This window comes from Gossypium raimondii, chromosome 8 (assembly GCF_025698545.1).
Source record: "Gossypium raimondii isolate GPD5lz chromosome 8, ASM2569854v1, whole genome shotgun sequence".
Classification (NCBI taxonomy): Eukaryota; Viridiplantae; Streptophyta; class Magnoliopsida; order Malvales; family Malvaceae; genus Gossypium; species Gossypium raimondii.
Window position 1 is genome coordinate 56,348,423 of NC_068572.1, and position 70,848 is coordinate 56,419,270.

The 70,848-nt window shown below is 35.0% G+C and overlaps 7 protein-coding genes and 1 pseudogene across 13 annotated transcripts; 4 read left to right on the forward strand and 4 right to left on the reverse strand.

Moving 5' to 3' along the window:
* The first annotated feature begins 5,686 nt into the window (after window positions 1-5,686).
* LOC105792348 (cyclin-dependent kinase inhibitor 3) lies at window positions 5,687-7,493 on the forward strand. Its single transcript, XM_012620879.2, has 3 exons — window positions 5,687-6,291; window positions 7,018-7,167; window positions 7,239-7,493. The coding sequence occupies exons 1-3, from the start codon at window positions 5,903-5,905 to the stop codon at window positions 7,306-7,308; spliced, it is 609 nt and encodes a 202-aa protein (XP_012476333.1). The 5' UTR covers window positions 5,687-5,902; the 3' UTR covers window positions 7,309-7,493.
* An 8,076-nt stretch (window positions 7,494-15,569) lies between these two features.
* On the forward strand, window positions 15,570-18,305 carry LOC105792349 (BTB/POZ domain-containing protein At5g48800). Its single transcript, XM_012620880.2, has 4 exons — window positions 15,570-16,030; window positions 16,119-16,185; window positions 16,271-17,440; window positions 17,520-18,305. Exons 1-4 carry the CDS (start codon window positions 15,969-15,971, stop codon window positions 18,057-18,059), a joined length of 1,839 nt encoding a protein of 612 aa, XP_012476334.1. The 5' UTR covers window positions 15,570-15,968; the 3' UTR covers window positions 18,060-18,305.
* Window positions 18,306-18,543: 238 nt separating this feature from the next.
* Window positions 18,544-20,049, reverse strand: LOC105792350 (cytochrome b5-like; annotated as a pseudogene).
* Window positions 20,050-20,304: 255 nt separating this feature from the next.
* LOC105792352 (receptor-like protein EIX2) lies at window positions 20,305-21,070 on the reverse strand. The gene is made up of 2 exons (XM_052634891.1): window positions 20,515-21,070; window positions 20,305-20,453 (listed from the first exon to the last, which is right to left on the reverse strand). Exons 1-2 carry the CDS (start codon window positions 21,068-21,070, stop codon window positions 20,305-20,307), a joined length of 705 nt encoding a protein of 234 aa, XP_052490851.1.
* Window positions 21,071-21,098: 28 nt separating this feature from the next.
* LOC105792351 (receptor-like protein EIX2) lies at window positions 21,099-24,137 on the forward strand. The gene is made up of 3 exons (XM_052634892.1): window positions 21,099-21,110; window positions 21,256-23,870; window positions 23,921-24,137. Exons 1-3 carry the CDS (start codon window positions 21,099-21,101, stop codon window positions 24,135-24,137), a joined length of 2,844 nt encoding a protein of 947 aa, XP_052490852.1.
* Window positions 24,138-25,607: 1,470 nt separating this feature from the next.
* On the forward strand, window positions 25,608-30,395 carry LOC105792354 (probable LRR receptor-like serine/threonine-protein kinase At5g48740). The gene is made up of 15 exons (XM_052634673.1): window positions 25,608-25,822; window positions 26,274-26,820; window positions 26,903-27,472; window positions 27,558-27,626; window positions 27,708-27,776; window positions 27,858-27,926; window positions 28,011-28,082; window positions 28,197-28,265; window positions 28,346-28,572; window positions 28,653-28,858; window positions 29,055-29,181; window positions 29,257-29,325; window positions 29,540-29,729; window positions 29,805-29,937; window positions 30,021-30,395. Exons 1-15 carry the CDS (start codon window positions 25,729-25,731, stop codon window positions 30,237-30,239), a joined length of 2,730 nt encoding a protein of 909 aa, XP_052490633.1. The 5' UTR covers window positions 25,608-25,728; the 3' UTR covers window positions 30,240-30,395.
* A 1,132-nt stretch (window positions 30,396-31,527) lies between these two features.
* LOC105792353 (chromatin modification-related protein EAF1 B) lies at window positions 31,528-43,750 on the reverse strand. Of its 4 annotated transcripts, none has more exons than XR_008198664.1 (23): window positions 43,615-43,750; window positions 43,297-43,499; window positions 43,127-43,181; window positions 42,953-43,050; window positions 41,406-42,867; window positions 41,179-41,298; window positions 40,727-40,993; window positions 39,860-40,045; window positions 39,590-39,670; window positions 39,284-39,341; window positions 38,692-39,206; window positions 38,519-38,572; window positions 37,930-37,987; window positions 37,627-37,817; window positions 37,484-37,537; window positions 37,313-37,393; window positions 36,915-37,049; window positions 36,680-36,796; window positions 35,507-35,592; window positions 35,161-35,376; window positions 34,700-34,988; window positions 32,280-34,052; window positions 31,528-31,872 (listed from the first exon to the last, which is right to left on the reverse strand). XR_008198664.1 is itself a non-coding variant. In XM_052634672.1 (22 exons), exons 2-22 carry the CDS (start codon window positions 43,437-43,439, stop codon window positions 32,364-32,366), a joined length of 6,042 nt encoding a protein of 2,013 aa, XP_052490632.1. In that variant the 5' UTR covers window positions 43,440-43,499; window positions 43,615-43,750; the 3' UTR covers window positions 32,141-32,363. The 4 variants fall into 4 exon arrangements, 1 of the variants encoding a protein (XP_052490632.1); XR_008198663.1 differs by having other exon boundaries at window positions 34,700-35,075; XR_008198665.1 differs by lacking the exon at window positions 35,161-35,376.
* Window positions 43,751-60,986: 17,236 nt separating this feature from the next.
* On the reverse strand, window positions 60,987-62,840 carry LOC105792356 (uncharacterized). 4 transcript variants are annotated; one of them, XM_012620891.2, is made up of 3 exons: window positions 62,637-62,839; window positions 62,135-62,221; window positions 60,987-62,037 (listed from the first exon to the last, which is right to left on the reverse strand). In XM_012620891.2, the coding sequence occupies exon 3, from the start codon at window positions 62,035-62,037 to the stop codon at window positions 61,153-61,155; it is 885 nt and encodes a 294-aa protein (XP_012476345.1). In that variant the 5' UTR covers window positions 62,135-62,221; window positions 62,637-62,839; the 3' UTR covers window positions 60,987-61,152. The 4 variants fall into 4 exon arrangements, with proteins under 4 accessions (XP_012476345.1, XP_012476346.1, XP_052490358.1 ...); XM_012620892.2 differs by having other exon boundaries at window positions 60,987-62,040; XM_052634398.1 differs by lacking the exon at window positions 62,135-62,221 and having other exon boundaries at window positions 62,637-62,840.
* Between the last annotated feature and the right edge of the window lie 8,008 nt (window positions 62,841-70,848).

Sequence of the window (70,848 nt, forward strand, 5' to 3'; positions counted from 1 at the left end):
GAAATTATTATGACGAGACATGAGGCCTCCTGTAAATAGGAGTGAAGTTTCATTTGCATGACAATCTAGAAATATAGAAGAAAAAAAATGTTTCTTTATGATCTCTCACCATCTTTTATATTCTTAGATTGCTCTATAAAGAATTATTGCAGAAATTCTTGATAGAAATTGATATCCTTGCTATGCACTGCTCAGTGCTCAGTGGACTATTTTCGTCAGTGCAAAACATAGACAGCCATTGGGCTTTATTGTATCCTTGAAGTTTATTTGCTAGTAACTCTTTTGCACACTATAATATAGGTGGGAACGAATAGAACTTTAAAGAAAGTGCATTGATACACGCCTTGAAGTCTTCATTAATTTTTCATAAGCTTATTTTTATCTCCACCCACCAACATAAATTTTACTAGCCATGACAAAATAAGGAATCATTTTATGTATTGTTTCATATTTTTACAATGAGTTTTTTTAGATGGAAAAAAGAAAAGCTATAAACAAGTAGGATTAAATATCCTATAATAAACATCTTATGATAATAACAAGGTTAACTTGGAACAAGTAGCAACATTGCTTAGAACAAGGATCCAGTTTAGAACAACTTTCATCTAGTGTAGTTGTCATTTGAGGACAACTTGTTAATACAAATCTCCGGTGAAGAAAATCTCGAACACACAAACGGAACTCGAACAGAAAAAGAAGAAATAGGACAATGCTCCAAGGCGTGTATCAAGTCACTATCTTTAAGGTTATATTCGCCCCCACCTATCTTCGGTGTGCAAATGAGTTCCAAGCAAAATAACCTCAAGGATACAATGAAGCCAATGACTATTTGCATTTTGCACTGACGATAATAGTCCACTACACACTGAGCAAAGTATAACAAGAAACTCAATTTCTACAAAGGATTTCTGCAGTAATACTTTATAGAATAATCTAATAATATTATAAAATGAAGGAAGGAAAGAAAGAATATTAGAAAATGAAGAAATGAAAGAAAGAATATTAGAATTTGTTGGTGTGATTTCCAAATGAAATCTCATTCCTATTTATAGGAATTTTCATGTCTCTTCATAGAGACATCTTTCAATAGGTGTCTTTCTGAATAATAATGTCTTTAAAATAAACACATAATTATTCATTTAATATTATAACTATTCAAATAATATTATTTAAATAGTTATAATTCTTTTCAATAAATCAAATAATATAACTTTTGATTAATTACACCCATTCATTTATAGTTATTGGAACACTATAAATATTTGAAAATTTTCCAACACAACTAATGTTCGGATGACTTGTTTAAAATAATTGTGTTCCAATAATAATTATGCTCAAAACAACTGTTGTTCGAAATATCTTTTATTTACATCAATTGTATTTTTAAGAAGAATCAACAAGAAAAACATTACCACAAAGCAATTGTTATTCAAAACAACATCTACTAAGAACAATTATGTTGAGAACAACTCACATTTGAAAGAACTGGATGAACCCTTATTCAGGAATAGCTCTTATTTAAGAACAACTCTTCATTAAGAATAACTTGCATTTCAATAAATGTTTTGCAAAAGATATTTCATAGGGCACTACTTCAACAAATTAGAAGAAGTAGAAATGACCCCACAACTCTTGGGTTGACATTTATTATTGGGTGTTCCAACGAGCTTTAGCTTGATGCATTAGATATGAAGGTAGTTGAGAAGTTCCTTGTAAAATTTTCCCGTTACATTGAGTGTTTATCCTTTTTTCTTTCAGAAACATAATGAACTATTGTTCACTATTAACTTCCCTTTTACTAAAAATTGGTAAAATAATCCATATATGTTAGATTAAAAAGCAAATTGTTTAAAATTTCATTCATTTTTGTTGTTTAAAATAGGTATTGCTGACAAAGTAACCAGACAACTACACATAAAGTGTAACCTCCCCAACCCAGCCTAAACGTTAGACTCGAATTCGAGAGATTACATTGGCCACCGAGATGACCTAGTATGATTGGAGTTTATAAAACAGTCAACTTAAAACATTTATTTATATTAGAAGAAAATTTAATCTATTTTCAAAAAAGCTGACGAGTTATAAAAAGAAATGCTTTAGTTTAACTTCGGTGATTTCTTTAGGAAAACTCATTAGCAGTAAAAAGTGATTTTTAACTTAGTTTTAATAAAACTTATATTTTATGCTTAGTTAATTAAAAACCATATTTTAAATTAATTTAAATGTCATGCTTGCAAAATCAAGTCAAACCAAAACTTAAGTTTCATGGTACAGTTCAAAAATAAATTCATACAATCTTTGAATAATGAATTTGAAATATTTATAATTTTTATATGTAAAATATTTATTTTTTTCCATCCGTATCATGAGAATGACAAATTTTAGTATTATATATTTTTGTATGTGTGTTTTAAATAATTATTTAAAATATTTTATGTATAAAATGATATTTAAAATAATTATTTTTATAATATTAGAATTTATCATTCCCACAATATAGATGAAAATATATTGATATTTGTATGAACTATTTGAAATTTTTACATATTAAAGTAATGATATTTGAAATAAGTTTTTGAAATATTTTACATATAAAAATAATAGTGATATTTGAAATAATTATTTGATTTTATTATATTAGAATTTACTGTAGCCACAATGCAGGTGGAAAAAATATTTCACATATAAAATTATATTTACTAAAAATAATGATATCTGAAATGATTAAATGATTTTATATTAGAATTTATCGTAAATAAATATTTGATATAAACAAATTATATGTAAAGAAAAATATATAAAAAATTATTTGATGTTTTTAAAAATAAAATACATTATTATAAAATATTAAAATTGATAATATTAAATAGAAAAGGAATATTCTTAGCAAGCTTAAAAGAAAAGAAAAAAAGAAATAAATTCTAAAAGCTTCACACATAAAAGACAATAGTCTATTTGAAAGCTACGTATAAAATGTCTGACCATATCCAAATGGTCTTGCTCCCCTACTCGGTGGGTGGTTGCCTCTGTTTGAGAAACATTAATTTCATCTTATGAGAATGGAATATATATATATATATATATATATATATATATATTTAAAAGTGAATTTATTAAGACATAAAAAATATAATTAGCTCTATGTTGAGTTAATCATGTTTAAATATTTTTACCAAATATAAGTATTTTTTTTAATAAGAGGAAGTAGAGAGATTATTCAGGGATCTAACTCGAGATTGAATTTAATTAAAATTTGAGTATAAAAAATCAAACATTAATATTAAAGGGGATAGATACAGCTTTGCCGCTCCTTTCGGTTTTAATGGGTTAATAATTTATATTTTTTGTAAAGTTTACTATTTAAAACAAGGTATATGAAACACAATGGACAAAAAACTCGTACATGGTATATCCACATGATGAGACTGAAGATTTATACATTGCAATTATCCATTGTGGGATTTGGTCCACTGTCTTAATTAAAAACACCAATGTCTCATTGTGACAAGATGACAAGAATAGGGTAAACCCTTTTAATCTTATTGATAAACTTCAAGAGTATACATAATATTTATACAGTAGTAGTCATATAAGAATAATAAAGATATAATATATTTCTAAATATTTGCCTAAAAGATATACAGTAATATACAATATATTTAGATATTTTTAAAAGATAATATTCGATAATAATATCCTAACAACCCCCTCAAGTTGGAGCATGCAGATCATAAATGCCCAATTTGTTGAAAATGTATTCAAATTGTGGTTTACCAAACGCCTTTGTAAAAATGTCAGCCAATTGAATGGAGGTTGGGACATAAGAAGGTGCAATCAACCCATCTTGGATTGCATCTCTAACAAAGTGACAATTCACTTCAATATATTTATTTAGTTCACTCGTGAAATACAGGATTTTGTGCAATAGGCAACGCAGAATGACTATCACAAAATAAAGAAATAGCTTTAGGATGATAAACACCTAAACTCAATAGCAAGGCCTTCAGCCACTTGAGTTCACAAGTAACGAAAGCCATATACATATATTCAGTCTCAGTGGAAGACTAAAAAAATATATCTATCACCACAACCCCTTTACTCAAATGGGGCAGGAAAACAACAAAAACATATGATCAAATAAAAGGGTAATCTGAGGCACACATTGGTTTCTCATTGCATCCTTTGTCCTTCCTGTAACTGCCACTTCTTCGAAGGTCTGTGGATAATCTTTACTAACCAATTCATCATCTAATGCATTCAAAAGCCGCAATAATACCAATGTCTTATTGGCGGGTTAATTACTCTTTTAGTCCTTTTTTCAAAGCTTATAACTTAATTTAACTTTTTTAATACAAAATTCATGTTGTAATCCCTCCAAGGTTTTTTTTTTAATTTTATTTAGGTACATTAAAAATATATACTATCTTCGACCGTTAATATAATAAGAAAATTTTTAAAAAATCCCATTAACATGTTGAGTCCAACAACTACTATGAAAATAAAGTAATAACCAAAAACAAAAGAACTTACATTTGTAGATTGCTTTGAACCTAAAGTTGTTCTTTTCTATACTAAAATACCAACCACAAAACAAGCACTAAAAGGCAAAGAAAAATGTCTTTCCTAGTGGCAAAGTTGGAGCTTTTCATTTTCGCATTGAAACCCTACCCGCAAGATTTTTACTTTATGTTCTAAAATAAATATTTTTATTTTATATTTCTATGTATAATTTACACAAACATATCTATAAGAGATTATGTCGAAAAATACATAAAAATTGTTATATCATGAGGAGATAATACTACTTAGTAAGCATTAATGATGTAAATCAAACTTAGGGTCTTTTTGGATGAGTAGCATATTTACTTATGGTTAGTGTAAAAATAACAGTGACGATAATATTAATTATGGCAACAATACTGTAGCGTGAGACTAAAAGAAAATTAAACATACTACACCGAAAATAAACGTTCATTCAAAGACACTCTTAATATAAAATCATAATAAGAAATTGGGACAAGGAATATATATATATCCTAAGTTAGGGGGTTCTTTCTACTTCATCTTCTTCGTCGTTATATCAAGTTCTCGTTTTCTCAATTACAACATCACTGCATTAAATTAATAATCGGAAAGCGATTTGGACAACAAGTTTCGATACAATAAAGTCATTTTCCTCTTGCAAGAACCTAGTATCCAAGCTTATTTCACCTTCCTCTAATAACATCTCGACAGGTGTAATTGAGCCTCCCTTAATTGGACATATAATTGTATTTTTAGGGGCTCTCTAATATAAATAATTTAATTTAACTTTTTTAAATCAACCTCTTAAAATTCAATTTAAAGATTTCATCTTTGCCTTCAAATTTTTGACATCCCTTGATTTTCTTAACCCTATCTATAATTCAAAAAATGTGTAAACAAAGATAATGGTTATGACTATTTAGCATGGATAATCTTTAAAATTCAAAATTTATAATCATCAAATCATACAAATATATTTAACACTAAAATTTTAATAAATAATATCATATCTTTTATAATACAAAAATTAATATTTCCATTTACAAAAAAAAATCATAATTATGTAAAAGAATATCTGAAAAGGCCAATGGGGCCGCCAGTTTAGCCAATCCAAATACCATTGATTGAGAAAATAAAAATGGCCGCAGCTCTCCCCTAAACCCCCAAAATCCTAAATATTTTCTCTCTCTCTCTCTCTCTCTCTCCTTCCCCCTTTCACTGTCAGACTAAAAAAATTTGGCCCCTCCATTTTCCCTCCGCTGTTTAAAGAAGAAAGCACCCCTTTTGCTAACAATCATAAACTATTTTTTTTTCTCACTGAAAACAGGGCCAAAAAAACACAAAAGTTTTTTTTGGGGGGGGGGGGTGTAAAGTTTCAATGAAGAAGTCTAAGATAACAGGAGACGTAGCAGTAATGGAAGTTTCTCATCGTTCAACAATGGGGTCTCGAACCAGAGCTGCTAAAACTCTAGCTTTACAAAGGCTTTCAAAAACAACTCAAGTCACCCAAGTTGTTGGTTCGAACCAAGATGTTTCTTCCTTGTCTTATCTTCAACTGAGGAACCGTAGGTTGGAAAAGCTGGCTTCCCCTGTTTCCAGTAAAACGAAACAGAGACAAGAAGAGAAAGAAAGTGGGTTCAGGGAAGAAGAGGAAGGAAAGAATGGTGGAAAGAAAAATAAAGGGTGTTTTGGGAATAGGGAAATTGTTCTTGAAGTAGGGATTTGTTGTGGAACAGAACAAGCTATGGATTTTGAACTCAGAGACAGGTCTGGTTTTTCTTCTTCTTCTTTAGCCATTAAAAAAAGTTTCTTATTTTTTTTTTGGAAAAACCCCTCATTTTTTTAGCTTACATAAGCTTTCAAAGGTTTTTTTTCCCACGTTACATAGGATTAGGGCTTTCTCTGTTGTATGGGGTTACTTCCATTATCATGAAAAAAAATTTAGCATATTATTAGCAAAAAAGAATTAAATGTTTGTTCTTTGGTTTTTGCTTTTGATTTATGAATTTTTTTTAATAATTGTTGAGACATTGATAAGTTTTTGATCCTCAATTGAAAAAAGAAATTAGGTGCGTAGGTTTAGGGTCTAAATGGGAAATTGGTAAGTACATTGTACAAAGAGAAAAAATGGAATGACAAAAAAAAAATTTGGCAATACTAGGCGGCAACCTGCCATTTTTTTGGTAGCTTTATGTTACTCAAACTCTGATCCAAGTGTCGTCTTTATATCAAAGATTATATCTCATTATTCATATCTAAATATGCGTCGAAAACGAGTAACTTCTGTGTTAGATATTGATATATCATATTCACGGGGCCTAGTTTCAGACATGAATGTGGGATTCTCTGTGTAGCAGTAATAAGTGACAAATTGGTCACTGCATTACATGAACATTTTGCTCCATTTTAATTGGAATTTTAGTCTTGGTTTTTTGTAATTAGGTGAATTTTAGTTAACTAATCTCTAAAACTTGGTACTTCTTTTTCATGCAGGAGCACACCATGTAGCTTAACAAAGGACTTGAAAACAATCCCATCTCCGGGGCTGGTGAACGATGTGCTACAGTCTGTCCCGTCAACGCAAGAAATGGAGGAGTTCTTCGTCTACGCGGAACAACAACAACATCGACGGTTCATCGAGAAGTAAGTGGGTTTCGAAGTTTTCATTTTTCCAATCGTTTTAATCGGCCGAGTCTTACATTATCTTCTTGCAGGTATAACTTTGATATTGTGAATGATTTGCCACTTCAAGGACGTTATGACTGGGTGAAAATAATCCCATAATCCTCCATTAATGTAAAAAAAGATTGATTTGAGCCTTGACTAAGATTTGTGTAATTTTAAAAAATTACACTTAACCTCATTTACATACCTCAAAACATGATAGCCTGGTAGGAATTTGCTGTTTTTTTTAGTTTCATCATTGTAATGTTAGGACAACATCAATGAATCAATGTTTTCTGGGTTTATTTTCTTTTTTCACTTTTGTCTATATTCTTGTAAGGATAGGGCTTTTGCCTTTGATGATGATTCCTGGAAAATAAATGCGAACTCGTCTTTTTTCCCTGGAAAATAATCTCCACGAGATCACTTACCCGCAAAACAACAGTCAAAGTTTTTCAATATTGTTTCAAAACATCATGTAGTCTTAAATTCTGTTTTAAAACCAATGTGTTGATTTGGGTTTGGTCCCATTGTTTTTGTGTGAGAAGCAATAAAGCTGCTGATTTTGTCAACTGAGTTGAGGTATTAATTTGAAAGGTACATCAATGGCAGAAAGAAAGGGAAGACCTTTGCGTTGTATGAGTGTAATCCTACAATTCACATGGGACACTGTACGGGGTTTTTTTTTACAGAGATTTCAGTGAAACAGGGTTTTTTTTTTTTTTTTTAACCTTAGATTTGATGATGATGTCCCTTTTTTTTGGGTGGGTGTGTAATGAAAATGAAATGCCTACATTCATTACCCTGTGGAAAACTGGAAGTCGTAAATTTTTGTTAGGCTAACCAAATTTCATGGTTTTGTTTGTCTCTTCTGAAATTTTCTTTTTTACATTTTCAATTGCAAAATAATTAAATAAAGAGAATAAATTTGAGGGAAGGGTTAATTGCATCAAATGTCTTTAAATAATGATTTGTATTTTAGATCACTCTTTGGTGTTTATGAACAAAACATTTGAAGAACAGTTCAATTTTTGTTCGGTTATCAATGAATATAAACAAAGTTTCTTTTTAACAAGTTTGTTTAATAAATCATTTAAAATAATTTTATTTGATTGTTATAATTAACAATGTAATTATGGGTTGTGTGTGTATTTTATTTTATTAAATTTATACTCAATGATTTATTGTTTGTTTAATATTATGATTCATGAATGTTACTTGTGAACATGTTCAATTATAAATGTGTTTGTTTAATGTTTATAAACAACTTCGTTTAATTTAAACTAATGAAGACAAACATGCATAAATTTTAAATAAAAGATCAGAAATACAATTTTGAAATTCTTAACGAATATGAATTGGATATAAACTAACCACGAACATAGGCATAGGTTCGCTTGTTCAAGTTCAAATTCATTTACAACCTTACTGATTTTTAAAATGTTCGAATCAAATCTTAAAGTATCAAAATTATATCAATCATGTTTGGGTTTAAATGTCCAATCTAATATGATGCTTTTAAAACATATGTACCTACCATATGAATAGCTTGGGTCACACAAACTTAAAAAGATGACCTTCGTACATTTTACTGATACTGGTTATTTTTTTAACACGTCAGATCCAAATTGGTTACGCGGTGAGTACACACATGTTTAAAATTTAATCCATGTATTTTAAATATGCTCCACGCCAAGTCTGAACTGACATTTAACTCCTAAACTGACGGTTAAGCCAATAGAAGGATCTGATCAATATAGTACTCATATTTTACAGACTAAATTAGATCATTTTCAAGTTTATGGGCCATATTGAAATCTAGACGATAACTTTGAGACTTTTGGTGAATTAACCCTAAACATGAGTTCTAATTTGCAGATGTGTTTTTGCAGAGGTTTGTCCTTCAATAACATTTGGACAAATTTGATGTATACTTCTCTATTTTGGGATTAGCATGGATGTGATATAATTATTGTAAAATTATAGAGGATTTTTTTTCATAAAAAAATTATAAGGGATTTTTTTTCCTTTTAAATTTTATTACGAATGAAATCGTGGTTTTAAATAAAAAAAATGGAAAGATACGAGATTTTCAATCAAATATTTGTCCTCTGGTACATATTAAATAATTTTAGGGCAGAAATAAATAAATAAATTTTTTAGTACACTTTTATCATCATACTAATTTATAATTTTATAATAATTAAAAGGATTAATAAAAAATTTTCATTTGTAAGGAGTCAAGGCTATTGCCTGCTCTCTCGCTCTATCTTTGTACTTAATGCTAAACTAGATATGGTTAGGAATTCCAATTATACTTCAAACTTTAATACATTAAATTAGGTCGTTTTATCCGTCTACTCAAAATCTTGATAATTAAATATTAGCTTAGAAGCATATTTAAGAAAAAGTGATTAAATTTAAAAAAATATTTGTACTTACGATATCGTAGCTTAATCTGATATGTTAAAAAAATATAGTCCTTGTAGGGTCAACAAAATCAAGAATCGTCCTTGCAGGAACAACAAAACTAGGAATTTTGATATGAGGATATAGCATTAACAAAATCAAGAAATTAGGGAAAGAGCTTAGATAAAATTATCACAGCAATGAATTTAACAAAAAAAAACAGTGTTAACAATTAAACCTGAATTTCGAAAGATAAAAAGTAGAGAGACTAATTTCTATAAAATATAAGTATAGGAACTAGAATCCTAATTTTCAAAAAGGACAGGGACTTTTGACATATTTTAACCTTTTACAATCATCAACGCTGATTGTAATCAGAAATGCATTAAATCCAGAAAGACAAAATTGAAATCCGAATCATTACTTACGGAATTAGTATACAAAAAGCTAGAGCAACTTCTACTATTTGATTTTGACGTAAGCCTGAAGCAAGTATCAACCCCACTGTAATGCCAGATTTTGCATTTACTGCATCTATGGATCGTTTTGAAAACCGAAAAAAGAAAAAGAAAATCTGTGAACATCTTATTCAGAGCTCTTTTTTCATGACCGACAGCCAATGGCCTACATACATATACATATACGTATGTATATACATAAACATATACACATGCATATAAAACAGGGCTGCTATGCTGTTCATCAATAGACAAAAAATGGACCAAAAAGACCAGTGTTTGTTTACAGTTGATATGTAAGTTACTGTTTTATATTTTTGGAACAAAACAAACTCAACTACTGTTGGTAGCTATTAGGTTATATATGGCAAACAGAAAGCTGTGCATTAGCATACATGGCAGGCAACAGTAATGTTCTTGTTTCTATGGATTAAAACATCTTAATTTCTGGGTGTTTTAGAACAATGGGTTGTCAAAACAAATGGTTACTTTCAAAATAATTTGCTTATCTTTGTAAAAATGTTGGATCATGATTAATGCTGGTCCGAGCATGTGGGATAGGCCCAAAATTCTTCACATGGAAAAAAGAACACTGCTAAGTTGACTGAATAGGTTCCTTATACGTTGCTGCTGTCATGGCATGTGCAAGATTCGCCGTGACACTTATGGCAAACAACTTTTCGTATTATAATTTATCTTTTTAGGACTCCTCATAATCATATGGAACATAATCCTCGATAATCTTCTATTTGTTAGTACAGAAAGGAGTTGAACTTTATACAGATGTAAGCTGGTATTAGTGATTATAAATAAAGGGGCAGAGATGATGGTAGGTCACTAAACTGGTAAAAGAAGATGGGGAAAGGCTGTTGGTGATTTGGTAGCAGCGTCAATGCGGCATCGGTGGTGCTGATGTTGGGCCCGGTACTTGGTGTTTAATTTGCCAGGGGAATCAGCAGATTTTTCTTTAAGTGGGTGGCACAAAGAATAATGGTTACGAAAGTGAGTGGTCAACATGCTTAAAAGTTTAACCAGTGGAAAGTATGGCAAAGATGTGATAGAATTGTTAGTGATCATTGAGCTAAATAGACATTACAGGCATTGCAGTTTCCTTTCTTTAAATTTCAAGCAACAAAAGTATGAGTTTTGTTGATGTGGTTCGGCTCTGCAGAGAGTTCTACGAATTTATAGGTTAACAAGTTCAGTATTATCTTTATCTTTTGCTAGGGTTTTATCTCTTATAGGAGTATCTTAGAATAGGTGTAACCATTCATAAAATGAAGAGTTTGTGCAAGGTCGTAACTTGGCCTCATGAACTATGACTTATACGCCATAATTAGGGAGCATGTTTTGAGCTCAGTTGCTCCTACTTTATGAACTTGCTGCCACTCTTGATAGAATAGAGAGATAAACTTTGATCGAGGACGATATTGGACTTGTTGATATACTCCTAAGTTAATGAACCCTAAGATTCTCGGTAGAGCCTAGGCACATCAACAAGTTCCATTCTATGTTTTCTTTTCTTTATTGCTAGATAAAATTTAAATGAGGAGAGAATATTATAGGTAAAGATAAATTATTAGTTTGAAAGAAGATTGAAAGTGGTACTTACAGATCACCCATTAAATGATGCTACTCAAGAGAAATTTGAATCTTGGTGCTTATCAAAGAGCGGGTAGAATATAAGAGGAGCCTACGCGGGTCAAGTCCCCCAAAAGTTTAAAAAGATTATCATTTAACCTTCACAAATTTTGAAAACTTTACTTAAACCTATCTCTCAGATTTTTTGCAAATCCTAATTAAACTCTATCGAAGTTTTGAAAATTTTAATTGAACCCACTAAAATTTTCATAAATTTTAATTATTTTTTTAAATATTCTTATTAAACCTAAAAATTTTAATAAACTCTTCAAAATTTAATTTCAAGTTGGGCCACAATTACATGTAAACAAATGGCCAATCTCCTAGTTTTCCATACTCTTGGTCGTGCAATAAGATGATAATTATCATGATTTATCATTTACATATATCCATAAAAAAATCAAGCTAAAGTAACAGCAAAGGAATGACAGTAAATCAAGTTCAAAGCATGGACAATTGCAATTGAAATCATACATCCCCTTCAGGTATATCATTATGGTAAACAAACAGGACAGCTATCATTACAAAAGACTATGTTGCATGTGATGTATAGCAAAATGTGCAGGCAAATGTTTAAACCAAAAGGGTCTTTTATAGGCAAACAAATCTGATGCGAAGCATCTTAAGTTTCATTGTTTTGTCTTGGGATCAAGCCTTGTCCTCTCGTTACTCGAATATAATAGTTAGTACGAATGGTATTATGGTTGTCGATTGACCCCAATGTTCATAGAGGTCATGGTTCGAGATCACGTCCCTTAAATTTTTTTTCAAATATGAGAGATAAAAATATAAGAAAATTAGATTATTCATTTTAGGGGTGATTAAAGTTAACAATACCTGATTTGTGTGATACTTAACATTAACAATAGGACGAAGTCAGAAAATTATTTTAAAGGGGGTCAGAGATAAATAATAAATATTAAGGGTGTTAAAGTATAGTTTTACTATTATATATATTAACATATAATTTCATAAAAATTTAAAGGACTGAATGATAAATCTAACCAGTTTTGGGGTTTCATGGGATTTCAAAAGAGATCATGACATGCCTTAAATCAGCTTCCTAAGATAGTTTATGATTCAGTTTGTTTGTAATAATGTTGAAATGCTAAAATGGTAATGTCTCCCTCCAATATATTTTTGGACCAACTCCACCAAGTTAGTTTATATAAAATAAATAAGTAAAATAAAAAAAGATTAATGAGAATATGCATTCTTAGATCCACTCCAAATTGGTTCAAAGGCAGGCTTTTTTTTTTTTTTTAAATTTGCATGTACACCCCACATAAAAGGCATCTATAATGAAATTCAAACATCCCAAAATGAAACAAGAAATTATACCAAATCCCTGAAACATTTGTTGGAACATAGGGTGTCATGTAATAATATTGTCTTGGAAAAAACCACATGAATAGATATAAGCATAAACGCGTGCCAAATAGTGATGATGCTGGTGATTAACTTGTTCATCATTCAGGTTAAGTTTATTTATAATTTCAATTTGATAAATTAAACCGAATTTATATGGTTGAGAATATTTTACTTGAATATTGTTTAGTCTGAATATAATTACTTTTATATGGAGAAATGAGCGAGGATAATTATGATTATACCAAAAAATGATTGGATTTGAATTATAAATTCCAATTTTTATTTTAATTTACCAATGTTTGTAAATTCATAATTTAAATTTGTTTAATCTAAATCATATTTTTTGATGAATGATTCATCCATTGCCTGGCTTGCATGTAGTTGGGGTAATGCATGCCAATGGTGATGTATCCAACGGCAGAATTGACCATTTTCATGGCAGACATGAAACTTTTTTATTTGGTACATGACATGAAAACTTGATGAAGATGAAAGGAAATGAGAGGTTAGTAGTGGGAGATAAATCATATCAAATGATAACAAGTAAGGGTCTATTCAATCAAAAAAAGCCGACCAAAAATAAAACAAAAAAACAGGTATAATTATGTGGGGAAGGGATTCCACTTAAAAGAACTCCCCCTAAACGTGGTGGTGGTGGCTGGCGGTGGCTAATCATAAAACATCATCAAAAAGTGGCAGCACCGCCTCCCACCTTCCCCTCCCTCCAAGTTTTGGGTTTTTTCTTTTACAATTGATCAAATTAGAACTTAGAGACTTAATTTAGATTTTATACATAATACAAGGACTAATAGTAAAATTTAACTTAACCTTATCAAATTAATTCCTCCACTATAGAATAAATCAATTCAAGCATTGTATTATTAAAAATATAAAGCTAAAATTTAATATCATTTATTATCTAATAGAGTTAATATTTTTAAAGATGTTATAGCTTTGTAAATCAAATATTTTATTTGGAGTCAAATTGTAGATAAAAATTAAATTTTATGTCAAAATTTTAAATAATAAATATTAATTCTATTAAAACTTAAATTTGTTGAGTCGATTAAATTGAGAAATTTGCCAATCACATTGGCCTTTGTTTATGTATGACAGCAACATTGTTAAAATAATTAATTTTGAATGTCTTGATTGTTAAATGTTGAGAACAAATGTGCATGTTGCAATATGAATAATTGACTTTAGATTTGGTGTCCCATTCAATCAAATCAAACAAAGATTTTAGGGTCCCATTATGGTAAAAAATATAAAATATTGAACTTCTTAAAATATTTTAAATTTTCTTTTTCAGAAAGTACCAAAAACAATAAAATAACATATGGTATGCCATTTCCATTACATTTTTTAAATAATATTTCCATTCAAGTTGAATCAAATCGAGTTTTTAAGGGAGAGTACTTCATTTATAAAATTCAAATTCAAAATTTTATTTAAGAATTATTGAATTTTTGTGGTGGTTTCGGGTTAGCTAGTTAAACCAACCATTAACACTATTCTAATCATTGTCTTTTTTTTCATTAATGATCCCTAGACAAAAAAAAAAAAAACAAAAGAGTATGGGCTATCATGAAATTATCCCAAGTTGATGGCTCCCATGGCAATGCAAATCAATGTCTTCTACATAACTTATAACTGAAGTTTGCTACAAAGGCAAACAATGAATAAAGGAGGCGGAAAAATAATCTGTTTTGGTCTATTTATGATTCTAGTCCCTCTATGTTAAAATTTGAGATTTAATTGTTCTAATTTAGTATAATTTAATACTCTATTTCTATTGATCCAATTTGATAATATTGATAGTTGCCTCCGACATAATATTTTTTTAATTATTGTTTGATCATATAGTTAGAGTCATACCAAATCCAATAAGCTCTGTTTAACTAAAAATATTTTTACATGTCAATCAAATGCTTAAGATTGTTCTAAAAAGAATTCCAAACCATTATTCTAACAGCATCCACTAATAGCGCTATCAATTTGGGCCTAGAGAGACTAAATTATGCCAAATTGGATAGATTAAATCTCTAGTATCAACATAATAAAGGGACTAAAACCATAATTCGACCGAATGTTTTGTTTACATATGTTTAAGAGAATAAAAGAAACAACTAACCAACGGTGAATGCAATGGGAAGGCACATCGTGCTCTCAAATAGAAAGCTCAAGTTCAAATCCTCGAGATGATACTGTTAAGAGCAATGTTGTTTGAACTGGATTAGACCATTGGTTGGACTTTAAACTGACTGAGGGATCGATCCAAAAAATGACTTTGAATTGGTTAGACCAGAAATCAGTATGAACCAATTGAACCAATTAAAAATCAGTTGAACTGGTGGTTAAATCGGTTTTTTAAATTGGTTTGACCGGTGACTTGATCCTCGGTCTGGTAATAAAAATATTAGTTGAGAGCTTCACCAACCATAAAACGAGTATAAAAACACATTTGTCACTAAGAAAAAAGCAAAAAGCATGCAAAAAGATGTCCAAAGATGACAACTCTTTTTTTTCCCCCCACTTTTTGCCGTTCTTTGTTCTTATGTTCTAATGAGAGGTTTTGACTTTTTAAGTCTCCCCCCCCCCCCCCAAAAAAAATGTAAAAGTAAAAAAACCAAAGCTAAACATCAAAGAAAAACAGTAAGATTAAAATAGATTTTTAGTGCATTTCAAGTTCTGAAGAACAATTAAAGAAAGAGAGAAAAGGGGTGTAAAATGATGACCCACCATTAGAGGCCATTAGTTCAGCCAATAGCAACCTATGGTTCATCAAAAATGGCCAAGCAAGTTAACCAACAACTTACGTTTCTAACAAAGATTCTGTCTTTGTCTCTCTCTCCTTTCATATTTGTCTCTCTTGAAAGTTAAGCTCACTTTTCTCTGCCAATGGACAAACACCAGCAACAGCTGTTCTTAGCAAAGAGCACAAGACAGCGTTGTAATGAATGGTAAAAGTTTGATCTTTAGCTTTGTTTAATGCATACTGTTATTGGGTATTCAATGGATTGTTCACCTTTAACGTGTATTTTTTTGTAGGATTTTTCGAGATGTTCCAAGTGATATCACAATAGAAGTAAATGGTGTATCTTTTGCTCTACACAAGGTAATTTATTGCTTTAATTTCATCAAATATAGATGGTTAATATGTATGTATGTATGAATGAATGTATGTATGTATGCATGTGTAGTTTCCTCTTGTTTCTCGAAGTGGGAGAATTCAGAAACTAGTTGCAGAGCATAGGGATTCCGATATGTTAAGAGTGGAGCTTGTTAACGTACCTGGAGGTGCCGAGTCGTTCGAGTTGGCTGCAAAGTTCTGTTATGGCATTAACTTTGAGATTACATCTTTCAATGTGGCTCAGCTTTATTGCGTTTCCGATTACCTCGAGATGACTGAGGAGTTTTCGAAGGATAATCTCGGGTCTCGTACTGAAGAGTATCTCGAGATTGTTGTTTGCAAGAACTTGGAGATGTGTGTTGAGGTTTTGCAGCAATGTGAGAGTCTGCTTCCTCTTGCGGATGAGTTGAAGATCATTAGCCGTTGCATTGATGCGATTGCCTCGAAGGCTTGTGCGGAGCAGATTGCGTCAAGCTTCTCGCGATTAGAGTACAGCAGTTCGGGTAGGCTTCATATGAACAGGCAAACAAAATGTGAGGGAGATTGGTGGATAGAAGATCTTTCTGTTATTCGGATTGATTTGTATCAAAGACTCATTACGGCCATGAAATGCCGCGGTGTCCGTCCTGAAAGTATTGGTGCCTCCCTTGTGAATTTCGCGCAGAAGGAGCTGACAAAGAAATGCAGTCTGTGGAATCCATCGGGCCTTACGAAAGTTGATTTGGGTTCAACCGATCATGAACGGCTTGTGGTCGAGACAATCATTGGCCTTTTACCTGTTGAGAAACTTGCTGTGCCTATCAGTTTCCTTTTCGGACTCCTCCGAAGTGCAGTGATGCTTGATTGCTCGATTTCTTGTAGGCTTGATCTAGAACGGAGGATCGGATCTCAGTTGGATATCGCAACTCTTGATGACATCTTGATCCCGTCTTTTCGACATTCAGGAGATGGGACCTTATTTGATGTTGATACAGTTCAAAGGATATTAGTAAACTTTTCCCAGCAAGATGACAGTGAAGGTGATATGGATGATGAGTCGGTTTTCGAATCTGATAGTCCTCGATCACCGTCCCAAACTGCATTGTTCAAAGTTGCAATACTAGTTGATAATTACTTAGCCGAAATTGCTCCTGATGCAAATCTCAAGCTTCCGAAGTTCTTGGGAATTGCAGAGACTTTACCAGAACACGCTCGTACCATCCACGACGGGCTATATCGAGCCATTGATATTTATCTAAAAGTATGTATGCCAATATTTTCCGATTTTGATAACCTGTTCAGGAAACTACCTGACCTTGTAATGATTGCATCGTGTTCAGGCTCATCCGAGTTTACCAGATGAAGACCGGAAGAGACTCTGCAAGCTGATTGATTTCCAAAAGCTCTCACAAGAAGCCGGTGCACATGCTGCACAGAATGAACGACTTCCGATCCAATCGATAGTCCAAGTTCTTTATTTCGAGCAATTAAGGCTAAGAAATGCTTTGTGCTGCTCTTATCCCGATGATGATCACAAGCCGGCAGTGCATCACCAGTCTTGGCGGATCAGCAGCGGTGCACTCAGTGCAGCAATGTCCCCAAGAGACAACTATGCATCTCTGAGGCGAGAAAACCGGGAGTTAAAACTTGAGCTTACTCGAATGCGGATGAGATTAAACGATCTAGAGAAAGAACATGTTTGCATGAAGAGGGATATGGTGAAGTCTCGTTCTCGTAGATTCATGAGGTCTTTCTCAAAGAAAATCGGTAAACTAAGCTTGTTTGGACATAGTTCTTCGAGAGGATCAAGTTCCCCTTCAAGGCAATCATATAGAACTGATTCTAAGGTGATTGAGAGAACATGTGCAAGCACTGATTAGATGCTTAAAATGGGGGGGGGGGGGGTTTCCCCTTTCTTTGTTGAGCAAGGCCATGGTTTTGGTGACCTTTTATGTTGATGTTTTTCCATATTTTTCTTTAGACTGCAATGGGGTCCTTGTTAATCCCCAGATTTCAGCGGATCTTCCTCTTCTTCAATGGCTGTCTTCTTTCGTTTTTCTTTAGTAAAATACCTGTAAGAAAATGTTAAGGAAGCATATACTATACCCCCTTGTTTGTTCTTGTAATCTTTCAACCATGGCTGTAGAGCCCATTTTGTATGTTAAATTATGTCGGTTTTTCGATGTAAGAGATAAAATGTATCATGTTTTTCATGATTTCAAAACCCTGAAAGGCTTGCCGTGGACATTCAAAGACACTGTTGGTACATTGATTTTGTACCCAAAGCTAAATGTAAGTACAAAAACTTGCAGAGAAACCATTTTCCGGGACCTATTGGTCCCATTAAATTCAGGACTAGTACTATTTTGACATGAATTTTGCTTATAAATCAATGAACTTGGTTCCAAAAAGACAAGTTTTACGGTTACCAAATGCTCAAGAGCGCAAGAAAAGGAAGTTTTCCAAGCTACAAGGAAAAAAGGAAACAATCTTCGATCTTACATTGAAAAGGGGGCATGGGGAACTAGTCGATAGACAAAGAAAGCACATATGTGACAGTTCTGAAAATTTTCACCAACATAACCTTATTGTGAAGAATCTTGCCAGCTTCTCTTATGGTCTCGATGCTTAAGCTGGTGATTTGGTATAGAAGCGGATACCGAATGCCAATCCCAAGATTAGGAGTGGAACAAGGAATTGGAGAAGCTTTACAACGAATTCCGAGGTCTTATCTTGCTCATAGTGAGGCTGGTTCGGAGGAGTGTACTTTGTCTAGGTGGGAATGGTTGATGCATCGATATCACCCACGTACAACTCATGCAACATTGCTCTAGCACTGCTGCTATGACCAACATCCTCGAAATCATCGGTAGCATCCTTCCCTGTGAAGCATACACCAAGCTAAAATTATTTCCCTTTCTTCCATCTTCCGCAATAGTTCCGACGTTAGATTACACAGAACAAGCAGAAAAAAGTTGCGATATTCGTCATACCACTTGCAGACAACAAGACTTCATCACCACCAGGATGGTCCTCCAAGAATTTAGTCACATTGTATACCTATTCAAATAATATTTCATGTCACTACAAGTTTAGGGACTGATTAATTATTACAGCCAAAACACCATAGCCGAATTCCATAAAAAAAACATTCTTACATGCCAAGGAGTACTCAGTAAATTGAACATTATTACACACAAAATCACTGATCTGTCTTTTGTTAAAATTATACCAACTAACAATACATTACATCCCACAGAATCCATTATAGAGAACAAAATCTGAACTGTCAATTCACCAATCTGAGTTAAATTATAGAGTAATCAAATAAAGAACAAGAGGATTCATCAGATCCATTAACACTCGAATCTTGCAACTTGAGAATTAAACTAAAATACCCCAACTTTTAGCATAATATAAGCAAAAAGAAACCATTTTTTTAACCAAGAAAAAGAAAACCCAACCCCAGATTGGTTCAAGGTTAAAATTAGATTATCAAATATAATCTAACAAAACCAAACACACAAACAAAAAAAGATGGTACCTTGCCCCCAATGAGAAGCCAACAGTCTTTAGCATTGTTGTGTTGAGAAAACTCTGCTAAAGTATAGACCTTTCCTTCTCCACCCATTTTCATTTTTTTTTTTTGCTGGTTGGAGGAAAAAAGAGCAGAGATTTGCTGATCTGACTGCTGTCGTGTGGTTGCCAGTGCCACTGTCCGTGTGTATTGGGTTTTGAACCCCAAAGATTAAAAGAAAGAGGGGAGAGTGCAGTGAATTAGTGGGAAATATTTTGATTGGCTGGGTAATTTAGAGGTGTTGGGGTCGGGTCAGAATATGTTTTATTAATTTAAAGATAAGAACTTGTTGAAACTAATTTTTATAAATAAATGGATTTTTATTGAGTTCTTCTTAATCAATTGAATTTAAATTGTTTGTTTGTAATTTTAAATCGGAGTTATGTAAAATAATTTATTAATAAAATCAATTCAAATTTTGTGTGATTGTAATTTTCTATACACAGTACATTTCTTTTTTATAACTTTTATTCTAATTTCCTCACAAACTCTTATTTTTTTTTTTTGAGACCCCACCAGAGTAAGATAAATGGAGAGCATCTTATATCTCACTCTTTCAATCGTAGTTTGCGTTGCAATTTCACCATCATCAGTGCCATTGTTAATCTCATCCAATCTGTTAACTTGCTCACCAATTGAAAATATTTATGTCTCCAAGACCTGTTAATCACCAATGAACCAAAAATCCCCCAAAATCCTACAAGGAATCCAATAGCCATCGCAATAAAAAACCAGAGGCTCAAACAATCCTTCATTACCTTCGCTGCTTCTTTCAATACCGCCATTGTTAGGCACCTTTGGTGGCTCATCTTCAGGACATTTGCGCAATGGTTCTCCGCACAGTCCCGGATTCCCTGAATATGAAGTAGCATTGAAACTCTGCAACTGAGTGCTTGAGGGAATTTTTCCAGACAAATTGTTGTTCGTCAAATCCAAAACGCTGAGAAAAGATATTTCGGACATGCTTTCCGGGATTTCACCAGACAGATTATTTATGGACAAACCGAGTGAACCCAAGGATTTCGATTGGCCAATCTCCCTAATTATGCTTCCCCTCAACATGTTTCTTGAAAGATTCAGATTAATCAACCCTTCCAAACTTGCTAATTCTCGAGGGATTTCTCCACTTAATTGGTTGCATGACAAGTCAATACTCTTTAACATTCCAAGGGTGTTGCCATATACTCTTTCAAAACCTTTCCATACAACTAGCAAATGATCATTGAAACTAAATATAAAGTTGCCATCGTCGGTGATACCAAAACTCCCCTCCCATAAATAAGTCATTGCTTCAGAACTTGCAACACTTGCCATGACAGTCAACTTGTTGAGGCACGAAGGAATGACTCCTGATGTATTGTTGAGAGAAAGATCCAATACTTGAAGAAACAGTAGGCGACATAGAGTTGAAGGTATGTTGCCATGAAACTCATTTGATCTTAGACGAAGAACAATCAACCCATCGAGTCTTTCTCCTATCCATGGTTGAATGATTCCAGTCAATTTGTTTTCTCCCAAATCTAGAAGTCCTAATTGAGTACAATTTTCCAAGGAGTGTGAGGTGCATTGCAGCCGAGAGAAGAGCTCTCCTTGATTTCAAGAAAGGTCTTACCGTTGTGGCAAACCACCTGGTTTCATGGACAAGTGAAGAAGAAGAGTGTTGCAATTGGATAGGTGTTGGTTGCGACAACTCAACCGGCCATGTTGTCAAGCTGGACCTCTACTGGATGTTTACTACAGGCGAGATCGGGTATTCCTTGCTTGAGTTAAAGCACTTGAGTCACTTGGACCTCTCTTTTAATAGCTTTCATAAAATCCCAGACTTCATTGGTTCACTTTCAGAGCTCACTTACCTAGATCTCTCATACAACCCTCTCACTGGGATCATTCCTCACCAGCTTGGGAATCTTTCTAGGCTGCTTTATCTTGATCTTGTTCCTGATCTTTTTTACCTTCATTCATTGAAATCCGACAACCTTGAATGGCTTTCTCATCTTTCTTCTTTGAAATCACTGAAAATCGGTTCCACCAATTTTACAAAAGCTACAAACTGGCTCCAAGTTATTCAATCTCATCCTTCCCTCTCACTACTACACTTTGACTTGTGTGATTTTCCAGAGGTTGATCCTTCATCTCTTTCCCATTTTAATTCTTCAAATTCTTTATCTGTTCTTCACCTGACATCATCTACTTTGCAACCTTCAACATTTCCTCTGTTGCTGAATCTGAGTCAAAAGTTTGTTGAACTCGATTTCTCTGATGATTACTTATCGAGTTCAATCTCACTCTCTTTTGACAACATGCCAGCTCTCCAACGCATTAATTTAAGAGGAAATAATCTTGAAGGTGGAATACCAAAGTTCTTGGGGAATATCTGCAATTTAAAAGAGTTGGACTTAAGGGATAACAAGCTCAGCGGATCTCTCGGGGTTGTTGTCAAAAACTTAGGGTGTGCCAAGGATTCTCTAGAAGCTTTGGCTTTGGCCGGGAATCGACTGACTGGAGCATTGCCTGATCTTTCAATATTATCATCATTGAGAAAATTATCTCTTTCAGGAAACCAACTTGAGGGGCCTCTTCCAGTCAACATCGGGAAAATGTCTCAACTTGAGCTCTTGGATGTTTCCTCCAACTCTTTACATGGTGTCTTTTGCGAAGTTCACCTGTTTAATCTTACCAAATTGAAAGAACTGTCCATATCCTTTAATTCTTTGTCTTTTAATCTTAGCTCTGATTGGATCCCTCCATTTCATCTGGATTATATTGACATGCGTTCATGTAAGCTTGGTCCACAATTTCCGAGTTGGCTTCGATGGCAAACTAATTTCTCCGTTATGGATATTTCTGACAACAACATTTCAGGCAACATGCCCAACTGGTTTTGGAATCTGCCTTCAGGACTTATGTTTTTGAACCTTTCCTTCAACAAAATCAGTGGGAGTATTCCAAATCTGCAACTAGAATTTGATGATTCCCCTTTTATAGTTTTGAGATCAAATCTTTTTCATGGTTCTATACCTCCTTTTTTGTTTAATTCAGGGGTTTTGGATCTATCCATCAACATGTTCAGTGGACCTTTGTCATTGTTGTGCATGAGGATGAATAATGGTTTGAGTTATCTTGACCTCTCTTACAATTTGTTAGTGGGTGGGATTCCTGATTGTTGGAACAAGTACAAGAGCTTAACAGCAATCAATTTGGAGAACAATAATTTGTTGGGAGTAATCCCTAATTCTTTGGGCTCACTACAAAATTTGAAGTCATTGCGCTTAAGGAACACAAGTTTGTATGGTGAAATACCACACTCACTAAAAAATTGTACTGCATTGCAACTTCTGGATTTGGGAGACAACAAATTGACTGGAATCATTCCACCATGGATAGGAGAAAGACTCGATAGGTTGATTGTTCTTCGTCTACGATCAAATGAGTTTCATGGCAACATACCTTCAACTCTATGTCGCCAACAGTTTCTTCAAGTATTAGATCTTTCTCTCAACAACATATCAGGAGACATTCCTTCATGCCTAAACTATTTGACAGCCATGGCTCACTTTGGAAGTTCTATGGAAACTATCTCTATAATGGGGATAGGTTATGCCATGGATTTTTCTGGTGGTATAGGGGAGGACTTTGATGAGCATTTGTTAGTTGTATGGAAAGGTTTTGAACGAGAATATGGCAACACACTTGGATTGTTAAAGAGTATTGACTTGTCATGCAACAAATTAAGTGGGGAAATACCTCGAGAACTAGCAAGTTTGCAAGGGTTGATAAATCTGAATCTTTCAAGAAACATGTTGAGGGGAAGCATAATTAGGGAGATTGGCCAATTGAAATCCTTGGATTCACTCGATTTGTCCACAAATAATCTGTCTGGTGAAATCCCGGAAAGCATGTCCGAATTATCTTTTCTCAGCGTTTTGGATTTGTCGAACAACAAATTGTCCGGAAAAATTCCTTCAAGCACTCAGTTGCAGAGTTTCAATGCTATTTCATATTCAGGGAATTTGAGACTGTGCGGAGAACCATTACGAAAATGTCCTGAAGATGAGCCACCAAAGGTGCCTAACAATGGCGGTATTGAAAGAAGCAGTGAAGGTGATGAAGGATTGTTTGAGCCCCTATGGTTTTTTATTGGGATGACTACTGGATTTCTTGTAGGATTTTGGGGGATACTTGGTTGATCATGGAGACACAAATATTTTCAGTTGGTGAACAAGTTAAGGGAGTGGATCAGATTAAGAATGGCACTGATGGTGGTGAAGTTGCAACGCAAACTTGGATTGAAAGAGTGAGATATAAAATGCTGTCCATTTTTCGGTTGTTTATTGGGGTCTGCCTGCTTGGATTTATTTACAATTTTACCATTGTTGTGTAAGCTTGGATTAATAATAATTGTTTGTGCTATTCTGTTGATGTACCAACAAGGAATATTTTGATGTTAAGTGAGATTGAAAATCAGGTAATCAGCAAATGATTTTAGATCCCAATTAACGGTTTCGATTAAAAATAAGATTTATGTAAGAGAGTGTTTAAATACAATAACTCTAAATGTACTAAATGCACAATATCAAAAAAACCCAAAAAATTACAGCTGTTTACATACAAAAAATACTTTGCATCGTCGTGACATCTCATGCATATTCGTTGTGTCGCCCCAACATTTCCGATACGAGGCACACCCCACAAAGTTATTATCCACTTGCTTTCCTAGAATTACTAAGAAATAAAATTCCACCAAACATTTATTGCCAAGTTTTTAAAAAAATAATAATAAAGATAAAATGATAACTTGAATCATTTATTACTGATTCTAATTGAAAATAAAGGAAATTCACTATCTATACGAGTAATAAATGACCTTTTAAAGTGAGAATTAATCTTCAAGCAAAGGTGGAGCCCTCGAAACATCATTGTTTGAAGTACTTAAAATTATATAATTATACTATTACAATTTATAATATCAAAACTTACAATTTAATTAAATTTTATTATTTAAATAAATTTAAGAAATTATAATTTTTTAATTATAAGAGAGTGCGATTACGAAAATAGTATTTCACTTAATTTCATCCAATTATTCTATAATTCCAAACACATCTTAAGTAAACACTATTTAGAAAGTCAATTGAGTATCAATATCGTATCAATTAGACTTTTCATTAGCTTAACATCAATTTCGTGTTAAATGTCGATTTATAAAATATAACTTATTGAATGGATAACTTAAAATTGACATGCTTAAATAAAATAGGCAATGATATTAAATTTTAGGAGATTTTTTATTACGTCATATGCAATAAGACATGTTTTAAATATGTTTCACGTCAAATCTAATTTAACATTTAACATGTATAGAAAAATTTATTTGGCACGATATTGATACTTTGAGTACTTAATTAGAACATTTTAAAGTTTTGTAACTAATTTGAAGTTTTGATCATAGTTTGGGGGCTCTGGTGCGATTAGCCCTATTTGGCCTGAATGTCCTTTTTAAAGAACAATGATCAAACCAGAAGAAATATACTGAAAGCTAAAGCAGATATAATGGGAGTTCGTTAACAAGCATCATTTTCATGGCTTCCACTTTATGTTGTACTTTCAACGACCTTTGGTCCACTAAGGAAGTGACCATTTTTATTCTACCCCTTTGAGCTGCTTTTCAACTACTGCCACAGTGCTACAATAGCATCAATGGTGGTACTAGTGGTGTTAGATAAGGCCATATATCATAGAAAAACAATCATCATCGAGCCACAACCTTAATAATGAATGCCACTCTTGGTTTCTTGGTACCCTTTAATCATCATTATCTTTCTCTTTAATTCTCCCATTACTTGCACTCCTTTTTACTCAATTACCTTCTCTCTTATAACTTTTACACCCCCCCAATGATGCAAACTTGATAATTACTCTTATTAAGGATTTAAGGGAGCCTGCTCTGTTTTTACTCAAATTATGTTCATTTCATGTTGTTAGCAGATTCTATGGCCTTGAACTGCTTCTGGGTCACCTTGTTTTTGTTCTTTGGCTTTTTGGGTGTTGTTTTCTGTGAGCAAGATGGTATGTGTAATTTGCTCTTTTCATGTTTGTGTAAATGTGTAGCTGTTTTATCCAAGTTTCCCACCTTTTATGTTTAGCTATAGCCTTTGTTCATTTTTGGGAAAAAGTTCATAGATCAAATAGCAAATCAATCCCCTCGTCCATTTCTACACTTAAAAATGTCTATGCACATCTGAAAGAGACACATTACATCAGCTTTTAATAGTAGAAATGGATGAAACTTTTAGCATAATGAATCTTTTTACTCTTTGATCTAATGTACAGAAATTAATTTGTTCATTTTGTTAATAAAAAAGACAAAATATAATCTGAATTTTAGTACAAGACCTCCATGGTACTTTTACCTTCATTTTTGTTTTTAAAGCTTTGATGGAAACAGAATGGTCCAACTCAGGCTTTGGATTTGAGGAATTTGTGTCGTGTTCTTTACATTTGGTTTGCTATGTGACAGGTTTCTTGAGCTTATCATGTGGTGGAGCAAGGAATTATGTTGATTCATCTAATATAACATGGGTCTCAGATGATACATACATAAACACAGGCAATATAACTACCATTAACTATGTTGAGGATTCTGGTACTTATTCATCAAATGTTCCACTTCGGTTTTTCCCCGAATCTCAACGTCGTAATTGCTATAAATTACCAGTGGAAAATACATCATCCATGGTTCTTGTGAGAGCTCAATTTATGTATAAGAACTATGATAGACATTGGAAACCTCCAGCTTTCTTAGTTTCTCTTGGGACAGCTATAACTAGTACTGTGAACTTAACTAACAAAGATCCTTGGATTGAAGAATTCATATGGCCAGTGAGTAAGGCCACACTGTCATTTTGTTTGAATGCTATTCCGAGCAGTGGATCGCCAGTTATTTCTTCTCTTGAAGTTCGACCACTTCCTCGAGGGGCTTACCGTAGTGGCATGGGAGGTTTCTCAAATAAGTCACTTCGTAAGCGGTATCGAATCAATAGTGGTTATACCAATGGATCATTGAGGTAAGTATGTTTACCAACCTTTCACCATCTATGGCTGCTGTCTTCTGTTAGGATGTTTTACTATTAAATTCGGTTAAAACAGGTACCCTGCAGATCCGTTTGACCGCATTTGGGATGCTGATCGAAGTTACACACCAGCTCATCTCTCACCAGCCTTCCACATTCCTCTTGGCTTGAATTTATCAAGCCTAAAGGAGAGCCCTCCTTTGGATGTGTTGCAGACTGCTAGAGTTCTGGCTCGGGACGACTTCTTACATTACAACCTACCTCTAGATACATTCGGGGACTACTATATTGTCCTCTATTTTGCAGACATTCTTCCAGTTTCTGCTTCTTTCGATATATTAATCAATGGGGTCGTTCAGCAATCCAATTTCACTATAACAACCTCAGAAACCAGTACTCTATATTTCACACAAAAGCGAATCACAAGTCTGGATATTGCATTTAGGAGAATCAGATTCTACCCTCAAATCAGTGCATTTGAGGTCTATGAAATTGTTGATATTCCACCAGAGGCTTCTTCAACTACAGTTTCAGCACTTCAAGTTATCGAGCAGTCTACTGGTTTCGATCTCGGATGGCAAGATGATCCATGCTTACCAACTCCATGGAATCATATTGAATGTGAAGGAAGTACAGTGACATCATTGTATGTACCAAAGTAAACTGTAGCTTACAAATTTCGTATTCTACCTCGGCTAACTACTTGTATGGATTTATCATTTTTCTCTTAGGGACCTTTCAGACACCAACTTGAGATCAATTAGTCCAACATTTGGTGACTTGCTGGATCTTAAAATACTGTAAATGTCTTCATCTGTCTTTTAACTCTTAATATTATGAGCCTATCGCATCCTCTATATAAATATCTCATTCTCTTTCAGGGATTTGCATAACACATCACTTTCAGGAGCAATAGAAAATCTGGACAGCCTGCAATACCTCGAGAAATTGTAATTCCGGTCAAAGCATTCACCTTTCATTAATATCTTCATGTAGCAGAGACTAATAATATATCTTCCCTAAATTCTCAGGAACCTGAGTTTCAATCAGTTAACATCCTTTGGTTCTGATTTAGACAGCTTGGTTAACCTTAAAATTTTGTAAGTTGTAATCTTCTCTAATTATTCATTGAAACTGTTATTGATAGTATTAATACTGCATCATTGTTATTTTTCTACATGCAGGGACTTGCATAATAACAGTTTACAGGGAATAGTACCAGCCAGCTTGGGAGAGTTGGAGAATCTACATTTGCTGTAAGTGACTTTTATAAAAACCGTACCAACTGGTGAAGAACCGAAAATGTGGTTTCTCCCTCATTGCCTCAAAGTGTTTCAATGGATGAAAAACTGTGTTCTTTCGTTCTTCAGGAACCTGGAGAATAATAAACTGCAAGGCACCCTACCCCCATCTTTGAACAGAGAAAGCTTGGAAGTTAGGTATGGCACTGATGTTCTTGTTTTATTCTATCTCGAGATATTCGTATTCATGTTTCTGGATGGAATCAACATTGGCGCAGAACATTAGGGAATTTATGCCTTTCCTTTTCAACAATGGCATGCAACGAAGCCACATCGAATGAGACACCAAAAGTTACTGTTATTACAAATAGGAAGCACACTCCACATACGCGTTTAGCCATTATACTCGGAGCAGCTGGAGGAGCCGTATTTGCTCTACTCCTCATTTCTCGTTCAGTATTTTTGTATATAAATAAACGGGAAACTGAAGCCGCAGATACTACAAGTATGCGATAGTTGTTTACATCATTGTTACTGTGAAAATTGACAACACGATTCATATATGCACATCTTTCTCGTATTCAGGTGCACCTATTGATATGCGAAACTGGAATGCTGCAAGAATATTTTCTTACAAAGAAATAAAAGCAGCTACAAACAACTTTAAGGAAGTCATAGGCAAAGGTGGTTTCGGATCTGTTTACCTTGGAAAGCTATCAGATGGCAAACTGGTAGCAGTAAAAGTGCGATCTGATCGAACTCAATTGGGTGCCGACTCTTTTATTAACGAGGTTTATCATCTAACCTTCTCTCCAGTTTCCTTGCCTAACACATAATTCAATGTGAGCTCAGTGATTTTCTAGCCATTCTATTGAAGAACTTGACTGAAGACTCTATACAATCATCTAGACCATTGCTTAATGATAATCTTTAGGGGTATTTCAATTTGACTGAAATGCCTCTCCATGCATATGGGAATGCCTGCAGGTTCATCTGTTATCGAAAATTCGACATCAAAATCTTGTATGCTTGGAAGGATTTTGTTATGAATCAAAGAAGCAGATACTAGTGTATGAGTATCTACCTGGTGGATCACTGGCTGATTACTTACATGGTATGTTTGGAAGGATAAATCTGTTCCTCACATGCTAAAATACGCCCTGGTTCAACCTTGATGTTTTGTTTTCAGGTCCAAATAGTCAAAAGTTTTCTTTAAGCTGGGTTCGGAGACTGAAAATAGCTGTTGATGCTGCAAAAGGTAAGTCTGGTATTCTGTTTAGCAATGGGAAAATTTCATGTTTTCTGGTTCGAACTTTCCGTACCTGCATATGTTAACAATTTTTTCTTCGAACATAATGATTATAAGATCCTAACATAGAAGCAACCCTTTCTGGGGATTAATATTTGATGCATAATCTTCTTGTTTACCACAATGACAGATTTTCACATTTTATATCTGTTTCTTTTTGAAGGGCTGGACTACTTGCATAACGGGAGCGATCCAAGAATAATACACCGCGATGTCAAGTGCAGTAACATCCTTTTGGACGCTCAAATGAATGCCAAGGTCTGTGATTTTGGCCTCTCTAAGCAAGTAACTCAATCCGACGCAACTCATGTCACAACCGCTGTCAAAGGCACTGCAGGCTATCTAGATCCTGAGTAAGCCTTAGTTGATCTCATTAAGTTAATGCCTTCACTGCACCAGACCGTTGATGTATGCCATTTTACCTGCAGGTACTATTCCACTAAACAGCTGACTGAGAAAAGTGATGTATACAGTTTCGGTGTTGTTCTTTTGGAGCTCATATGTGGAAGAGAACCACTGAATCACTCCGGATCCCCGGATTCCTTCAATTTAGTGCTATGGGTAGGTAACCGAGTTCGATAACATTAAACCTATATTTTAGTTCTTAGCTCTTAAAAACTGGTTCATACTTGGTTTCATTGCAGGCAAAGCCCTACTTACAGGCAAGTGCATTTGAGATAGTAGATGATAGCTTAAAGGGAACCTTCGAGGCGGAAAGCATGAGAAGAGCAGCCTTAGTCGCTGTAAAATCCGTCGATAGAGATGCATCCTTGAGACCAACCATTGCAGAGGTTTTAGCAGAGCTGAAAGATGCATACAGTATCCAGCTCTCATATCTTGCATCTTTGGGACACTCAGGTTAAAACTAGCACATATGAAATCAAAAATATATATTCTTTTCCTACTGATGATGTTACAAGAAGATTTGGTTTTTGGCTAGGAGAGGCATAATTGTTTCAAGACGAGGCCTTTATTTCAGAGAAATGAACATTAAGTTATTGAGCATTGCATGAGGTTTATCTCAGGGTATACTTACGAGTTACAAGAGTATATTTTTATCTGTTTTGTCAATTGCAAGCAAATAATAGTTCTTTTTTTTTCTTTTGCATATAAACATATTTTTATGTATGTCTATATATAATATATGGAAATATTTTTTAGAAAATCAATAAACCCGAAATAATATCCTGTAACATGCTAGAACCAATACCAGAACAAAAACGACGACAGTAGTATAACCTTGATTAGGTCCTTTTTACCTCAAGGTTGGACTTCAATTTGACAGTTCATATACGATTAATTTTTTAACAATCTAATCACAAGATCCACATTCATCTTACACGGTTCCAAAATCGATCCAAAATCTATATCATTAACAGTTAAAAACTTTTTCATCAAACAAATAATTAATGACTTAATTTATTTGAAATTTTATGTACATAATTTACATAACATAAAAACAACAGTCAAATAAACATAAATTGTATATAAAAATTTTGAAAACAAGAAAAACTAAAGTAATACATTTATAGGATACATATGAACGTGATAACTTTGTAATTATAGGAACCATACCAACGCGTAAACACATAGCTAAAACACTAAATAAAACCTTAATACCCCTAAGTTCGGCACTTAATTACTCATTTCAATTAAACAGGGAAAGCAAACTAGATAAAAATTGCAAGGGCCAAGCAAAACGAAGCCTTTAAAATGAGATGATACGGTTCTTTTGAAGTGACCATTGACAATTGGTTCGTTCCAAATTCAAAAGAAATCAAATCAAAGATTATAATAAGATCCGGAGCACATTTCAGATTGCACCAAAACTAGGATCTTAAACCTTCAGAACAGGAGTACGACCAGCATTTTACCTCCAACTATACCATAATCCATTTAAGATACACCAAGGCTTGTAATTAGTATTTATTACACCCCAGAAGGAAAGGGAAATGGAATTGGATTGATGATTTAGTGGAGACTGCTACCTAGCAATGGGGCGAAAGATGATGGGATTTGAACCCCAGACTTGTTGAATGTTACCTTTTAAGAGTTGCTGCATGAACTAACTAAGCTACGCTTTAGGTTCAGATGCTGATCGTTCTAATACCATGGACCAGTACGTATACCAGAAACCTTATATTCACAAAATTTCTGAAGGCTTTTGCCCATAAAAATGATTGCTACTGCTTTGATCTGAAAGGGTAATAATACATGAACTAATCTAACGGGCAAAAGGAAATAAGGCCCCTTCTATGAAGAACATGGAAAAAGAGGAAGAAAGTACAAAGAAAATGGAGATGTGACCTATGTACAAATGCCTCTATATCTGTCTCCATCTTCGCTATGCTCTAAAGCAGCCATATACATAATCCCTCAAAATCCGAAAAGAAAGCAGAAACAAAAACTAAGTCCTTTTTCCAGTGAATTTCTAACCTGCAAATGGCAGCGACCTATTTCCACAACGCAATACCCTAATAAAATAGTCAGCTTCATCTGCATGAAACCCACAACTCGATTATGTCCACTCTCCATTCAAGTTCAAGAAAATTAAGATAAGAAAGAAATAAACAAAAAGAAACAGAAAAAGCGACAGCTTTACACAATCCAAATGGTTACATGCCCAAGCGCCCATAACTAGCTGCAGAAAGTAGGCTTCAATCAAGCAAGGGTGCATTGGGAGGGAGATAGAGAAGCTTTAACAAATCAATTAACAACAATGGGAAAATGAGAGAAAAGAGAGAGAGAGAGAGAGAGAGAGAGAGAGAGAGAGAGGATTATTATCATCATTGATATATCACAAAAATATGAAATTCTGCATGTTTTAGTTTTGCCTAGTATGCCAGCCTAAAATATAGAAAAAATATATCAGATCTGCCTAAATTTTTATAAATTGTCATTACCTGTACAATGCTGTTACAAGAGCATGCAAACCCAGCCCTAGCAGGACCCATTGCTGTCAGCACTGCTCCATCAACTATACTAATTCATTCAAACTTAGAATTAGAATGCTTGTGATACAAGCTGCCCTGTGCTGCTTGCAGATGCATAGTTTGCTGTTGTGGCTGCTGCTGCAATGGCAGCTGTTGTGGGGGAGAATTATGCTGATCTTGTTGTAATTGCTCTGGTGGCTGGTAGTGTTGTTGAGATGATGGTGGAGTGGAAGATTGTTGTATCTGTGGCTGGTGCGACCATTGTGCCCCAGAATTACTTCCAAGATGGGGTAAGCCGCCAGATAATTGTCTCTGCCCTAGCCCTTGGCTGACAGAAGGTCCTGGATCACTACCAGTTGAAGTTGTAAGAGGAGCATTGCCTATGGATCCCACTTGAGTGGCCACATTTGGCATACCAGGATCATACACTGCTTCTGGTGATTTCCACAGAGAACCACCAACAGAAGGAGAAACAACCGGTACCATGTTATTAACTAAATCAGGGCCAGCCTGATGCATTGCCGATGTTGTGGTTGTACCCATCTGTGAGGCATTATTCCTAGGCTGTTGGTCAGCTTGAGCTGGCTCAGCTTGAGATTTGCTGGAAGGATCAGAATTTGTTTGTCGATTCTGTTGAAGCATCTTTTGAACGCTCGGTTGGTTTTGATTAGCCTGCTTTTGGTGCAGCTGTGATTGCAGCTGCAAGTGCTGGTGGTGTGAACCCATAGCTCCTGGCAGCACAGGTTGATGCACAGCTGATAGTGTACGACCAGAAGGCACTGTGGAAACCTGGCCTTGAGAACTATTATCGGAATGGGAAGCCATCTGCTGGAGTTGCTTTGTAGAAAGCGCTGCTGCCCCAGGCATTACCTTTTGCTGCGGCTGGGAATGGGTCAAAGGTTGAGAAGAAACTACAGGCTTAGATGGTTGGACAGGGCTCACTCCTGGCCCAGAATACAAGCCTTGACTTTGTATCATATGCTCTCCTTTCTTGGAACCTTGGTTGCCAGGGGCCATGCTAACGCCATTCAGACGAGCATGGTCAGCAGAAACGTTCTGATGCATCAGTCCTCTTCCCCCTCCCTTCAAAAGTTTAGATTGCTGTTGAGACTGCGTTTGTTGATGTTGCTGAGGATGGTGCCTGCTAGACTGTTGAAACTGCTGCTGCAATGACTGCCGCTGCCGTTGCTTGCCTACCTGATTGTTCAACCCACTAGCACCAGGTTGGGGATTTCTACCAAGCCCATGAGGGGACAACTGGTGTTTCTGTTGCCGCTGAATTGAAGTAGGAGGCATTGGTGAAGATGGTGTCAACGGGAGTGATACTGGCTGATTTGAAGCTTGAGATTGAATCTGGGAACTAGTCTGAAGAGAAGAGATAGGAAGTTGGGCCTGAGGTTGAACCTGTGGCATCAAAGTGCTGGATGCAGCAAACGGTTGCAGTGGCTGCTGTTGTTGCTGATGCACATGAAGCTGCTGCGGCTGCATTTGCCTTTCTTTAGCTAAGCGCATGGCATACACTTGCTGTTGTGACCCAGTAGCATGATTAGAACCCTGAAGATCCGCATGATGAGATTTACTCGGTGCACGAGACTGCTGTGGAGGCGTTTGCTGCTGCTGCTGAGGATGATTAGGGTAAGCAGAAGTCAACCCATTGAAAGCAGGAATTCCCTGGCCGTTCCCTTGAGCCTGCATTTGGAGCTCAGGTGCCATTTGCATTTGATGCTCTGGATTGGGGCCAGACTATCAAAAATAAAGAAAAAGGAAAGTCATCTTAGTTCAGAAACAAGTACATAAATGCCAAATCAACTGCATTTTTATACTCAGAGGAATACTTTAAAGCTTAAGATATGAGAATGATAGTTAAACAAAATCATAAAAGAGTAAGGTTTATTCATATCAACAATCGATTGCACAATGGGTATTGCTTATCAGTCAGCCAGAGTACCACCCAACTTGGTGGCATTGAGCTCTATAAACATGTAATATCCAGCCAATTAAATTCTTGAATTTCAGCAAGTTGTTGCATCCAACCTTAAGGCATTGAAGCCTGCAATCAAGCCTATACTAAATTCCTGAATTTCATCAGGTCATTAAATCTAAAGTGTTTATTTAGATACCCACAATTCATTCTCTTTCTGATTGTTAACAAGAGAACTATGATAAAAGAAGATTTTAGGATTACAGTCATCAAAGAAATCTATTTTGATGGGATCTTTTGGTGCAAGCAATCCTCAAAGTTCATGAGTTCTGGACCCAGCAATCAATGAAAACTAATTTGTTGGGGGAAATACCGATGCTGATTGTTTGCGTATGACAATTAACCATTTATATGGAAGAAAAGAAGCCCAAGCCAGACCATACCGCTCTCTGGAAAGTAAATAACTTACTCGCATCAGGTGTGTGGTGTCATGAGGTCTTAACATTGAATTGGCTCGACCAGAACCTGGCCCAGAGGGCATATTGACAGGGCTTGGCATTCCCCCCATATTGGAGGACAGCATGCTGCCAGAATTCAGCATTGCTGATGATGCCATTCCTTGGAAGCCCGGCCTTGACATTGGCATGCTTCTATTTACCCCACACATCATGCCCACACCATTTGCAGCAGGTAGCATACGACCACGTTCTGATCCAGAAACAGACCCGGCGAGAGATAAGTTGGACTGCTGAACATTCCTGCCAGATAACATTTGATTATATTGTTGGATTCTATGCTGCTCATCAGCTGGTAAAGATGTTCTAGGAACACCATATCTACAATCCCTGAGAGCAAATGACCCAAACTTGTACCATTAGTATCTGAAAGTATGTACATACATAGGATGCAAGCCCCACATAAGCCTTATACCTCACAGCTGCATTGAGTGGGGCAGATGGTGATGATAAATTATTTCCAAGAACCATGCTAGAAGATCCCTGCAGTGAGGAATTTCCTCCAGAGGCAGGAAGCCTTGATCCCACATCTCCTTGATTCAACATTGCTAAACCACTAACATAAGAAGCCTGACATCCAAAGGGTAGAACATCTTGGCTTGATGCAGTGGCATCACAAAGATCTAGAGGCCTTTATCCAGATGATGAACAAAAAATAAAAATGCAGCGATTGCAATAAAAGCAACAACAGGATAACAAGACCAATGAAAAAGTAATGAACACGAATGAAATAACAAGCTAACCAAAACAGCAAACCTTACGTTAAAACCCCTCCATTTAAGTTATTTGAGCAGACTTGTGAAAGAGCTACATGAGAATTATGGACCGGAACTATCTGCTTCAAATCCTGGTAATCATGTTTTACAATAGACAAGATAGAAAGGCCCAAGTCAGGAAAGTTTGAAGAATTAAGGTGAAGTAAACAAATTAGAATTTAGCATGCTTTCAAGCATTAAGACTGTAGGTTTTGTTCAATTCCGGACTTTATGCCACACCACTGACTGCTAACACACTTACGAAACAAAAGGTGAAAGTTCTCTTACAGTGAAATACATTTAGGTTCAGTTAGATTTAATAGTTCTTTAAGAGCACAGACAAATGTCCAATTAAGTGCACCATACAGTGTGGAACAGCATCTCAACTTAAAAGACAGCTTATTCAATGTTTTCAGAGTAAATCCAATATTTTAAGATCCCCTTTAACTGTGTGTATTAATGTTTTATACTACTACTCAAGTGCTACTTGAATACTCCAGATGAAGTATAGGGGAAAAAAAGGAGCAAAGAATACTATGGATTTAGAGCAAGCCTGTATTCTATAACCGGGAGTAGGGGAAAGGTCAACTTCAATCAACAGGAAACTTCTTTTATTGCTCTCCCAGCTTACCCAAGAAGAATTAATGAAACCCTTTCAAGAAATTGCAGCTAGAGGACAATGGGACTACATGTCTGCTGTTTTGACCTTATCATTTATTTTCATTTTAAGAATAGTTCACCGCAAGTTCAGTAGTTTCATTTCAGTCTCGGAGCACCAACATCCACAACTACAAGATATGAAACATCATCCATATATTTCTTTATTGAAAGAGACACTGATATTGATCAAGTGGCATCATGTAATACAAATAGAATCTAAAATAGTGCATGCCAGCTGGCCCATTTCCTTGAAGCATAGGTCAGAATGTTTCAAAATAATGAGTACAGTAAATCTAGTAGTTTTTAAACAAGTATTGTGTACCTTCAGAAATAAAATTAACAGTGCACAAAAGTCCTTAAAATGCCCATAGTAATAATTGGCATCAATATTCAAAATAATATAACTGCAAATTTGAAATTACTGAAGGTACCAAGAAGAGACTGATCTCTTCTTAATCCTACATACATGCCAGAATTTCTAGAGAAAAATTATATGTACTATAAAATTCACATATGTACCTGACTCCGCCAATAGTTCTGCTTCTTGCTAATTAGTATAATTTTCTCAAAATGAGACTTCAAAGTATCCTCTTCCATCGGCCCTTGCAAACGTTGAAACAACTGTCTGGCACTTCCCTGCATGAAACACAGAAGTAGCAGCCGATCATACAAGATAAAATTAAATTCATGGAATATGTCATTCATCAAACATAAACAAAAATGTGAATTTACTAGCTTTTGGTAGAGAGAGGACCTTCGGAATGCCAGGCAATGTCGATGGATATGGCTGTGAGGACCCTGAATCATCAGCACTGTCAGCTCCATCTCCACTCCTATCCATTAAAATTTTGTGGCGTTCCTTACATTCGTTAGGCTTGCGGAATATGCACTGAACACATTGAGAAGTTCACAAGATTATTACCAAATGGAGAAAGCTGACAAGTGGAAGGGAGGAGCAAGGTGAGGGCCAAAGGACCAAAAAAAAAGCACTACTAAGGCTGCTGTAGTGTACATAGAAAGGGCAAATGAAATATGTAGCACTTTTAGAGTGATAAGACATATCATTAGTAGCAATTTAAATTATCTGACACATTAGAAGGAAGAACTAAATAACAAGATATGTTTATATAGACATTTTACTCAAGCCCTGACCTTAAACTGAAGGGTACTGTTGATGGCATCACTTACAAGCTGCCAATTTGGACCCATGTCATGTACAAGGACAACAAGTGCCTGAACATAAATCCAGAAACATCTCAAGGCCTGGTTGTAATGGTAACAGCAATTGAAGAATAACTTAAAGAAAAGATACCAAAAGTTAACCTGATCTTCAAGTAGTGACCATGGACTACCAGAAGCAAGCTGACCAGTAGACATCTGGAAGAAGTTTCAATCACACCCAGAGCTAAGATAACTACAAAGCACATGATCAAGCAGAATGTAACAAACAGGTAAACGAAAAATACCTTAGGCGTTTTGACTTTTCTGCCCTTGTCACTACCATGAATTAATCTAATGATTTTGCTTGGGTTGGGCATATTACTCATTTGGGACCCTACTGGTGAAGGGATGGATCCATTTGGAGTGATGTCATAAGCACTATCAGGCTGATGCTTCATTATCTTCAACTTCTTGGCATTATGTTGTCCATATAAACCTAAGAAAAAGACAACTGAAAATTTGAAGGACGAAGAACATAACACCAGATAGATATATACCCAACCAAGTAACCAACCATTTAATTAAATGCAAGAAGAAAAGAGCTTTACCACTGGTTCCATTAGAATCAAAATGATGACTCTCTGGTCTCTTTTTCAAATAATCCCTCTGTGAAAGAACACCACCATCAAACATGAGATTACCAATTAGAAAAAGAGCACATAGACCAAAATTTTGGCAAATACAAGGGAAAACAGAATATGCAGATAAAGTTCACTGCTACTTAAAAAGACTAATGAGTTTTGACACCCTCATAAGTCATATCTATCATGGAAAGCAGGATCCAACTTGGTCAGATGGACAATCGAAAATAATGAAATAACCTTAAAGATTTGAAAATGAAAAAAAGTTTCCTTAATCATGAAAACAGAAGAAATACGACTGAATTTCACGATCAAATTAAAAACAGGCAATACCTTTGAAATTGAATATCAAGTTGGGTACAATTACGCTTTTAAAGTAATACACACAAGAACCTAAAAAAGGTAATTACTCATCCAGGCAGAAAAAAGAATAATGATAAAATAAATATATACTAATTCTTTAAAATAGAAAGAAACCTATGAAGTAAACAATATATATATTCATAACAAGATAAACAGCTTGGAACAGTGGAGATTTAAAAAATAAAAAAAATACCTGTTCACTGTGAACAGGAGACTCCAGCTGCCAACCCTGATTGTATGCCAAACCCTACCAGAAACACAATTCAGGGACCTTTAGAAACCATAAAGACAAATAATGAGACTATCCATATCATTCCAGGGGTGAGAAACCCCAGTGTCAGTTAAAACAGAAGAATTCCTACGTACAAGATTTTTGGCCTTTTTCTTCTTTTTAGGTTTTGTTGGTGTTCCTGCACAATCATATGGTTGCTGCCTTTCAAAGTCCCCAATTGAATCAACCTCCAAGCTGTTTTGGGTCCGTAATCCTCCATGCAATGTATTCTGTTCATCCTGAAAAGAATTAGTATCTCCACTAGAAGCATCAGTTTGTGTTGGAGCCTGTGAATCCCTGGCAGCTGCTGCACTGCTAAATGGACTTATAACCCTCTGCCTGGAGCCAGTGCGCACACGTTTCGCAGGAACTAAACCATCATTTAGACTACTGGCAGGCCTTTTTCCCATGAAAATGGATGGTTGGCCGCAATTTCCGTATGGCAAATCAGCACCCACTTTATATTGTGTTGCAGGATATGATTTCATTGGGTTCTTTCGCTTCTTATGGTTTAATTTTGATGATTGTCTCCCCTCAAAGGCTCCAGGCAAATAATATGTACTTGTTTCTCCTTCATCCTCATCATACACAGAGTCATCATATCCAAACTCTGAATTCACAGAAGTTGTAAGGAACAGAAGAATATTCAATGACTAAGAATCTAAAAGAATAAAGAGCAATAATTACCTGCTCTAGCATCATAAGCAGATGTTTCAACCTCCTCTTGCACAGTACTTCCAGTTTTCTGGTAGAAAAAAAAAATCTCCAATAATAAGCAAGATTCAAAACAGAGAAGGCCTAAGAACATGACTCAGGTAAATTGGGCACAGAAATGGAACTATCATGGTTGTCCACGGTAACCATGGCTGAAATAATTTAAGATTAATTATATCAGTCCAGCACTATGCTCTTCAAAATTCTATTCTACCTTAATAAATATAGCGGAAGAAAAAGAAAAAGGCGCATATAAACTCATTAAACGAAATATTTTACCTCAGTCTGTACCATATAAGATTCAATAGATCTTCGGTAGGTTTCCATAGCTCCAGAATGAACTGCATAGAACAGGTTTTCCTGAAAATAAAGTGCATAAAAGTTCAAGCAAAGAATCTGATGTAAAGAAAATATTACCAGAAAATAAACTCCAGAACTGGGCATGCGGAGTTAAACAAATACAAGCTATTAAAAGAGAGATCAAAAAGCTCTATGCAAAAGCCAAGAATAATGTTTAAGAAAACCTGAAAGGAAATATTTAAGCCATACTTCTGTTAGGTGTTCATCCCAAGAAATGTCCATAATGCCCAAGTCAGATATCCTGTCAGGAGTTGCTGGTGCTTCAGCTAGGAGTGATGGAACAGGGGAACTATTATATTTCAAATATCTAAGAGCATATGCCCGGATAGCAAATCCATTGTTCTTTCCAGTGTGCTGCTGGCACTCCTTTGCAGCCTGTTCCACATCATGTTTCACAAAAAGATAAGACAGAAAGAAAATATTTCAGGTTATGGTACGATATAGAAATGAATATAACAGGAGTATCAAGCAGTTTTAGCAAGAGAAAGGAACTGAAAGCATGGAGAAAGAGCTCAAACAGCTCTAGAACTATAACTCAATGCCAAATATTTAAGTGGATATTCTAGAATCTAGTTCTGAAGTCAAAGGCCGTAAATCATCATGCATTTTCAATTGAATGTTAACTCATCATCCAGAGCCTATGAACTCAATCATCAAATAGTCCAACCAAGCCCAGCAAACCAGCATGCACTTAAAAAAGCCAGCATACCATTGAAATTAGAATTAAGATGCAAACAAAGTTTGATTAAAGAAAGCCAACAATCCACATAACTAGCCAAGTTCTCAGTGGCCTCTACATTTCTAAGATAAGTCAGCTCCCGCCAGATCAAGTAAAAGTTACCATGTATTGGAGAACAGAACTTATAAGCTGATAACCAACATAAATAATCATTAAAAAAAAAACTTTAATTCAATTTGAATAATATAGAAGCAACTTGCACCAGGCTTTAATAGGAAAATTAAACATAAAAATTATCATCACTGTTACCACACAGAAAGACATGCATAAATTGATCAAGAATAAAGACCAATAAACGTCCAAGAAATAACCAGTACCATATCTAGTTCGGTAGTTGTGATCTCAGTAACTTTATTGGCCCTTGACCCCTTCAAGTCATGGCCACAGGTTTTTAGACCAAGATTTGCATCCTTACTAGTTAGAAGAACCTCTGCCGAATGCCAAAAGTCCATGACAGCATTAGCAAGGGTTAAAGCTATTTTTTTGAGTTTCCAATATCGACATTGTTCTTCAAATTTAAATTGTGAAGTAAAAGCAACACGTCTGCATATTTGAGCAGCAGCAGTCATCTTCCAAAGACGCTCCTACAAGCATATAAAGAACAACAAAGGATGAGTATAAGCAAATTGTCAATTATGCTTTGGACCCAACTTTATAGACAGATATAAAACTAAAGCTAATAAAAAAAAGGGCTCTCGATAGGAAGGAGAAAACTAAAAAGAAGAATGCATAAGATGAATTCGATATACATTCAACAATGAAATAATACCTGAGCAAAATCATTTGCTAACCATGCCATTTCCTCAAGGACAAAGTCCCAGTGAGATTTCCGGCTGTTCTCCAAAGGTAAGGTACCAACAGACAGCTCTGCAATCCTTTTCCGCTTAGCCTGTTTACCATAATACTAGACCTTTTAAGCTTTTTAAAGACAAACAAAATACATCACAATTTAAGAAATTAATGGGAATTTATCAGTCAAAAAGATAAACAAACTACCTCTATAATCCGTGCCTCTTCCAAAATGGAATCTTCACGTGCCTTGTCCACCACTTCCACATGATTTTCCAAACTAGTTTGTGTATCAGCATTATCAGTACAGGTTATTCCTGAGAAAGTCATCTCAGGAATCTCACACATAAAGTTATCCATTGTGCCTTGGGGCCTACTAGCACAAGCTTTTTCTATGTTGGAGTTAGAATTATCACCCTGCACAGTACTAACTTTCCTATCAGCTTCTGATTCAGCATCATTGCTTTGTATCACCTCATTGTTGGAAGGACAGCTTATCTCAATTTGCAATTCAGATCTTACTTCCTCCACTTTGACAGTAGAATCATTAAGTGAGTGGTTCTGATTCATGGAATTATTAGCATCACAAATGACAGCAGCATTATCAAGAACCTTGATCTCATTCTTTTCTTTTGCTGATTCACCGACAGCTAAGGCTGGTGACTCTTCTTTTTCTGATGTGTGTTCCAAGGGATTTACATTAGAATCAACATTTTTGGGGTTAATACACGCTTCATTATCGTTATTTACATCTAAGCTTAAGCTGTTTTTAGTAGAAGATGACTCCATATCCAAGCCCTTTGTCCCTATTGCCACACTGCTATTTTGCTCTTCATTTGATATGTTTTTCCTATCTATTTTAGCATCAGCAACCCCATTTAGCTGATGAGAACTAGTTTCATTTTCAGGTTTTGTTGCACCAGTACCAGGTGAGCGTTCAAGACTTGCTGAAACTACCTGCTCCTTCCCTACAACAAGATTAGGTTCCTCAAAAGCCAAACTAACTGGAGATTTATGAGCTTCCATCATAGCAGGTTCCTTAGGCAGGTCATCTATCAATGTTTTGGAAGCTATGACATCAACCTTTCTTTCAAATTGATCACCCTTTGAATGACCAGTCGTTTCTTCCACAGGCTTCCCACCATCCAACTCCATATTTAACTGATCATCAGAAGTTATTACATTTGAAGCCAAATCACCATTAGAAGTAGCAGATTTTGCGGTAGTAACAGAGGAAATGTTTTTGTCCTTTTGGTTATTTGGTTCAGACGTTGAAGCCTTCACATCCTTTGATGCTCCACGAGCAGGTAAAGAAGAGCCATGACCAGCTCGACCCTGGACAATATCTGTTGAACTTGATCGGCCACCCTCTCGTTTGATTTTGGACCTGTACCTTCGAGCATATGGGCGAAAAATAGTCGAATCTTCAGACTCCTTAACATTTTGAGTCCCTTCCATATGTGAAGATTGCTCTGATGGAACAACAGTGTTCCTCTTACGAGAATGCATAGACTTCCTTTCACCTTCAGGCAACTCATTTTCACCATCAAAAAGTAAGAGATTGTCAGCACTATTGGGTTCACAAGCTGCAGGAACCCCTGGTCTACCACTACTCTCTACTGAATCGCCATAAGCTGAAGCAGACTGTGCAAAACTACCTTTTGCTTCACTGTATTAATATCAGCCAGTTACTCCAATATAATTCAGAACTACAGTACACAACAGAAAAAATATATATTTATATGTATATATACCTGGTAACAAAAAGTTGTGCATGCTGATCAGTGAGAGAAGTAGATTGGACACTAACTGAAGCTGCATTGCCATATTTAAAATCCAAGGGATTTCCACCCTGACAGCAAGGTGCTTTATGATGAATATTAGTTTATAAAAAATCGGAAGCAGCAAGAGGAGATATAAAAGCATACTTTCTCAAGAAAATCTAGTTCCCTTCTCCTTTCCTCACGAACATCATACTCCTGCCTGTTATAATAAGGATAAAAATGAAAGAAAATAAGGTGTGTGTTCTAAGGAATGAGAACCAAGTGCGCTTTCTGGAAAAAGGTATGAGTAAACAAAAGTGGAATGGAAGTATCACCTCAGTTCTGCTTGAGCCTGCTCAATGGCTGATCTGCGTGGAGAGGTTTTGACACCAATCCCAACTCCACCATCAACAACCCTTCCCATGAAATCAACCTCAGCATTTACTAAGAGCGCAGATCCTGAGCTACATCCATGCATTCCTACCTAAATATCTACAGCCCCTCCCATCGACGCAAAAAAGATGATATCTGTGAATACCTACAAAGATGTCAAAAAAGGGGGAAAATTACAACTAGAGTAGAAACAAAGGCAAATAATGAATAGAAAAGAAGCATCCAATTAATGTAAATAAACACATGCAACGACCACGTACCACGTAAATCCATAAGCATTCAATCGAAATGCGTAAATAGAAACCCTAAACGCATTGAATCACGGAAGTGAAGCTCTAGTTTGAAACATTACTCAAAATTCTAGGGTTTCTAAAACAAAAATTAGGCTATTTTACCAATTTGACTTAAAAAATTTTGATATTTACAAAAAAGACCCAAGTTTAAAAATAATCACTAAAATAACCCGAAATAAACCGTAAAAATGGGTTTTAGCCTATTAATGACCGGCATCACCTGATATTTTTGACCCATGATTGCCTGATGATTGTGTCAGACTTTAAAAAATTAAATTTTTTTGTTCTGGCCTGTCAATGGCCTGTACCAATGTATTTTTTTAAATCGTATTATACTAGTATACAAAAATTTAAAAAAAAATTGGTGCTTGCCTGTCAATTAGGGGTGTGCAAAATTCGGGTAAAACCGAAAAAATTCGATTAACCGACCGAATTCGGTTAATCGGTCAGTTAACCGAATTTTTTCGGTCGGGGTCAGTTAATTATTTTTTGATTTTTCGGTTAACGGTTAATTCAATTTGAAACCGGTCGGTTAACCAAATTTTTTCAGTTTAACCGAAAAATTAATAAATAAAATTATAATATATAAATAGGCCCACTATTCACCTAAACCCAATCCAAACTTAAGTATCCAACCCAACCCAACCCAATTACATAACTCAACTCAATCATAAAAATTACAAATAATTTAATAAATAAAAATAAATTTTCAATTATGTGTTAATTTCAAGACTTATGTAATATTAGTGATTCAAACACTTATGTAATGTTTTTAATTATGTAGTGATTCAATTCGGGTAATTTGGGTAATTTGGTTAATTCGGTTAATTCGGGTAATTTGGTTAATTTGGTTAATTTGGTTAATTTTTAACCAAAAATAAAGAACATATAATTTTCGGTTAATTCGGTTAACCGAAAAAATTTCAGTTCGGTTAATTTTTTTGAAAAAATTTCAGTTCGGTTAACGGTTAAAAATTTTAAAAGGTCAGTTAATTCGGTTAATGTTATTTCGGGTCGGTTAACCGACTGAACACCCCTATTGTCAATGGTCGGCACCACCAATACAAAAAAAAAGAAATTTTGGGTGCTGGCCTGTCAATGACCGGCACCACCAATACGAAAAAAAAAATTTGGGTGCTGGCCTGTCAATGGCAGGCACCAGTAGTTCCCAAAAAAAATTGGCTTTATTTAAATTATTTATTTAAATTTCACTTATGTTGTAATTTAGATCATTACTTTCCATATTTTCATAAACCTTTTTTACATCTTTTATATATTTATTTTATTTACTTGGATGTTTTTTTAGTGTTTTTTTTCCCTCTTATTTGCATGCTTTGGTTCTATTATTATCGTTATTCCTTGATTGTTCATATTATTGTTAAAATAGTGCATGTAATATAATTCTCAGTAAACCGCCTTTATTATTATATTCGTTATTGTTATTTATTAGTGCAATATTTCATGCATGTGATATTTCGAACATCGTACATTTTTATCCAAATTTGTAAAAATACATTTTTTTAAAAACGAATACAATATTTCGTACCCTCGGAATTCAAGAAAACCAATCCCCAATTTACGGGGTTTTGATTTTTCCGATAAATCTGAATATACGAATCATTCAGGAATTAATAAGACTATGTTCTAACTTACGGAATATGGTTTTTTTCTAAAACCTAGATAATCGAATATCTTTCAAATAAGTAAATTTTTCGGCATTTATTATCGTATCGGGAATTCAAGATATTGTGTCCTAACTTACAGGACATGATTCTTTTTCTCAATTAACGTGAAATGTGCCCCTTTCTTGAAATTTTTTAAATATTTTAACAAAGGATCGTATTTTAAATTACTTTTCGAATTCTCAATTTTTCGACATTAAGACATTGATTAATCGATTAGGTACCAATTTTGGGCGTTACGAGGGTGCTAATCCTTCCTCGTACGTAACTGACTCCCGAACCCGTTTTTTTTTAAATTCGTAGACCAAAACCGTTTTTAAGGTGATCCGATCACACCTCAATGGAAGATCGATGGCGACTACTGTTTTTTTATTTTCATTTTCGACACAGTATTTGGTTTTCAAAAATGGTTTCGACAGCTTGGCGACTCTACTGGGGACTGATTTTGAGAGTCGAGCCACAAATTGATTAATTTCTGTCTTTTTATCGAAAGTTGAAAATTCAATTTAAATTTATGATTCTTTTATTGCATTGTTATAGTTTGCATCATTGTGGTATGTTTGCTTCGTTGGCTTAAGTTTTTTAAATCACTGCATATTGCACTGCATAACCGTTAGGTTATATCCTTTTAAGTGGGAGTGAGAAACTATTCCTTCGTGAGGTCTTCACGTCCGTGCAAGATAGTAGATCGCTTTCGGGATACATCCGTACCTATGTCTTCGTGAGATTTTCATCTCCGTGCAGCCATAGGGAAATGTATTCCCCTGAATTAAACTCGGTCTATATGAGCCTATAATGGGTGAGGATCGAGGAATCTACTAGTTCAGGTACCTTTACTTTAGAACCAAACCGCGTATAGTGAGCCCTGAGAGCCTACCCTAGGTAGAATTGTACCAAACCACTAGTAGGTAGATTGAGTAGGTACCCTGTTTATGATTTCTTGTTTACTTTAAATTTTAATTTTAAATGCACTGATTTACTTTGTTTTTTTATTGTGTTTGCATGACATTTTCATTATAAAAATGTGTCGATTCGCGTTCGATTACTAAGTAGAGAGCTTGCCATGGAGAATGAATTTCTTGATAAAATGGAAGATAATGCGATAGTCTGAGTGTGGTCAGAGAAAACGCAACTTGAGAAAGGTGATAGTTTGATGGAGGGGTACACATCAGAATTATGGGACTTTACTAGTATCAGCGTAACTCAAAACAATCTCCAAGAGTTGAAAGAAATATGGGCTCAGTGGGATGATGAAGTCAAACAGTTGTTTTACTATAATTATAGTGATTTGCCCTATTTGCTCGATATCAAGGTAGACGAGCATTTGTTTCGAGCTCTGACCCAATTTTGGAATTCCGCTTATAGCTGCTTCACCTTTGGGAAGGTAGACTTGGTGCCCATCGTAGAGGAGTATACAGTTTTGCTACGTTGCCCGAGGATTCAAGCAGATAAAGCCTACTCAAGAGCTGTTAATGCCCCAAATTTTTTGAAGAAATTGATGAATATCACCGAGATGAGTGAGCAATGGGTTGCAGCACGGATCAAGTAGAAGAGGGATAGCAAACGCATTTATTGGAGGAACTTGAAGAATCTAATTCTAGCACACCTAAATACGAAGAAGAAAGTTGATGTCTTTGCCTTGAGTATATAAGGTTTAGTTGTCTTTCCCAAAGCCTTAGGACACGTTGATGAAGCAGTCACCGATCTCTTTGACCGACTTGACAAGAGGGTTACACCAGTCCCGATAATTTTAACAGAAACCTTTAGATCACTAAACGCATACAGGAGAGCGGGTAAGGGTAGATTTATCGGATGTGCGCAGTTCCTACTAACATGGTTCCACAGTCACTTTTGGAAAGTCGATAAGGTTTCTTATCGGGTCTTATCCAAAAATTATTCGCCTTTGAAAGAGATAATAGCTATACCGAGCGGGATGATATCTCAGAAGAAAAATGGATGGCAATTCTTCAGAAACTTCAAGAAGAGGACATTGAATGGAGAGCTCATTGGATGCTTCCGGATGAGATCTTATATCGATGTGGTGATTTTGACTAGGTCCCTTTACTTGGGATTTGGGGAGCTGTTACCTATGCACCGTTGCTAGTACTAAGATAGTATAGGTCAAGGCAGTTCGTACTCGGAACTCAATGACTATCTCAGTGCGAATTCTCATATAAAGGCGATGGTTACAAGAAGAAGATTCGATAGATGTTCAATGCATGGAACCAGGCTCGACGGATGGAGAGGTTGGCAGTAGGTCCGATGATGACTTCTAAATATATTGAATGGTGGGGTAGGAAAATTAATGATAATATCCCTGGACCAAGTCAGGGAGACAGTCAGCCGATAAAAAACACTTGCGAGTTGTCCCCTCCGAGCTAGAAATTATAATGCAGGATTTTGAAAAAAGAAATTCAGAGTTAGAAAAGAATATAGAACAAATAGAAGAAGAGAAGATGAATTTGAGACTAGACATGGATGTTCAGAAGCTAAAAACTGAGAAATTAAGAAAAGGAAAGAATAAGGCCGAGAAAGATTTGGATAGCTTGAAGACAGACTATAAAAAGTTGCGTCTCTCGATGAGAACTACCGGGTTAGGGAAAACTTCAGTGCAGTGGTGTCAAGAAATTCAAGAGGAAAAGATCAAGGTTGATAGGTGGGAAAGGAAATTCCAGGAAGCCCAGATGCGGAATGAGACTCTAGAGAAAAGTTTGTTAGAAAGTCGAAATGAAAAAAGGGAATTAAGGGCAGAAATGGATGAACTGGAAAGATCTCTTCATCAATACCGAAATCGTAATTCTGTAAGGGAGATGAAAGTGAGCTTAAGCAAGATTGAAGAGATGAAAAGAAGAATAGAAGAATTAGAGATGGCGCTACAAAATGGTGAAAGCAGGATTGAGTTCATTGAAACAAGCGAATAGCGCCAGAATGAACAGCTTCACTATTTTTAGAACCAAGTTAGAAACAGATATTACATTATGGGAGAAGCCATGGTTCAGATTCTAGAGGTAGCCGGTCACTTGCAGACTTTGGCAGTACAGGCCGATACGCTGAGTGTGAAGTACGAACTTGAATCAGGTCGGGGGCAAGAACTAACTTTATTACTTAGGAAGATTAAAGTTTTGAGCATTAGGGCAAAACCTTATTTGTAGCCCGTTTTATGTAAAAAACTTTGTTTTCTAGTAAAGTTTTCTAAATGGAATAGAATCAGAATTGACGTATTTTTGCATTCATTTCATGCATTTGCACTACATTACATCATATGCATTAAAGTCCACCAAAAGAGCCTAATTGATTAAAGTTATTTCAGTTAATCTGAAAACCAACAAAAGCCTATCAACCAAACATCGTTACGGTACTCGAGCAAAATCAAGAGACATGGACCAAAGGTTGGAGAGATTAGAGCAAATGCAAATACATATGCAAGAGCAATTGACCAAATTTCAACAAGATATGAGGGATCAGATGCTAGAATTCCAAAGAAATATGATGAGCCAGTTAGCCCAGTTGCTGGTTGGAGGGTTAGAAAAAAGAAAGAGCCCCATGGTCAATTTCGGGGACGATAACGAGGACCCTTCTTATGCTCCAGGCTTTACCCCAACAAACACCCAAGCACAACCAGATGCGTATCCACAAAGGGTGTCTGTTAACATCAGACCCCAATACCAGACCGGTACTTTGACACCGACAAACTTCTCGACAAGTTTAGGTTCTAACCTAGGGAACAATCTAACCAATCCTGTTGTCCTTGATTTGGATGATCTAGCGGAAACAAAACAGGCGAGAGTGGAGCTCCCAAAACAATTTGAAGATCATTTCAAATAGAAAATACGAGGGTGGAATTCTCAAATCAATACTTTAAAGGACCCGAAGAAAAAGGAGAATGAGGTGAATAACACAAGCATATATAACAATGGTTACTCAAAACCAATTACTGTAGGTCAGCCAAAGACAGTAACCGCTAGCCATCAGGGCCCCTCAAGGCAAGAATTTTACACGAGTACAAATACAGAAATGCTTAAGTTCACGCCTATACCAATGACGTATAGAGAGCTATATCAAAGCCTGTTTGACGCACATGTAGTATCCCCCTTCTACTTGAAACCAATGCAGACCCCATTTCCTAAATGGTACAACGCAAATGCCAGTGCGAATATCATGCAGGAATCACAGGACACTCAATAGAAAATTGTACTGCTTTCAAAAAGTTAGTTGAAAGACTCATCAATATGGGCATTTTCAAATTCGATGATTCATCCAGTACAGAAAATCTGCTACCCAATCATGCTAATAATGTGGTAAACATGATGAGTGAAAATATGGGGAGAAGAATCAAGACAGATATTGCAGAGTAAAACCTCTTTTGAGATGGATCTGGAAAGAGATGGCAAGAAGGGGGTTAGTCATTTCGGATTCAGGAGGAAGCCACAAAAAGACAATGAACTATTGTGAGTTCCATCACGAGAAGGGGCACGATATCCAAGAATACATGGAATTCAGGGCATTGGGTCAATGCGTGATTGACAATAAAGAGATGGAATTCTGTGAAGGAATTAAAGAAGAAAGAAGCCTATGCACAATGTTGGGAAATGTTCACATCAATTCCATATATGAGGAAGCAACTGAATGAGGGACCTTGTTAGATATCCGTCCTTATGAACCAGGGAGTGTGTTAAACAATTGGACTGCAGAAGAAATTCATGTAGTTTTTAGAGCTTACTTAGAGTAATGTTCAGAACACTCTTATTGCTTTTAGCCTAGAAGTGATAAGAACCCCTCTGTGAAATAGGTTCATATCTGAACATCATTATTTTAATGAAATACATCATTGCATTCATTTTGAGCAAAATATTCTTTCATTCTTTCTATACGAGTAATTATTCTTTCATTCTTTTGAAGATTTTTCTTCCAAATCATTATTTCATTTCATTCATAATCATACTATAAAAATAATTATTCTTAAATTCATACATTCTTTGTATATTCTTTGGTACCTACAATAGGTCACTAGATATCAACGACATGAGTGACGCTGCTACGAACTCAGAATTTCCTTTTGAATAATACATGTGTTTAGAGGAATCTCATGACTTTGAAGATAACGTAGACTGTGGCTTATCTCTGGACTTGTTGAGGATGGTAGAACAAGAGGAGAAACAAATCCTACTTCACAAGGAATCAATGGAAATTGTGAGCTTGGAATAAGGAAAAGATGTGAAGATTAGAACTGACATTACCACAAAAACGAAGCGAGACCTCATTGAGTTACTCTAAGAATTCAAGGAGGTTTTCGCATGGTCATACCAGGATATGCCTGGGTTAAGCACTGACATTATAGTACACCACTTTCCAATAAAAGAAGATTGCAAGCCAGTTCAGCAGAAACTCCAGAGGATGAGGCCTAATATTGTGCTAAAAATAAAGGAAGAAGTCAAAAAGTAATTTGATATTGGGTTCTTACAAGCGGTCAAATATTCAAAATAGGTAACCAACAGCGTCTCAGTCCCTAAAAAAGATGGGAAAGTATGAATGTGTGTAGATTACAGGGACTTGAACAAGGCTGGCCCAAAAGACAATTTCTCATTGCCCCACATTGACACTTTAATGGATAATACGACAAGCTACTCACTGTTTTCCTTCATGGACGGTTTCTCTGGATACAATCAGATAAGGATACATCCCGAAGATAAGGGAAAGATCACATTCATACCATTGTGGGGAACGTTTTGCTATAAAGTGATGTCATTCGGATTAAAGAATGCGAGAGCAACATATCAAAGAGTCATACTAGCCTTATTCCATGACATGATGCACAAGGAAATCGAGGTTTACGTCGACAATATGATTACAAAATCCAGAACAGAAAAGGAACATGTGTAGGTCCTGAGAAAATTGTTCTTAATATTGAAAAAGTTCCAACTCAAGCTCAATCCAACAAAATGCACTTTTGGAGTTAGGTCAAGAAAACTGTTAGGGCTTCATAGTCAGTGAAAAGGAATTGAGATCCACCTAGATAAAGTCAAGGTGATACGAGAATTACCTCCACCGCGCACCTCCTTCACCTCTTCACATTATGACTTCTCCATGGCCTTTCTCCATATGGGGTATGGATGTCTTGGGTCAATATCGCCGAAGGCTTCTAATAGGTATCGCTTCATCTTTGTAGTCATTGATTACTTTACTAAGTGGGTGGAATCTGCTTCATATGCTAACGTCACAAAGTCAGCAATTAGCAAATTCTTGAAAAATGAGATCATATGTTTATATGGGATGCCAGAAAGAATCATATCTGACAATTGTTGAATTTGAACAACAGTATAATAACGGAGGTTTGCAGTTAATTCAAGATCTGATACCATAACTCGTTGCCATATCACCCCAAAATGAGTGGCAGTAGATTATTAATTACTTCACCAAACGGGTAGATGTTGTTTTATACGCCAATATCACCAAGTCGACAATTAGCAAATTCTCGAAAAAAAAGATCATATGCTGGTATAGAATGCTAGAGAGGGTTATATATCGGATAGCACGATAGCTAAGGTCTGTAATAAATTTAAAATTAGACACCACAACTCGTCACGGTATCGTCTAAAAATGAATGGCGCGGTAGAGGTAATCAATAAAAATATCAAGAAAATTGTGGGAAAATGACTGAGACTTACAAAGACTGGCATGAGAAATTACCATTTGCCTTCTTTGCTTATCGAACATCAATCAGGACTTCCACTGGGGCAACGCCTTTCTCTCTGGTTTATGGGATGGAGGCAATTTTACCCGTTGAGTTTGAAATCCCTTCCCTTCGGGTATTGGCTGAGTTAAAGTTAGATGAAGCTGAACGGATCCAATCTGATCAGTTAAACCTAATAGAAGGAAAATGGCTAAAAGTTATTCGCCACGGTCAGATGTACCAAAAACGAATGATGTGAGCCTACAACAAAAAAAGGTTCGTCCTAGAGAATTTCACGATGGGGACCTGGTGTTGAAAAAGATCATTCCTCTACAAAAATATTTTAGGGGGAAATGGATGCCAAATTGGGAAGGACCTTATGTTGTAAAGAAGACCTTTTCTAGAGGAGCATTGATTTTGAGTGAGATGGATGGTAAAAACCTACCAAATCCTGTAAACTCAGATTCAATCAATAAATACTTCATCTGAAGAAGGAGAAGGGATCAAGGTGAAAACCCGCAAATGGTGCTTTAATTCCTAAAAAGAGACCAATGTGAAAACCCGCAAAAGGCGCTTTGAGTCCTAAAAAAAGAAAAAAAAAAGAGGGCAAGGTGAAAACCCGCAAAGGGAGTCTTGAGACCAAAGGGGATTTGAGTTGAAAACCCAAAAAAGACATCTCAAATATTGACCAGAATGAGGCATACAGTGATCTTACTATACCTAAATCAATAGGAAAAGGTAGGCGACATCTTGAGGCATCGACAAAGTACTATAGATCTCCTAAACACATGTCAAACTCAAAACGATTCTTAGAATTTTGTACAGATAAGTTCAAGCTGCAATATCTAGGGCACCTAGTCTTCATATTACTTATATTGGATTTTCTATTCTTGGAATACTTATTCTTTTCAAGATACGTGTTCCCAATCAATTCCCTTTTTATGTCATCCTTGATAATTTATTCATTTCGAGCTATGCTCCAAATCAATTTTATTCTTATTCAGTGTTATGATCTTTTGCAAGTATGTTGCATTGGAATAATGATTAATAGACTAACAACACTTTCACAAAGGAAGTTTTGCATATTACTTTGGATGTTTCTAAATAATACAAGAACCTGAAACAGGACTATTGTTTAGAACGCACCAGGTTTAAAGGTTGGAAATATCTGAGAAGGAAAAGCCTAAATTAAGACTATCTCTTTGGATTTTGTTGTCAAAAATATTGATTGAACAAGATGATAAGACATCGTGTCGGTGATAAAGCTTCAATAAACAGACAAGCAATGATTGCCAAGTAATAAGAATAAGTTATTTTTGGAAAAGGGAATTCTACATTTGTACTATTGAATTACAGTAGGAGAGGATGGAAAAAGTGTCAGATTTTATACCCCGGGTCTCAATAGCACAAGACTCGTGACCCAGAAGTACGGTTGAACCTTGAGGTTACAGTGGGGCAAACTGATTGAGTGTTTCTTTGGGTCTTTTGTCGAAGGTACCAGCCGAACAAGAACACGCCAATGATAGAGCCTTAATAAATAACGAGCAATAACAACTCAAACATTAAGAGATCATTTTCATGACATTCTGCATTCATTCATACACATCTAGTTAGAAGATTTTGATTTTATTCAAATCATAACATCCTAATCACTAGGCATGAATAGACCCATGAAATGGATTTTACAGGTCATGTTCCCCAGAGAACAGATCGATGAAACCACAAATCCTATACCGCTGAAGTTACAGAGGGATGAATTTAAGTCATTATGGCGAATCTTTTTTCCCGGGCGTTGTAGTGGAACAGATTAAAGCTGGAGACAACGAATTTTATTTTCCTAGCGTTGCAGTGGAACATATTAAAGCTGAAGGCAGTGAATCTTATTTCTTTAGCGTTGTAGTGGGATAGATTAAAGTTGAAGGCGGTGAATCTTATTTCCATGGCGTTGCAGTAGATTAAAGTTGAAGGCAGCGAATCTTTTTTCTTTAGCGTTGCAGTGGAACAGATTAAAGCTGAAGGCAACGAATCTTATTTCTCTGGCATTGTAGTAGATTAAATCTGAAGGTAGCGAATCTTATTTCCTTGGTGTTACAGTGGAACATATTAAAGCTGAAGGCAGTGAATCTTATTTCCTTGCGTTGCAGTAGATTAAAGCTGAAAGTAGCGAATCTTTTTTCCTTGGCGTTGCAGTGGAACAGATTAAAGCTGAAAGCAGCGAATCTTATTTCTCTGGCGTTGCAATAAATTAAAGCTGAAGGCAGCGAATCTTATTTCCTTGGCGTTACAGTGGAACAGATTAAAGCTGAAGGCATCGGATCTTTTTTCCTTGGCGTTGCAGTGGAACAAATTAAAGCTGAAGGCAGCGAATCTTATTTCCCTGGCGTTGCAGTAGATTAAAACTGAAGGTAGCAAATCTTATTTCTTTGGCGTTACAGTGGAACAGATTAAAGCTGAAGACAGCAAATCTTATTTCTCTGACGTTGCAGTGGAATAGATTAAAGCTAAAGGCAACGAATCTTTTTTCTCAGGCGTTGCAGTGGAACAGATTAAAGCCACAAATTATGATGGATCTTATCTTTTTGAAGTTACAGTGGAGCAGATTGAAGCCACCAGCCTTATCTCCCTGAAGTTACAGTGGAGTAGACTGAAGAAAACGAATCTTATTTCCTTGGCGTTGCAGTGTTACAGATTAAAGCTACAAATTATGGTGGATCCTATCTTCTTGAAGTTGTAGTGAAACAGATTGAAGCCACTACCCTTATCTCCCTGAAGTTGCAATGGAAGCATCAAGACAAGAGATCCTATTTCCTGGCGTTGCGAAGGAATGCATTAAAGCTACAAATTATGGCAGATCTTATCTTCTTGAAGTTGCAGTGGAGTAGATTGATGCCACCAGCCTTATCTCCCTGAAGTTGCAGCGGAGCAGACTGAAGACAGCGAATCTTATTTCCCTGGTGTTGCAGTGGAACAGATTAAAGCCACAAGTTATGGGAAGTTGCAGTGGAGCAGATCAAAGCCACCAACCTTATCTCCCTGAAGTTGCAGTGGAGCAGATTGAAAGTAGTAAATCTTATATCCCCGAAGTTACAGTAGGTTAGAAAGAGGTTACTTGAAGAAGTGAAGTACCAAAAGAAATCAAGACTCAATAAGATCGGGCAAAATTGGCCCTGTTAAAGTATTTGCTTCATTTCCGTTACACAACAATGAGCAAATAGAGGCAGTTGTAATTGGCCCAATTTGCCAGGGCTCGATTGAAATAATAAATCAAAAACCAAATAAAAACAACATAAAATAGGTCCAAATTATTAAAAGTCCAAAGTCCAACAGGCCCGTATAACCCAAAACCAATAAACAGCCCAAAACCTAATAGCCCAATAAAAACCATAAGCCTAAACCTAATATTTTCAGCAGCAAAGGAAAACCTTAGGCAGCAACTAAGCCTCAACCGCCGCACGCCCCAACGGCAGCCAAGCGTGCCGCGCCACCACGTATTCCGCCACGCCACTGTACTTGCAAAATAGCCTAGAAGAATCTAAAAGCAAAAAAATAGGAGGAAAAATAGTTTGTAAAATATGATTTTTGGGGCTATAAAACCCCGTTTCTGTATTCTAAATGTACAGACGAATGATAAAAAAACGAAAAAGTTAAATAAAAATTTAACAGATTCAAGAAAATGTGATTTTTCTATTCTTTTTTACTTTTTTATCTATTCGAAAATAAATAATAAAAAATAAAACTTACCTTTTATTTCCGTTTTACGCCGTATTGAGGCCGAGGTTCGTCGTTTCCGATGAAAAACGATGTTTTTAGGCCAAGGGAGTTGAAAGGCCCAAAAAAATGGGTTCCTTTTGATTTTTCAGCCACTGTGGATGGCGGCGCCTCTGCCGGTGACCGGTGGCCGACACGGTGGCTGACGGTCGGAGTTTAACCGGCTAAAAGAGGGTTGAGAGAAATTTTTTAAGGGGTTTTATTTTATTTTTTTGTGAAATGAGGAAGAATACAGTTTTTTAAAAAATAAAATTTGACTTTTATAAGCCTATGAAACGACGTCGTTTAGGGCTGGCCTCCATAGCCCCAAAACGACATCATTTTGAGCCTTAACCCGCGTGTTGACCCGACCCGGGGAGGATCTGCGTGTTTTTTTATCAATGGGCAATTTGCGCATTTAGTCCTGCCGCCTATTTTAATTATTTTAATTTAGTTTTTCTTTATTTTCCAATTGATACTTCAAATTTTATTCTGTTTTCGATTTAGTCCTGACGAAATGGTGAGTTTCAGAGGGCGGGGATATTTCCCATTTGGTCCCTCTGAGTTATGCGCGCTTTTCAATTGGGCCCTTTCCTTTATTTTTTACTTTCAATTTTTACCCTTCTTTTTAAATTTCAATTTAGTCCTTTTGCACTTATTTGTTTATAATTTTAGCCCCAATTGTATTCAAAAATTTATTTTTTTAGCCTTTTAATTTTATTCCAATAATAATTTAGCCTCTTTTTGTTTCTGTCTTGGTTTTAATTTTGTTTTGTGTTGTGTTTTACTTATTTTTTTATTTACTCTTTTATTTTTATTATTTCATCGTGATTTTTATGTTTAATCTTGCTTTTATTTTGTTTAATTTTATTTTTATTCGTGAACTTCATTATTAGTATTATTATTACTATTATTATTATTATTATTATTTTATTGTTTTCATTATTTCACTTATTTACATATTTTACTCTAAATTATTTATTTATGTTGTAATTTAGATCATTACTTTCAATATTTTCATAAACCTTTTTACATCTTTTATATATTTATTTTATTTACTTGGATGTTTTTTAGTGTTTCTTTCCTCTTATTTGCATGCTTTGGTTCTATTATTATCGTTATTCCTTGATTGTTCATATTATTGTTAAAATAGTGCATGTAATATAATTCTTGTAAATTATCTTTATTATTATATTCATAATTGTTATTTATTAGTGCAATATTTCATGCATGTAATATTTCAACATCGTACATTTTATCCAAATTTGTAAAAATACATTTTTTAAAACGAATACAATATTCCGTACCTTTAGAATTCTAGAAAATTAATCCCTAACTTACAGGGTTTTGATTTTTCCGATAAATTCGAATATACGACTCATTTTTCAAAAACACATTTTTTAAATTATCTCAGGAATTAATAAGACTATGTTCTAACTTACGGAATATGATTTTTTTCTAAAACCTAGAGAATTGAATATCCTTCAAATAAGTAAAATTTTCGGCATTTATTCTCGTATCGAAAATTGAAGATATTGTGTCTTAACTTACGAGACATGATTCTCTTTCTCGATTAACGTGAAATGTGCCCCTTTCTTGAAAATTTTTAAATATTTTAACAAAGGATCGTATTTTAAATTTCTTTTCGAATTCTCAATTTTTGGACATTAAGACATTGATTAATCGATTAGGTACCAATTTTGGGCGTTACGAGGGTGGTAATCCTTCCTCGTACGTAACTAACTCCCGAACCCTTTTTTTAAAAATTCGTAGACCAAAACTGTTTTCAATGTGATCCGATCACACCTCAATGGAAGATCGGTAGCGACTCCTATTTTTTATTTTCATTTTCGACACACTATTTGGTTTTCAAAAATGGTTTCGACACTCATTTATTAATTAAACCATCTAATCACCTAAATGTATTAATTAACAAGTTTTGTACCTTTTTCAATTTGGTCCTTTTCTTTAATTAACTATTGAAACGTTAAAATTTCTTAACGGAACTTTAATATCCCCTTAATGACACTCCGTAAATATTTATAAAAATATTTATAACTCTGTTTATAGAAACAAGGTCACGAGAACTCATTTTCTAAAACCAATTGAACTTAATAAATCACTTATATAACATAAATTGTTAAATCAAAAACCTTTTTAAAATCACATTTGACTCGTAAATATTAAATAATAATATTTACGAACTTACTCGTCGAATTTGGTGGCCTCAAAACCACTATTTCTGACACTATTGAAAAACGGTTGTTACAACTCTTCCCCCTTAAGAAAATTTCGTCCTCGAATTTCTCACCTGATACAAGCTATCAAGTCGAGTCTTTCTGCCATATTCTTAATGGTAATCCAAAAATAAGTCAATTATAACTCATCGTGATTCAGAACTCGCATCAAAACTCTTATTAAAATTGATACTATGTCAGAACTTAACTGAACAGTTGTGATGTTCTCCCATTATAACTTTATCATCAGTAACATAATTATCTAGAAATTTGCAGTAATCGTCTGTCGAAATATAACCAAGAAACCCGGATTATCAAACTTTGACTGATGCTTCTGACATATTTACATCTATAACTTTTAACTGTTATTTGTTCCTTTTTCATGGAAGGCATCAAGTAACATCATTTATCACAGACGCAACAACTTCAATTATCAAAACGACTTAAACTCATAATGATATTTCCCGATTATAACTGATCTGATAGATATAATTCTGTATCATCATGTCTTATAGAATATGAATTCCTCATTCTGACTGTCCGCCTATTTACCTGTAAATTCGTAAAATTTATTATCGTACTTGAAGATAAACTCAAATGCATATAATTGAATTTACTTTTCAAATGAATAACTCATTCTGACCAACACAATTGAGTCATTCTATCAATCGAATAACTAACAATTTAGAATATTCTTTCTTCTTGTTGTCAAGATAATCCATATATATATATATATATCATATATCATAATTCTCTCGGAATACCAATCGAAAATTCCACAAACTGCATTAACTCAAACAAATTATGACATCCCGTTATTGGCTTGTTGACATAATTTGGGATTACCTAAGAAATGAGAACTATCATGCGAGATTGAGCTCGATCTTCCACATCTATACTTTTGTCGTTACCTATCCTTTTCATAAAAGCTGGAAACGGAATATAGAATGAAACAATTTCAATTATTAACATCAAAACTATAAAATTTTTTAACGAAACTTTAATACCACCTTAATGACACTCCGTAAATATTTATAAAAATATTTACGACTCAGTTTATAGAAATAAGGTCCCGATACCTCATTTTCTAAAATCACTTGAACTTAATAAATCACTTATATAACATAATTTATCAAATAAAAAATATTTTTAAAATCACATTTGACTCGTAAATATTAAATAATAATATTTACAAACTTACTCATCGGATTTGGTGGCCTCGAAACCACTATTTTCGATACTACTGAAAAACGGGCTGTTACACATGTGGTCCATCTCGAAGAAACCATGGGTAGTGAAGGAAACACTCAAAGCATTGGAGACACACTGATGATTTAGACCCAATGAAAGAACAAATTAAGAAATATGTGGTAGAGGCCCTTAGTTCCAATATGAACGCAGTGGAAACACTCATCAATATTGCTATGGGTAATCTGACAGAAAAAAATGATGCTCTTAAAGCTAGGATGACAATTATGAAGGAAGAAAACGAAGCCATAGTGATGACTTTGAATGCAAAAATCGAGGAGCTTGAGGAAGATCTTGCTATGTGTTGAATTGTTGTGGTTAAAGGGGTGTTGAGTGCAATACTAAATCGAGATACTGATGTCCCCAAATTGGAGAAGTTTAAGGGGCAAGGTTCGCGATTGAAGTAGACAATTTCTTGTGGGAGATGGAGCAATACTTCCATTCTGTGGGCATCAAGAATGGCGATGATAAGGTAAATACTGTTGCTCGGTATTTTACTAATTTTTTATTTGGTGGAGAAGACTTGTCGTGCTTGAAAGAGAAGACTATTTACCAAGGATCGGTTCAAAACCAGAACAAAAATCATACCGAAGCTAGAATTTCATCACATCAGTTTATTCAATTTAAATTCGTTTCTGTTTATTTTTACTGTTAATTTGATTTTAATTATCTCTATTATTTTTACTTTTTTTTTCATATTTAAATTCTCTCTTTTTATTTTTGTATAGACCGTCACATGTCGTGGGCACGATAGCTGCCTGATGTGCAACCTGATTAAATCAAATTGATAATTTTAGATATCCCAATCTTTATGTGATCGACCTTATTCCCTATATTGTTATTTATATACTGTTTAGGTGTGGGGATTTATTTTTGGTGGATTCGACACCCATCAACCTCGATTTGGTATCGCTTTCGTGGCTCGCATCAGAACAATGCTTTACCCTTAGATGTCGAGTCAATTGTTGCACTTCAATGGATTTTGAAGAGAACTAGCTAACTCTGGGTTCGAGTGGCATTTCGGATCTAACCACAACTCATCTGTTGATTCTTCAACAACAGTTAGTTTGGACCTCCACTTAGACCTAGTTTAGGAATGCTTCTCAAAAATACTTTTAGGGAAAAAAAAAACACTTTTGGGACAAAAGCATTCCTAATCAAGCTGATTCTTTAGAGAAAAAGTGCTTTTCCAAGACAAAAATTGGCCTAAAAGCACTTTTAGTAGAAGTTAAAAATCTTAACTTCTCCCCAAAAGTGTTCCCCCTCCCAAAAGCACTTTTGAGAAGCATTCTTAAACTAAGCATTAGTTCCACCCAAGTTTTATCCTAGTCATGGATAAATCACCCAGGTTCAGGTCCATAAGCAATGACAATCGCCAACTAATTCTTCAAAATGTTTCAATATTTTCAGAATTGAACTGGATTGGCCAGTTAGACGAAGATCGATTGGGGTACCGATTTAGAATAATAGATCAATATGATTTATTCATGAACCAATCATATCAATTAAATTGTTAGCCAACCTGACTAATCGAAATTCTCTAACTTTTTAAATAACCTTTTAACAACTTATTCAATTAAACTCGACAAATCAGTCCAATTCAACCACCTATCCGCTTCCAAAAACCATATAAAGCATAAATTCACGTCAACCGAAGTAGGATTAACCCTGATAATCCTTTGTTGCAATCCCATAGACGGCGACCATAAAACAAATCATTAAAACTTAGGTTGTACCATCTCAAAGCTCGAACAATAAAACCAAGCGAAAAATTAGAAATCAAAGCACAAATTGTTTACACAAATTTCTCCACAATCAAAGATTGAGAAATGATTTTTAATCTACTCATATTAAAAAAAGTAATGAGCAAAATCCAAGACAGGAAGAAGAAACAAAAAGAACTGAGAACAAAAATTAAACATTAAAAGATCTCAAGAACTTCCAACACAAAGCCATTGCAATGCGGGCAATTCCCTCGCTGAACCGAAAGCTCCTTCGAACAAAGCCGACAATAAGTATGCCCACAAGGCATAAACGCCGAGCTCGTAAGGTTCACCTTACAAATGCAACACGTGAACTCAATTCCCTTCGCTTGCACAATCTCTTCTTCCTCATCTTCCTCATCTTCGTCATACTCGTCCTCATCGTCTTCGCCCATGTAACTCGACCCTGACTCACCCAACAAATCCATCAACGACATCGTAACGGGTTCCTCAGCCGCGGATGAATCGTTTTTTTCCGCAGCTGCTGCAGCTGCGGCTGCTTCTGCTGCTTCTTGTGAAGCCACTGCTTCTCTTGCCGACAATATCCTCTGTGCTCCCTTTGGCGATGATCCAGGAGAACCATCGTCGTCGTCATGGATATTTTGTGGCTTGAAGCTTCTTGATGGTGGACCGTCGCTGGGCATAACGGCATCGACGGGATCTTGGTGATCTTGTGCGTACCGTACGGAACTCCTCCGACCCAATTGCGCCGCCCTGGGGTTCCTTACCGGAGCACGATCACCTATTTCGGCAATGCGGTTGGTTTCAGCAAAGGAAACACGCCGCGGGTTTTGGGGTTTCTTAGCTTGAATGTTAACATCAGATGCCGGGATCGAAATCGAGGAGGTCCAACCCGAACCGGTTTTCCTGAGCTTAAGCTTTTCACGAAACAATTTCCAACTCTTCTTGTCCTTGTTAGCTGGATCATCTCGTACAGTCTCCGGAGGCGTATGGTTATGACTGGGCGGCGGTTCAGACCGTTTAGCGTGTCCCAAAACGTCGTCGAGAGTTAAACCGGCTAGACTGCTGTCAACCGCCGACATCTGCTAAAAAAATCATATCCATAACCTTCGATTATCACTTTCCACCGCATTGCAGTTAAAACATAATAAATCAATAAATAAAACAAATATCAAATACCTTAAATTTTACGTGGCAAAAAAAAGAAGAAGAAACAATTATAATGAAATTTTATTTTTTTTCCCACAGCTCTCAATTATTGTTCACCTGTTCAAACGAAGACAAGCACTGGTAAATATTTATTCATCTTGATGAGACTCGTCGCCTATCAGTTGTTATCCTTTAAAATAAAATTTTGATGAACTTTTTAATATTTTCGGTATTATTTTTTAACTCCGTTAAGAGTAGCAATTGTGCTTTAAGAGTTTAATACGACAAATTATGTGTGTGCATACAGTCGATAAAGAAAATCTTAACCACACATACAACTTGTCTTATTAAGAATTAAACGAAGCATTCTCATTCAGTGAGCCATTCACGACTGGTGATGGAGTTGGAAGATAAAACATTCATCGAGGATAAGAACGAGCATATTGAATTCTATGCTATTCCCATATCAACCGTTACACGACGAGCCTCTAATAAAACCAAAAAAAAGAAAAGATAAAATGGGAGCACGCACGCATCCGAAAGGGTAATCCATGTAAAATGGAATAAAAATCTCTCATCACTTTACAGATTACTGGTTCTGTCTTTTCCCCCCAAAGGAAGAAGAGTTTGAAAAGAGGGGACGGTAAGGGAAAAGAGAGAGGAGAGAGGGATTTGTGATAAAGGGAACGAGCGAGTATTATGGGGAATATGTGGAGTGGCCTGTTACTCGTTTCTCTTTTGACAAATTATCTCGTTGTGAGAATATTTATTTTGATTTTTAATTTACCAAAATTGTATATGTTTGTTTCAATACTCACATCTACTTTAATATATATATATATATATATAAATCAAATTATTACATTAATTAAGTTTTTATAATTTGACTTTTCTTCAATTAGGTTTGAATAAGATTGGATCGGTCCGGTCAGTTGGATTTGGAACTGGTCGGGATATTAGTCTCAAATAAATTGTTATACCAATTGACTTAGAAATCAATATGGACCGGTTGAATCGATTAAAAAATCAATTGAACCTAATAGTTAAACCGGTAAATCGATCTTATTCAAATATTTTTACTTTTTTTAATTATTCATTTAATTGAATTGACCAGATCGATTGGATTAACGAACTAGTAATCCTCAAATATTGTTTTTCTCTAATTTAGTTATAGGCTTGGGTTGAGTTACATTGTCAATGTTATCGATAATCCATTACATATGCATTGGGCTTCAACTTTGTAATAAGATTTGGATTATCAAAAGTGTTGGGTGTAGTGGTAACTAATATTATACTTTTAATAAGAGAACTCAAGTTCTAACCTTTAAATCAACTAGGTGTACAAGGGAAGAAATTCTCTTACTTGAGTTGACAAATGGCTAGTTTAGCAATGCTTTTAAAAAGTGACGTGTAAAAGTGTTGTTGAGAAGTACTTTTGAAAAGTTTGGTTTAAGAAATCTTGAGTGTTTAGCATTGCTATGAAAAAATACTTTTGAGAAATAAAATGTTCATTTTAGACATGGTATTATCAAGTAACAAAGATGCATTTAAATAATATTTAAATTAGTTAATATTATTATATTTTAACAAGAATATAAAAATAATTCATTATAACTTCTTGTTAATATTTTAATATATGAAATATAAATTTTAAATATTTTAAGCAATAAATATTAATTATTTATAAAATATATTTTAAATATTTAAATATAACAATTAAATATTTGTAATTAGATATTAACACATTTGTATTATTTTTAAAAATATTTCTTATTTTTAATTAATGATTTTAATACATTTGTAAATTAAACACCAAGAAAAAAAAGAAAAATACTATCTTGTTAGAGAGATGAAAAGTAATTAAACACTAAAAGTATTTTGGTTCCTTTTTAAAGTGCTATTTAAAATCCAAACATTTCAACTAAAAGTAGCTTGTTTAGCACAGTTTTTTAAAGAACTACTAAACAAGCCTAAAATCAACTAAATTTTAGCATTTAAATTATTGGGTATTTAACTAAAATTTTAAAAACTTTGAGGATTTTAATTAAAATTTTCAAAAAATTGTTAGATGTAATTAAAACTTTCAAAAATCACTTGCTGCCCTCTAAAGTCTAGAAGAAAAAAAATTGTATGTGCAATTGATTTTTTTAAAAATTTGTTCAAGGTTGGATTAAAGGTGTTTGAGTATCAATAAATATTGAGTGTAATGGTAAAATATATCACATTTTTCTAAAAATAAATTAAAGTTTGGATATTGAAAGAGACGTTATTGAGAAAGACAAATACGAACTTTGTAAATGGGTTGTAAATAAGGTACATTGATTTTAAAAAAGGACTCGAGTTAATTGGAAGGTAGCATTCCACACAAAACCTAAAGGAGAATTCCCACACTCTTTGATTGCTTGGCTGGCAATATTAGACATTTTAGGGGTAGACTTTAAACTTGCACGGAATGCACTAGTTTACACTTTATGGCAAAAAATTACATCACTAAAAACAATTTCCGAAAAGTATTAATGAAAAATAGATTATTTTTTATAAAAGCTTATATTTTCTAAAGTTTGGTTGATTTTGTGTGATTTTTTGTTGCTTGTAAAATTTGGTTGAAACTTAAAGTTGTTAATTACTCGAACAAACTAAGTTGAAAGGAAGTGTCTGACTGTAATGATCACTCTATATTGGAACTGCAACAATTGTGTAAATAAAATAACAAATAACATTAATATTTGTTTACGCAAATAGGTTTCCCTACATCTACAAAGTTTAGCTTAGTGAGTAATTAATCTACTATCTTTAATTACAAATACAACAAGTTAACAACACTCTATCACTCTCTAAGTATAGAGGTTTTATCTTTGTACCTAAAGACTGGAAGACTCACCTTTGTACCTTAAGTATTTAGACTGTAAACACTAAAGGTTTACTCTTCAATTGCACCCATACAATCAGTTCCACCACTAACAAATAAAGAGCTATCAATATGCTCTCTTACATAACCTATACAAATCTAGAAATATATATAAGTGTGTAGGCTTGCTAACATGTTAGCGATTGAATACAAAGCAACTCAGTGTAATTCTTAACATGCTAATTACAGTGAGTTTCTAAGGATTGTCATTGAGTTATGGGGATTTGTTTGGATCTAGTTACTATTTTTCTAGAAGAATATATTTTAGATTCAATCAATCTGATTGTCATAGAGCTTTTTTTACCTAATTTTAAAAAGTTATAAAATAATTATTAAATTATTCAAGAATTTTTATTTAAGCCATTAAGTCATTGAGTTATTTTTTTAAAATTCAACCATCAAACTCAAAGTGACGATTCAATGATTGGTACAATAAATCAATATTCATAGACAATTAAAAATATATACATTAGATCCCATCGATCTAATTATCGGGGAAATTACCAATAAAAGTCATTTTTTTAAATTTACCGAAATGGACTGATTTTTTGATTAATTACCGGAATGGTCCATTTTCCGGGAAATCGCGTCCACGCCAACAAGAATGTCGTGGTACGTGTCGTGACATCGCGTCCACGTCAAGAAGTCGCTACCGACGTGGACGTGATGTCCTCCGCGCGTGAACAGTATCCCAACGGTAAAAAAAAAACTATAAATACCCCCACCCCTTTTTTTTTCACAAACAAATCCTATCTAATATTTCCTCTCTAATCCTCTCAATTTCCTTCCAAATTTCCTTCCAAAATTCTCTCAAACCCATCTTTAATTTCAATTTCCTCCCAATTTCCTTTCAAAATTCTCTCAAATCCATATTTAATTTCAATTTCCCCTCAATTTCATTTTTTAAAATAATTTTAAATTTTTTATATTTTTTAAAAATAATTTTAAATTTTTTATATTTTCATCAATGGCGGATCATTGAATCGCCTTGATAGGAATCACATATCGGTGGAGCAAATGAAAATGGTAAGTATTAAATTTAATTTTAAATATTATTTAAGATTTTTTATTTATGTATTTTAGATAATTATTAATTTATTATTTGTTATAAAAATCAAGATCGCTTATTGGAATGCAATATCCGAATATGCATGCTCCTCCATCACCGTTAGTAGAGAACTACTGCATGGAAGCGGGTTTTTGGCACGTGGCGGCAGTGGTAGGGATGCAAGTTGGACCCAAACCGATCGGTCGTTGATTGAGAGGTGGAGACTCGAGACGCACACATTCCATCTTCCATGTGGAGAGTGCACTATCACTCTAGAATATGTCCATCTGCAATTGGGATTGCTTGGTGATCGGCACCCAATCACGGGTCCGCCTAATCTAGCAATTGGGAGGCGGTGTGCTATGAGCTTTTGGGCGCTATTCCGGATAAAATGGATAGAGGTAAGGTCGAGATGGGCTGGTTACGTGCCACCTTCCCCGATCCGAATGAAAATTCAACTGAAATTGAAAGAATCCGATATGCTCGATCATACATTCTTCAAATAATTAGAGGTTATCTGATGCCCGGCACATCACAGAGTCGTATTCATCTAAGGTGGCTGCTAAAACTCGATTTTAGAGGAGCCGGTGAATTTAGTTGGGGGTCTGCCGTCTTGGCAACATTATATCGGGAGATGTGCGAGGCGACGCGACCGAGGAGAGCAAACATCGGAGGTTGCCTGTCACTACTGCAATCATGGGCACGGTTTTGCTTTCCATTTCTACATCCTCGAGTGAACCACCCATATACATTCCCACTCGTAACGAGGTAAATTTTATATTACATTTTGGAATTATTATGTAGATTTTTAAAAAATAAAAGTATGCTAAAAATTTATTTAATTAGGTGGAACCATCCGGCAAGTTATCGTGGATTACCGTCGAACTTGAAGATATACTACTTCTATTGGAGCAACGGTTGAAGGTATAAGTATTATTGCAAATAGATATTTCTATACATTTGCTAGTCGATTGATATTTAGTATTTAGTATTTAGTATTATGTATATAACTAATATTTCTATCATGTTCATATAGTTTCAATGGACACCATACGAGGATCCGCAATTGAGCAAGAATCCGGAAGAGTTTATACAAAATCCAACGCTATACGCGAAAGTGGTATTGATCAACTATGCAACCGTGGAGCCCTACCAGACAGACAGAGTGCTACGACAGTTTGGATGTAGACAACCGATTCCTGCGAACCCTGAAGTGTTTGACAATCGCCACAAAATCGACCTTCAGCTATTAGGTACGGATTGGCCTGAATCGTCCGTCCGAGTACGAAATGTGGGAAAATCGGCATGAATATCTACCTACTCAGGAACAAATCATCGTTCCAGAGTTAGCGTGCATTCCAGAATACATGCCATGGTTTAGGATCCATGGCAAACCGTATTTACTTACGCCAGAGGAGAGGCAGCGGCAAATACGTGTCGGAAAGGAAAGGTGCGGACCTCTGAATCCAAGACGATAAGACTACGAAGGCAGCCCCTCAACGAGGCCCAGACAGTCACCCGGCTCATCATCAGCGGCCATGCAATCACCGTCCCCAACGAGAGCACCGACGCAGTCACCTGACGCAACAATTCAACAGATGATACCCACGCAACCGCCTTTCCTTATGAAGCCAGGTGTGTTTCCTAGCCCTTATATGTACCCTAACCCTTACATGTATCCTTTTTCGAATCCTATGGCAGGTTGGAGCCAAATGCCCGGTTCAGCTCCATTTCCTGTTATGCCGAGCGGACTGCCGATATCTAGGTCAGCGACGCAAGAGGGATCGCAATGGGGGCCGTCGGGGAGCTCTCATTTTTACCAATCGCAACCAACGTATGGCTTTCAAACACCGTTGACGTTCATGATGCAAACACCTCCACATACACTATTCTTTGAAGGTGGATCATCGTCCCAAGTCCGACAACCAGATACCGAACCAGAAGAACCACAATCACCACCGGAGGAAGAACAACCGCCGCCGGAAGCTAGAGGAAGGAGGAATCCAATACAGAATCACGACGACCGCCATGTGGAACCGAATCCCCCGGGCATAGACATTGATTGCCGTATTTAAATTTATTATTTGATGTAATAAAATAGAAGTTTATTTGATGTAATATGCATATAAATTTTTTCGAGTTATTTTGATATTATTTGATGTAATAAAATAGAAGTTTATTTGATATAATAGGCATAGAAATTTTTTCGAGTTATTTTGATATTATTTGATATAATAAAATAGAAGTTCTATTTGATGTAATAAAACCCTAATTTAATTAAAACCCTAACCCTAACCTAATTTAATTAAAACCCTAACCCTAACCTAATTTAATTAAAACCCTAACCCTAACCTAATTTAATTAAAACCCTAAACCCTAACCTAATTTAATTAAAACCATAACCCTAACCTAAATTTACATAATTTGATAATTTTACTAATCGTTAACACAATTTTTGGACTTAATAATTTTACATAATTTGATAATTTTACTAACCATTAACACAATTTTTGGACTTAATAATTTTACATAATTTTACATAATGTTAGATTTGGTAAAATGTTTTGACTGGTACTAACAATTAAGAAATTAAACTAATTTGATAATTTTACTAACAATTAATACAATTATCAATTAATAATTGAATAAAATATAATTTTTTCTAAAATTACGTTCAACTATTGCGATTAGGGCATGATCGACTTATATGGCCTGGGTTCCTACACCATCCGCACAACTTCTGTTGACTGGCTGTTTCTCGGATATCCATATTGTTCCGTATTCTAGTGGAGCAAGGTCGACCCTTTGGTTTGCGACGCAATTCTCTATCCCGTAACAGCTTAAAAGGAGCAAGAGATACGGACGGCCACTTACGTTCATCTGGGACCGGTGGGAAAACGTGTCTCCATACATTGTACATGTTTTCTAATTTGTACACTTCGTCCACATAACTCATCGGATCCAGACGGAGTTTCTGACAAGCTGCAATAACATGAGCGCATGGATAACGAAGTGCATCAAACTTCCCACAGTCACAAGTCCTGTTTCGCAAGTGTACACGATATTGCCTGTAACAGGCCGATTTCGACTCTAATCGGACATAGTGGTTTCGGGACCACAAGTCTGAGTCAAAAAAATAATTTAATATTATTTTGTGTGTTTATTTTGTGTGCATTTGATTGTGTGAAATTTTCGTGTTTTAATTTCGTCGTTTAAGCGTCCGATTTAATAAAAGGGCTTAATCGCGTAAAATGAAAATTTAGGGGTTAATTATAAAAGCACCTAGTTGTTGATGTCTTTTTAAATGGGAGGATTTATGATGCAATAAGACCATAAAGTAGATAGTGGGTGGCATATGACATAATTGACCTTAATATATATGTTATATATATTTATTATAATAAGGTTAATTTAGTCAATTGTTAAATTAAACATTATAATCAAAATAAATGATGAAAAGATGAATGTTTTCATCTTTTCTTAGCCGAATTCATGCAAAAGAAAAAAGAAAAGAAGCCAAGCAATATTCGCCGTTTGAAGCTTGATTTAAGTTAGTTCTTTGTTCGGTTTTGATAATTTTACATTTTGAGATCGTTGCTTGAATACTATCCCACCCATGTTTGAATTTTTATTTTATGAATATTTTGAGTTGTTCCATTGATGAATATTTGTGTTATGTGATGTTTGACGATGAATAATGAAAGATATATTTTAGATTAAAATGTTTTGTATTGGAATTTTTAGTGAAATTGAGTAAATAGGGCTAAATTGTGAAATTAAATTTTTGGGGGACTAAAATGTGAAATAAATGCAATGTGTGGACTTGTATGAGAACCATGAATATTCGGCCCTTGTGTGGTATGGGCAAATTTTGTGTAAATTGTGTTTTATGCAATAGGGAGTAAATTGCAAAAAGTGTAAATATTAGGGGCAAAATAGTAATTTTCCAAATTATGTGTTTTTGGACTAAATTGAATGTGTTAATAAATAAATTATCTCATTTTGAATATATTTAGATCGAGAACCAAAGAAATCGGAGTTAGATCGGGGAAAAGCCAAATTAGTCGAATAATCGTCCGACTTCGATTTTCCATCATCCGAGGTAAGTCTATTAGCAATTTAATGTTATTAAATCAGCATATATATATATATATGTATGTATAACTATTGTACATTTGATGAGCTATAATTAAAAGTATACGAATTGAAATTAGTTAAGTATGAATGATATATATATGCATAAATGAAGTTCGAATATGTATATATATATGTATATCTATTGTATATTTGATGAGCTATAATTAAAAGTATATGAATTGAAATTAGTTAAGTATGAATGTTATATATATGCACATGTTTGAGGTTCAATATATAGTTATGTGTATATATATAAGTTTTTGAAAATGAATGTAAAGTATAGACTTTACATATGCATATGTGTGGTTCGAATAGATATAAATACATATACAAATACTTGAGTTGGATTAAAAGTATAATTTGTAAATGCTTGTATGATTCGAACATGGATTACAAATTTTCTTGGGATAAAGTTGAGGTTGTGAATTATACATAAATGTTATGAACATGTGTTGTTATTACGAAATATATGAGAAATCATCTTTGTATCTGTGAAATTGAAATTTTCAGCTAAGCGCCTAGCGTGCTTAATGCCGTGAATTTTTCGGACTTTAAGTCTAGCAGGCTAAGTGCCGTGATCTGAATCAGGTTATAAGCCTAGCAGGCTAAATGCCTATGATCTGAATCAGTTATAAACCTAGCAGTGCTAAG

Bases quoted from the DNA above. Each gene is read 5' to 3' on its own strand.
- LOC105792348 (XM_012620879.2), top strand. From the start codon at position 5,903: ATGAAGAAGTCTAAGATAACAGGAGACGTAGCAGTAATGGAAGTTTCT. The intron at 6,292-7,017 runs GTCTGGTTTTTC...TTTTTCATGCAG, and splicing joins GATTTTGAACTCAGAGACAG to GAGCACACCATGTAGCTTAA. The intron at 7,168-7,238 runs GTAAGTGGGTTT...ATCTTCTTGCAG, and splicing joins CATCGACGGTTCATCGAGAA to GTATAACTTTGATATTGTGA.
- LOC105792349 (XM_012620880.2), top strand. From the start codon at position 15,969: ATGGACAAACACCAGCAACAGCTGTTCTTAGCAAAGAGCACAAGACAG. The intron at 16,186-16,270 runs GTAATTTATTGC...ATGCATGTGTAG, and splicing joins TATCTTTTGCTCTACACAAG to TTTCCTCTTGTTTCTCGAAG. The intron at 17,441-17,519 runs GTATGTATGCCA...CATCGTGTTCAG, and splicing joins CCATTGATATTTATCTAAAA to GCTCATCCGAGTTTACCAGA.
- LOC105792352 (XM_052634891.1), bottom strand. From the start codon at position 21,070: ATGGCAAGTGTTGCAAGTTCTGAAGCAATGACTTATTTATGGGAGGGG. The intron at 20,454-20,514 runs GTAATGAAGGAT...GATTCCTTGTAG, and splicing joins TATTGAAAGAAGCAGCGAAG to GATTTTGGGGGATTTTTGGT.
- LOC105792351 (XM_052634892.1), top strand. The intron at 23,871-23,920 runs GTTTGAGCCCCT...GATTTCTTGTAG, and splicing joins AGTGAAGGTGATGAAGGATT to GATTTTGGGGGATACTTGGT.
- LOC105792354 (XM_052634673.1), top strand. From the start codon at position 25,729: ATGTTGTTAGCAGATTCTATGGCCTTGAACTGCTTCTGGGTCACCTTG. The intron at 25,823-26,273 runs GTATGTGTAATT...GCTATGTGACAG, and splicing joins TGTTTTCTGTGAGCAAGATG to GTTTCTTGAGCTTATCATGT. The intron at 28,083-28,196 runs GTAAGTGACTTT...TTCGTTCTTCAG, and splicing joins TTGGAGAATCTACATTTGCT to GAACCTGGAGAATAATAAAC.
- LOC105792353 (XM_052634672.1), bottom strand. From the start codon at position 43,439: ATGCATGGATGTAGCTCAGGATCTGCGCTCTTAGTAAATGCTGAGGTT. The intron at 39,342-39,589 runs GTAAAATATTTC...TTTTTCTACCAG, and splicing joins CTTATATGGTACAGACTGAG to AAAACTGGAAGTACTGTGCA. The intron at 37,394-37,483 runs GTTAACTTTTGG...ATTTATGTTCAG, and splicing joins GGTCACTACTTGAAGATCAG to GCACTTGTTGTCCTTGTACA.
- LOC105792356 (XM_052634398.1), bottom strand. From the start codon at position 62,657: ATGGATTACCCTTTCGGATGC. The intron at 62,038-62,636 runs GTGCGTGCTCCC...TTTTTTTAGCAG, and splicing joins TGGATTACCCTTTCGGATGC to ATGTCGGCGGTTGACAGCAG.